A 70,806-nucleotide genomic window follows, 5' to 3' on the forward strand; every position below is an offset into this window, starting at 1 on the left:
ATGCAATTCATTTGTATTTATTGAGCGCTCACTGTGTGCAAGGCACCTTACTAAGCACTTGGGCGAATACATTATAACAATAAACAAACATTCCCTGCCCATTATGTGTCAGTATTCGTCCTCAGCACTTTTGCATATTTTCTGATTCAACTATTCATCTTATTTACCAATAAATTCTGTCCACCCTCTCCCCATTAGTTTGTAAATTTCTTGAGGGTAGGAAATGCACCTTGTGCTTTTTTTGCACAGCACACTTTCCAAGTGCTAAGTACCGGGCCTGTAAATATCACAGATTGTCGGATTGGTTTGGCTAAGTCTGTTTTCTCCACATCTGGAAAGTCTTACACTGGATATTCAGGCGCAGAAAATGGTACAGTGACCCGTCATTCCCCTAAGTCGACCATTTTCCCCACTGTGGAATGGGGGTCCACAAGTCTTTGAAATTGTAATCTTCCTTTTCTTTTTTGGCTCTCTTCGTCGAGGTGTTTCTGCTCTGCCAAGTTGTTTTGTTTTGATCCCGAACCTCAACGTGATGAAATCCTAGAAATAAACAACTAGATGTGCTTCCTGCTCCAAGAGAGACTTTTATTTATAGCTCAAGAGACTGTTTCCCTGAGGTTTGGAAACACTCAAAGAGGGCTCAAACTCCTATGCTAGAACAGCAGCAGACTTTTCCCGCTATCTCTTACTATCAATGAGGCCCGTCCTATCCCGAAACATGATCTTCAAACTGTTAAAGCTGCGATGGCCACTGCAAACAAAGGCAAGGAATTATGTAAACACACAAATCATTTTGGTGTAAGCAGTCACTGCCGGCAACCTCAGATATGTGTGGCGATGTCTTTGTGATCAATCAGTTTAACAAGTACCCCCAAATTCAGTAGTGCCCAATTTTTGCTAAACTACAACTCTCTTACAGTTGGGCTTTCTGCGAGAAATCGCAATGGTATTTACTGAGCGCCCACAGGAAGCGGTGCGCTGTACTGAGCCCATGGAGAAAAGCCCTCGGTCTAGTGGGAAGAGCCCAGGACTGGCAGTCAGGAGACTTGAGTTCTAATCTCCGCTTTGCCACTTGTTTACTGTATGACCTAGGGCGAGCCATTTAATTTCTCTGGGCCAGTTTCCTCCCCTTTCACATGGGGATGAAATACCTTAGACTCCGAGCCCCGTATTGGACAGGGCCCGGATCAGATCTGATTGCAATAATAATAATGATGATGATATTTGTTAAGCTCTTACTATGTGCCAAGCACTGTTCTAAGCGCTGGGGGAAGATACGAGGTTATCAGATTGTCCCAGATGGGCTCAGTCTTAATCCCTATTTTACAGATGAGTTAACTGAGTCACAGAGAAGTTAAGTGATTCGTCCAAAATCACACGCTGACAAGTGGTGATTAGAACCCACGACCTCTGACTCCCAAGCCCCGGACTGTTTCCACTAAGCCATAATTGTAGCGTCTCTACCCCAGAGCTTGACATAAAGTAAGCACTTAAAAATACCATTATTATTATTACAACAAGAAGCAGTGTGGCCTAGTGGAAAGAGCATGGCCCTGGGAGTCAGAAGACATGGGTTCCCGTCCTGGCTCCACCTACGTGTCTGCTGTGTGACCTTGGGCAAGTCACTTCACTTCTCTATGCCTCAGTTCCCTCATCTGTAAAATGGGGATTAGGACTGTGAGCCCCAAGTGGGACATGGACTGTGTCCAACCTGATTGTCTTGTATCTACCTCAGTACTTAGTATTGTGGCTGGCACATAGTAAACACTTAAGAAATACCATTAGAAAACAAAACAGATAAACCAAAAAAGTATCCACCTATCTCACGAGGAACTGTGGGAAATAATCTCTTTCATGATATGATTTCATCCGTTTTCGATCTTTCTCTCTCATTAAAAAGCTCATTTGGGGTCTTGACCCCAGATTCGACTCTGTTGGTTTAGAAAGTCTCTCCCCCCCCCCCCCCCAATCTTGTATTTCTCAGGTGAAATTGGAGCCTAGCCTACCCATCTTATCTCATTGTCATTGCTTTCTGGAGAGATAACTGTGACATCACAGAGGAGGAGAGGAGGGGGCGGATTTCAAAAAGGGGAGCCGCTGCTGGAGGGAAAGGAAGTCCTGATTTCAGATCTCTGGTTCCCTCAGCGGGAGAGAAATGTAGAACTACAGGAGAGGTTTTCCTTTGGAATGAATTGGTGTTTGGTGTGAGCGTGTTCTGGTAATAAGGCTTTTAGTGATGTAACTGAGGGGTTGACCTGGATCCGCCCTGGACTTCTGGAGAAGCAACGTGGCTTAGCGGATAGAGCACAGGCCTGGGAGTCAGAAGGACCTGAGTTCTAATCCCACCTCTGCCTCTCATCTGCTGTGTGACCTTGGGCTAGTCACTTTGCTTCTCTTTGCCTCAGTTACCTCATTGGTAAAATGGGGATAAGAGCGTGAGCCCCATGTGGAACTGTCCAACCTGATTAACTTATATCTACCCCAACGCTTAGAGCAGTGCTTGGCACGTAAGTGCTTAACAAGCACCATAATTATTATTATTGTAGCTGCCGGGGGCCTGAAGGAGACAGAGTCCAGAGCTGGGGTTGCCATGGTGTTTCGAGCGCGTTCAAGGTGTTTCCTTAGTGCACACAAGGTGAAATGCACTGTACTAAATGCTCAGAAGAGTCCAACAGAAGCACGAGGCGTGTTCCCTAACCAAAACGTGCGAAGTGGGAGAAAAGTTCTCTGTCCTCTCTCAAAGGCCCGTTACCACTCCTCGGTGGACTTGGGCCGGTGAACACGTGGACTCGGTGAACATGACACTGAAGTGCCCGTGGGAGTGCCCGCTGTGCCAGGGTTGTCTGGAAGACTCTGTCATCAGCTCGTTGTGGCGGGGAATTTCTCAGTTATAGCATTGTGTTGCACTCTCCCAAGCGTTAATAAGTGCTCTGCACACATTGAGCACTCAGTAAATACAATCGATGATGATGGTGACTGGGCTTGTAGTCCCGGAGGTGAGGAAATGAGCCAGGAACCCTGTGTGCTCCTGGAACTAGCCTCAGCAGCAACTGGAGAAGTAGGCCCTCAGTAATAACTTGAAAAACTAACATCACTGAGTGAGGGAACCGAACGTTAAAATTCTGCGCTGCTAAAACGGGAAAAGTGAGGCTGATTTCTGTCCATTTATGCCTTTCTGGTCCTTTGATTAAAAAGCGGCTATTATTGATATCCATTGATTTATAAGCCACTGAAAGAGGAAACTGTGTCAAAATCTGTGCTGCGCTGAGGTTCTCTAAAGGGTGAACGGAAGTGTGGAACTCAGGTCAGGGAATTGTCCTTCGAGAGTGAAGTCTTCTGACACTTCAGGACTCAGAACCTGAGTGCAGGAGGTGATGATAGCTCTGGTGGCTAGTGGTATTTATTGAGCGCTTACTGGATGCAGAGCACTGTACTAAGCGCTTGATTGACACAATCCCTGCCCTCAAGGAGCGTACAAACAAGAAAGTAGGCAGGGGTGCAGCACAGGGCAGTGTGCCCGCAGAGGTGATTTATGTGATTTAGAGAAGCAGCGTGGCTTCGTGGAAAGAGCATGGGCTTGGGAATCAGCGGACGTGGGTTCTAATTCCACCTCCGCCATATGTCTGCTGGGTGGCCTTAGGCAAGCCGCTTAACTTCTCTGTGCCTCAGCTACCTCATCTGTAAAATGGGGATTAAGACTTTGAGCCTCACATGGGACAACCTGCTTTCCTTATGTCTGCCTCAGCACTTAGAACAGTGCTTGGCACATAGTAAGTGCTTAACAAATACCACAATTATTATTGTTAATAGTAGTAGATGGCCGAAGTGACCGTAGAACAGTGCCAACCCCGAGCCATGGCATCCCCCTATCTGTAGTGGTTTTCTCCCCTGCTAGACTGTGAGCTCATCCGGGGGGGGAGTTGTGCCTACTAACTTTATTTTACTCTTTCCAAGTGGCTGGTATAGTGCTCTGCATAAAGAGAAGCAGTGTGGCCTGGAAGTCAGAAAGACATGGATTCTAATCCCGGCTGCTCTATGTGACCTTGGACAGGTCACCTCACTTTTCCGGGCTTCAGTTACCTCATCTGTAAAATGGGAATTAAGACTGTGAACCCTATGTGGGACAGGGACAATGTCCAACCCGATTAACTGGTGTCTCCCCCAGCGCTTAGAACAGTGATGAGCATATAGTAAACGCTTAACAAGTACCATAAAAAACCCAGTCAGCACTCAGTAAATAAGTATGGATGAAATGATTGTGAACAGTTTCTATTCCCCATCATGGAAAATTGGTTTTCAGAGGACAGATACCTTCAGGGAGTTGAACGGAAATCTTGCCAAATGTCTGAATAAGAAAAGTCAGTTTGGAAAATTATTTAAAACATGAAGGGTTTTATGATGTAGTGGGATCAATCAATCGAGGTATTGATCAAGCGCTTACTGTGTGCCAAGCATTAAGTGCTGCTGGGAGTACCCTACGACAGAGCTGGTAGACACGTTCCCTGCCCATGACAAGCTTAGAGTCTAGAACGGGGAGACAGGCATTAAAATAAACAAAGAAATTGTGAATATGTACACAAGAGCTCTGGGGCTGAGGGTGGGGTGAATACCAAGTTCTAAAAAGGTACAAATCCAAGTGATGCAGAAGGAAAGGAGAAGGGGGAGAAATGAGGGTTTAGTTGGGGAAGGCCTCTTGGAGTTGTGATTTTAATAAGGCTTTGAAGGTGGGGAGAGTGATCGTCTGTCAGATATGAAGAAGGAGGGAGTTACCGACCAGAGGTGGGACGTGGGCGACATGTCAGAGCGAGATCGAGGTACAGTGAGTACTTGGCATTAGAGGAGCAAAATGTGTGGACTGAATTTTAGTAGAAGAGCAGCGAGGTAAGGTAGGAGAGGGAGAGCTGATCGAGTGCTTTAAAGCAGATGCACATAGTTTCTATTTGATACGGAGGTGGATGGGCAACCACTGGAGGTTCTTGAGGAGTGGAGAGAGGTGGACGGATCAGTTTTTAAGAAAAATAATCTGGACAGCAGAGAGAAATATGGCCTGGAGTGGGGAGAGAGAGGAGGCAGGATGGTCAGCGAGGAGGCTGATGCTGTAGTCCGGGTGGGGTATGATAAGTTCTTGGATCAACTCGGTAGCAGTTAGGATGGAGGGGAAAGGCGCTCGGGATTTGTCACGGGATTTGGTGACAATTTAAATATGTGGGCTCAATGAGAGAGATGAGTTGAGGACAATGCTAAGGTTATGGGCTTTTGAGACAGGGAGCATAGTTATGTTGTCTTCTGTGATGGGAAAGACAGGGGGAGGACAGTGTATGGGTGGGAAGCTGAGGAGTTCTGTTTTTGACATGTTTAGTTTGAGGTCTTGGCGGGACATCCAAGTCGAGATGTCCCGAAGACAGGAGGAAATGGGAGATTCCATCTCATCCTGCCTCTGGCCAGGAACGGCCTCCTCCTTCATATCCAACGGACAATGACTCCCCCCACCTTCAAAGCCTGTTTGAAGGCGCATCTCCTCCAAGAGGCCTTCTCTGACTAAGCCCTCATTTCCTCTTCTCCCACTCCCTTCAAAGTCACCCAGATTTGCTCCCCGGACCCACGGCATTTATGTGCATTTCCAAAATTGATTTATTAATATTAATGTACGTCTCCCCATCTAGACTAGGTCCTCATCTGTAAAAGAGGAATTAAATAACTGATCTCCCTCCCTATGAACCTCAGGTGGGCCAGGGACCTCAGTGGAAAGAGCCCGGGCTTAGGAATCAGAGGTCGTGGGTTCTAATCCCGGCTCCGCCACCTGTCAGCTGTGTGACTTTGGGCAAGTCCCTTCACTTCTCTGTGCCTCAGTTACCTCATCTGTAAAATGGGGATTAAGACTGTGAGCCCCAAGTGGGATAACCCGATTACCCTGTATCTACCCCAGTGTTTAGAACAGTGCTCGACATATAGTAAGCGCTTAACAAATACCAACATTATTATAAATAGATAAGTCTGTCTATCTTGTATCTCCCCTAGAGCTAACATAGTATTGAGCACAGACTCAGCACCTAAAACAACCCACGCCGATGTTGATACCATGGGGTCAGTGCCCACTTCACTCTCCCCCATTACCGCAGAAGCTCCTAATAGGTAGGGAGAGTGTCTCCTGCTTCTGTTGTAATTTCCTAAGTGTTTAGTACAGTGCACTGCACTCAGCGAGTGCTCAATAACTACCATTACTATTCCTGTTACTCCGTCAATAAGTATCATTACTACTAGTAATAATAATATTATTACTGCTAGAACTAATTCTCTGGGCAAGTCACTTCACTTCTCTGTGCCTCAGTGACCTCATCTGGAAAATGGGGATAAAGACTGTGAGCGCCACGTGGGACAACTTCAGTCCCTTGTATCTATTCCAACGCTTAGAACAGTGCTGGCACATAGTAAGTGTTTAACAAATACCAGGCTTATTATTTTTATTATTACTGCTCCTACTACAATTACTGCTAGTAGTACGAGCAATAATATTAATAGAAGCAGCATGGCGGAGTGGATAGAGCATGGACCTGGGAGTCAGGAGGTCATGGGTTCTAATCCTGGCTCCGCTCCTTGTCTGCTGTGTGACCTCGGTCAAGTCACTTTACTTCCCTGGGTCTCCGTTACCTCCTCTGTAAAATAGGGATCGAGACAGTAAGCTCCACATAAGACAGGGACTGTGTCCAATCCGATTTGCTTGTGTCACGTAGTAAGCGCTTAAATATCACTACTATTTCAGCCTGACTTGGGCCTGGAATAACTTCCAGGATGCCCAGTTTTTAGCCCAAGAAGTCTAGAAACTCAGCTTCCCAAGATAGACGAGGCGACTGAACTGAATCTGTTAATTCCTTTAAAGGCTGACCCGATTTTATGCTCACTCATGGCTAGCTGTCCACAGGCTTCCAAGAAGATGCTAGGAAGCTCATTTGAAAAGTTTGGAGCCTAAACCTTTTCATCTGTAGATATTGGGTGACCATATAGTGACTGCTGGGGAAGCCTATTTACTTGCCCGAGGGATGGATGCTTGTTCCCTTTAAAGTCCCAGGGAACCCCCCTAAAGGCTCTAACCAGTCAAACTGAATCGACTCGGGGTTTTCAGACACCTTGGTGTAGCTGGTGAACTTTATCTCGGAGAAGGGTGAGGCTGAAAAGACTGATGACTGACCCACGGCCCCCTTCAACACTGTGGACGCATAAAAACTGTCCTCTGCCGAGGTGTTGCTTTTGCTCTTTGTGGTAATCTGAACAGTTTGATCTCACCCCAGGGAGAACGACGGTGAATCTGTAAACACCGCTACGGTCGCGTCACTGTCCTGTCCGGATGATGCGGGAACCACTGACTCTTCTTGGGCCGGGCAGGGGAAATAAATCAAGGGTATTTACTGCGTGATCTTGGGCAAATCACTTCTCTGTGCCTCAGTTTCCTCATCTGCAAAATGAGGATCAAATGCCGGTCCTTCCTCTCTATCAGGCCGTGAGGTCCAGGTGGAACGGGGACTGGGATCTAACTGTATCTACTCCAGAGCTTTGCAGAGTGCTTGGCATGTGGTGGTGCTTAAAAATACCATTATTATCGTTGTTGTTGTTTATCAGCTTTGGGCAGAGCACTGTACAAAGTAGTTGGGAGACTATAGTAATTATTGGCGACATAACTGAGGAAAGGGATCGTGTTTATTTACTTTCTTTCTCTCCCGATCGCACTCTACTATTTTCCCTACCCATAATCTATTTTAGTGTCTGCCTTCCCCCGAAGGCGGTAAGCTCCTTGTGGGCGGGTATCCCATCTACAAACTCTGTTGTACTTTCCCAAGCTCTTAATACTACGCTCTGCACCCAGTAAGGGCTCAATAAATATGATCGATTTAGTACGGTTCTCTGCCCACAGTAAGTACGCAATGACTACTATTGATTGAAAGATTAATGATGCCTGATCCAGAGGAAATTACAATCCAGTGGAAAGCCCACGTTTCCGTGAGAGAGCAATGCGCTTGGTGGATGAGGAAGCTGGGGCTCAGTGAGGTTGAGTGGCTTGCCTGAAGCCACACAGCAGGCCGGTGGCAGAGCTGGAATTAGATCCTGGCCTCCTGACTCCCAGAGTCATAGGTCTGTAGACTAGACCCCGTTACCACCCCCTCCCCAGCCCCCCCTCTAAGTGCTTTCCACCCTGGGGAAAGCAACGTGGAATAATGGATAGAGCCCTGGCCCGGGAGTCAGAAGATATGGGTTCTAATCCTGTCTTCGCTGCTCGTCTGCTGTGTGACCTTGGGAAAGTTACTATACTTCTCTGGGCCTCAGTTCCCTCATCTGTAAAATGGAGATTGAGACTGTGAGCCCCACATGGGACAGGGATTGGGTCCAGCCTGATCTGCTTGTAGCCACCCCAGCGATTAGTACAGTGCCTGGCACATAGTAAGCGCTTAACAAGGAGAGAAGCAGCGTGGCTTAGCGGCCAGAGCACGGGGTTGGGGGTCAGAGGATGTGGGATCTAATCCCGGCTCCACCACTTGTCTACTGTGTGACCTTGGGTGAGTCACTCGACTTCTCTGTGCCTCAGTTCTCTCATCTGTAAAATGAGGATTAAAGCTGTGAGCCCCACATGGGACAACCTGATTACCTTGTAACTACTCCAGCTCTTAGATCAGTGCTTGGCACATAGTAAGTGCTTAACAGATAGTATTATTATTATCTTTATTATGCCAGGGGTGCACCCAGAAACAGGAAGTGGGAAATGGGCGACGGACCGAGGTAGGGGGCATAGCATAGTGGATAAAGCACAGGCCTGCCTGGGAGTCAGAGGTAATGGGTTCTAATCCCAACTCCTCCGCGTGTCTGCTGCGTGACCTCGGGCGAGTCATTTCACCTTCCCTGGGCCTCAGTTCCCTCATCTGTAAAAGGGGGATCGAGACCGTGAGTCCCACGTGGGACAGGACTGTGTCCAACCCGATTGGCTTGTCTCCACCCCATCGCTTAGTACAGTGCCTGGCACATAGTGAGCGCTTAACAGATATCACGATTATTATTGGGGAGGGTCGGCGGTTCCTGCTGGACGGTGAAGGGTCGGTGAGTGCCCGTGGGAGTGGGGGATGGCAGAGGACCAGGGTGGGACTCTTGGGGACGGCTACTGTGGATCACTGAGGTCCAGGGTCAGATGATGTGTACATATATATATTATCTATCTATCTATCTATCTATCTATCTATCTATCTATCTATCTATCTATCTAATTTTATTTATTTTTATTGATGCTATTGATGCCTTTCTCCCCCACCTTCTAGACCGTGACCCCGTTGTGGGCAGGGATTGTCTCCCTTCATCGCTGAATTGTACTTTCCAAGCGCTTAGTACAGGGCTCTGCACACAGTAAGCGCTCAGTGAATACGACTGAATGACTGAAGGAGGGGGTGCAGGGTGGAGACCCCCGAAGGGCAGGAGCGGTGGGCAGGGCCCTGGTCCTCTGCCGGTCCCGAAGGGAGGCGTGGTAAGAGAGGGCACCGGGGCGCCCTGCGCCCCCGGAGATGGGGGGCCGGGGTCCCCTGGGACCCCGCGAGCGGGCTGGACAGGACCCATTCATTCGCTTCTTCAATCGAATTTATTGAGCTCTTCCTGTGTGCAGAGCACTGTCCTAAACGCTTGGAAAGGACAATTTGGGAACAGATAGAGACCATCCCTGCCCAACATCCAGGGGTACCAAGGGTCCCCGGGTCAGCGGGTTGCGTTGGGGAGAGGGTGGGGGCCTCGGGGCGGGAACAGGGGTCCCAGGGTGGTCCCGGGGGCGGGTCCGGGGGCGGGGGCCGAGGGCAGGCCCGCCCCCTGCGCGCACAAGAGGCGCCACCGGCCAGGCTGCCCCAACCGCACAGTCCCCGGTGCTCAGCCTCAACCTCGCAGCTCCTCTGCCCTCCTCCTCTGCCCTCCTCTTCTGCCCTCCTCCTTTAGCCTCCTCCTCTGCCCTCCTCTTCTACCTTCCTCCTCTGCCCATCTCCTCTGCCCTCCACTGCCCTCTTCCTCTGCCGTCCTCCTCTGCCCTCCTCTTCTGCCTTCCTCCTCTGCCCATCTCCTCTGCCCATCTCCTCTGCCCTCCTCCTCTGCCCTCCTCTTCTGCCCTTCTCCTCTGCCCTTCTCCTCTGCCCTTCTCCTCTGCCCTCCTCCTCTGCCCTTCCCCTCTGCCCTTCTCCTCTGCCCTCCTCCTCTGTCCTTTCCCTCTGCCCTCCTCCTCTGCCCTTTCCCTCTGCCCTCCTCCTCTGCCCTCCTTCTCTGCCCTCCTCCTCTGCCCTGTGCGCCCCGGCCCGGACTCTCCTAACTGTCCATCGTCGCCCCTGCGCTCTACCCAGCTGCTCCCCTCCTCTCTACTCGTCTGTGCCCCCCTCCTGTCTCCCGGTCGTCCCGGCCGCCAGGACTGGCCTTGGCCCGGGGGGTCGGGCAGGACTGTCCGGCGGAGGATGGAGGGGCAGCAGGCGGTGACGATGCTGTTCCTGGGGCTGGGGCTGGGGCTGGGGTCGGGGCTGGGGTCGGGGCCGGGGTCGGGACTCGGCCCGGGCGTCCAGACGGCTGCAGGTAGGGGGGCCCGACCGTGGGGGGGGACGGGACCCCGAGAGGGGAGGGGGCCGGGGAGCGCACCGCCCTCGGGAGGACTTTTCTGGACACTTCGGGGGCAGAACAAGGGGTCGGCCCCCTCCCTGGACACCCCGGGGAAGTTGGGGGGTCTTCATAGCTTTGGTAAGGCCCTGTCGCCCGTGCGGAGATGCGGGGGGGAAGGGATTTGCCGTTTCCCCTCTGGAATAGTGATGATGATGATGTCGATGGTATTTGTTAAGCGCTCACGATGGGCCAAGCACTGTTCTGAGCGCTGAGGTGGATTCAAGGTAATCAGGTGGTCCCGCGTGGGGCTCACAGTCTTAACCCCCATTTTGCAGATGAGGGAAGTGAGGCACAGAGAGGTGAAGTGGCTCGCCCAAGGCCACACAGAAGACAAGTGGCGGAGGCGGGATTAGAACCCACGTCCTTTGGACTCCCAAGTCCGGGCTTCTTCCACTAAGCCACGCTGCTTCTCTTTAGTCCCCAGAGTAGGGCTTCTAACACCCCCCCTCCCCTCAACGAGTCAGGGTGGAGGCCGAACCAACGTGGTCCATGAAGGACGGGGAGCAGGGATCAGCCTAAATTACCCAGATGAGGACTTCATAATCAATCAATCAGTGGGGTTTATTGAGCATTTATTGTGCGCAGAACACCTGTACTAAATACTTGGGAGAGTACAGTGTAACAGAGATGGTTGACCCATCCCTTGCTCCCAAAGAGCTAAAGGTCTAGAGGATGAGCTAGAGATTCTAGAGTTCCTTGGCAGTCTCCTCTCCCCGAGGAGTCACATACCAAGAAACTTCCCGTAGCTCCTGCTGTTAAGGCTTTTTGCTAGCCTGGTCCCAAACTGTGGTCGGTCCATCTGAGAAAGGTGATGGTTTCTTTTAAGTAGGAAGGAGAAAGCCCGAGGTCTGATATAAGAGGGCCAGAATGGGTTTACTTAGTATTGGGAAATTAATTGGCAACTTCGGTTACCCAAGGAAACACCACCGTTGACTGTTCCCCCTGTCCCCCACCCCCGCCTCCCCAGCAGTGGAGAAGAAAATCGGGGTTAATTAACTCATTAATGGCGTCACGGGGCTTGGGACACGGGCGATGGAATATTTAAAACAGTGTACTATAAAATGTTTCATCCAGCCCCTCCAGTGCTCTATATACAGGGAATTTAAATCCAACAGGGTGAAAATGCCCACGACACAGGTACGTGTCGGAACAAGAAAGTGTTCATTTAGAGAAGGTGTCGATGCATGTAATCAGTTGACCATTTTTGTTAGCTCATACTTACTGGAGAACAATGGATTTAGTAATTTAAGGAAGGAAAGTGAATGAACCAGAAGTTATGGCTATTTTGCAGCATCCTTTTGAGGTGCCTTTGGTATTTGGGGGTATTCTTTTTCCCCCCTAGTACCGATCTAGAAGAAAATCTGGATCATCTTGTGTTTTGGGCTCATCTCAAAAGGAATCCTGACCTAACCTGATTTTCACCCCACCACTTCCCACCCCCCACCCCAGCTCCAGCTTGGGAAAGTTACACTCTAGTTCCCCCGGACAGTTTGGCGTTTGATTGGGATGTGGTTATGTCATGCATCGTTTTCACACTCAGGGCAGAGACAATTAATCCCTTCTTAATTAAAGCGTTCGCAACAACCAACGGCTGGTTGTCCACCCTGTCGTCCCCATCCGGGGCTCTGAGATCCCTGGCCCACGCCCAATTTCCTTTTTCTTTGCCACGCTATTGTTCTGCGAGTCTGTGTCTCTACACGGGCCGGGGGAAGTAGAGGTCCGAGGCAATTTTCCAGATATTTAGGTCATAAGAAGCCCCGTAAGCTGAGTTTGGTGGGGATGAGGCGGAAGGGGAGCAGAAGGGAAAGGGTAGGTATGAGGAAGGGTCTGAATTATCCACGTTGGCTGTGGATCTGAATTGACTTCCCCACAGTAGCTTCTCAGTTGCCTTTTCCCTAGATACAGATCCAACACTAATTAATGGCATTCCCAAGTCCCCTGAGGTATGTTAGTTAAGTAGATTAGGGCGTTGACATTGCTTCCAGTAAGTTGTTCAGTTGAAAACTCCAGGGTGTTTCTGGCCTGTTAGCCCTGAATCCTGAGGGTCAGTTTACTAAAAGATGATGGAGGTCTTAGTTTCCCGGTCACCGGGTTCCATGGGGGAAGTGCACCGTGATTCTCGGGAATGAGTGTTCAGATTTCCTGCAATGGGGCTGGCGTGAGGAGAGACGTGAGTCAAAGCTCAGGAGTCCCTCTGCCAACGCGTCGGCTCCCCGCCGCCAACCTGCCCCCATTTTTCTGGTTGGCATCTCCGGACAGAAGAGACCAAAATCAACGCCAAGTCGTGTGAGCCTCTCCATTCCGGTCCCCCCGCCCCTTTCCGGTGCCGACCGACTCTGTCGACACCCTTGTCGAGCTCGCGGAGGAAACACATTAGAACGGGTCCGATAGGAAATGAGGTGGGGTCCCCGGCCCCCCTCCTCCTCCCAGCCCATAAAGATGAACTCGGCAAAAATTCCAGGCCGATTTCATTAATCAGCAATCTGGGCCTTCTGGTATGGCCACCTCTTGGGAAGAAAACCACCCGAGACCTCTCCCCAGGGGCTGAGATCACAGGTGAAGGTTCACTCTATTTCAATGTCCCACATCCTTTTGTAGAGACCTTGAAGTTGGCAGGGTAAGAAAACAGGAACCCCACCCTCGCTCCGTGAATTGGCCGGCCTCTCGGCTAGTTTCGGACCATCTGCCCATTCTTCCTGTTATGAAGAGGCTCTTCGGCTCCGGCGGGGAATGGTGGAGGGGGAAGGGGAACCCCCTCCCATCTTACACAATGAGCTAGTCAAGGGATGGGGAGAGGGGGTGTTAAAATCGTGGCACAGGCTCCCGTCTGCGGTACCGCCGCAGCCTGTTTCTCGGATTTGTCTTCCAGGGGAGCTCGGTGTCGCCCCGGACCGGCCGAGTCTCAGCATCCAGAAGGACATGCTCACCGTCATGGTCAACGCGACTCTGCAGATCACCTGCAGGTGAGAGCCCATGTTGGTCTGTGGGCACCTTAGATCCATCGGTTAATCGAGACTATTTATTAAGCCGAATCTTATACTAAGCACCCGGCAGGAAATGCTAGAATTAGTTGGCACGAGTCCCTGTCCTTAAGGATCTCACAATCCAGCGAGGAAGATGGACCCGACGATAAATTACAGATACGTGGCCTGGTGAAAACAGCACGGTCCTGGGAGTCGGGGGACCTGGGTTCCAATCCTGGTTCTGCCACCTGCCTGCTGTGTGACCGTAGGCAATCTCCTCTTTGTGCTTCAGTTTTCCCATTGGTAAAATAGGTGATTCCAATACCTGTTCTCCCTCTTACCTAGACTGTGAGCCCCATTTGGACCAAAGAACGGTGTCTGGTTGTCTTGTATGTTCCCCAGTGCTTAGTATAGTGCTTGACACATAATAATCACTAACTTAAATATCATCTTTCAATATAGGGTAGAGAGAAGAAGCAGAGTTTGACGATATGTTACAGGAGGGAGGAAGGCCCCGAGTGCTTAGTTGATGAAAGTGCTGCGGTCGTAGTTGGAGAAGGCTATAGGGTGCGGAGATGGGAGATTAATCGGGGAAGACCTCATGGAGGAGATGCGAGTTCAAAAGGACTTTGAAGATGGGGAGGACTGTGGTCTGCCAGATGTGAAGGGGGAGGGAGGCAAAAGGGAAGGCGTGAGCAATTCATTCAGCCCCTACTGTATGCAAAGCACTGTACTCTCTAAGGTATCAGGACAGCAGGAAAAGAATCCTTTCCACTGCATGAGCTTTGTCACTCAGTGACGTGCTTTTAGGGGAACACTTCTAAATACCAGCGTGGCCTGGAAAAAGTACGGGCCTGGAAGTTAGGGGGCCTGGGTCTCAAAACCAGCTCGACCACTTGCCTACTGTGCGACCTTGGGCGAGTCTCTTATCATCTCTGTGACTCAATGTCCTTATCTATAAAATGGGAATCGAATCCCACCTTCTCTTACTTAGACTGGAAGTCCCATGGGAGACGGGGACTGTGTCTGATAGGATTATCTTGTATCAACCCCAATGCTTAGTACAGTGCCATAGTAAGTGCTTAACACATAGTAAGTGCTTAACACATACCATAATTATTATTATTATCGTGACAATGGCATAAAAATCAGGGAAGGGCTGTAGAAACTCTCCCTCATGACTCTTCATCTCCTCTTCAAAACCTCTCTCTAAATTTAGAGTTCAGACCTACGTCACCTTCCTTCCCTGGGACGAATATAGATTTTTGGGGGGTTTTCTTGTTTTTTTTTAATGGTATTTGCTAAGCACCTACTATGTGCCAGACACTTCTCTAAGCGTTGAGGTAGATACGAGACAATCAGGTTGGACACAGTCCTGTCCCACATGGGGCTCACAGTCTTAATCCTCATTTTACAGATAAAGTAACTGAGGCACAGAGAAGTTAAGTGATTTGCCAAAGGTCACACGACAGATAAAGTGGCAGAGGTAGGATTAGAACCCAGGTCCTCTCACTCCTAGGCCTGTGCTTTTCCCACTAGGCCACGCTGAAACAAGTCACGTCCCTGCCCCTCCCCTAATAGGGAGGACTCACGGCTAAAAATGCCCCGGTTAAAGTCGGGTTCTTGGAGAAAACATCCTGCCTTCTACCTTTATCCTCTGTCTTGGATGTCCTAGAACTCCTCTCCCTCCTCTGACTGGCAGGAAGTCCTCACCGCAGGTTTTGCTAACTGGGAAAACCTTCCACCTGGATCAGCCGGAAGGATGGGATTCTATCCCCTTCCTGGCAGAGATGAGAGAAGTGGAAATGATGGTCCTCAGGGCCACCAGTTTTTTGTGTGGTAGTTCTCAACTCTAGCCAGGGTCTGTGTTCTGATTCCAGCTCTGCCACTTGTCTGCTGTTTGACCTAGGGCAAGTCACTTAACTTCTCTGTGCCTCCATTTCCTCAATTGTAAAATGGGGATTAAATCCTACTCCCTCATTTGTATCATGAACACCGTATGGGACAGGCACTCTCTCCACCCTGATTATCTTGTGCCCATCCCAAAGCTTAGTAGTGCTTGGCACATAGTAAGCCCTTAAGTATAATAATAAGGATAATAATAATAATCCAGGGGTTATAAATCAAAGGTAGGGTGACAGATAAAGAGGGGCTCAGCAAAAAGAAACTTTTAAGAGAGCGTTGAAGATTTAGTCCAATGGCTGTACCAAAATTCTCACCATTCCAAAGGAAGTAGATCATCCTGATGGACGGAGATTATCCCAGGAAGCAGTGGACAAGTTTTAAAATTGAGAGAGGCAAGGTAGTTTTGTCTTGAATAATGGAAGAAGCAGTTCAGCCTCCTCCCTCCACTTTTGCTAAAATAAGAGATTTCACCACATAGACTATCCAACTTGGCTGTCTCTCAGATCCTGAAATGTCTTCCCCATTCTTGGATAGCCTTCTCTTCCACAGGGATAACCAGGATCTCTTTGTCAGGAGCGTTCACTACAGCGAGTCTCAGGAAATGTCCCTGAGGTGAAACTCCGATCTGATATTTTGGGCCATGGCTTAGGAAAGGGTTTAAGAGTAGTTAATGTGGTATTTAAGCACTTACTATATGCTACAGTGCTCTGTGCACTCTCCTAAGCGCTGGGGTAGATACATGGGGCTCACACTCCAAATAGGTGGGAAAACAGGTATGAATCCCCATTTTGCAGATGAGGGAAGTGAGGCCCAGAGAAGTGAATTGACTTGCCCCAGGTCATAGAGCTGGCATCTGGCAGGGCGAGGATTAGAACCCAACTCCTCTGACTCCCAGGCCCGTTCACTTTCCTCTATACCACACTGCTTCTTTAAAACACAAACCCTTTCATTCCAGCAATAGTAACAATAGTTGTGTTACTGATTGCGAGGTCTTTTGTTCAGTGCTTGGGAAGGTGCGGTAGCCACACAAAACCCATTTCCTGCCCACAAGGAGCTTACGCTCTCATGAATTGGAAAAGCGGAGTTACGGCATTTTTCATCTTAATTCATCTTCCCAGGGGCCAAAGAGATCTGGACTGGCTGTGGCCAAACAATCACAGTAGCCCCGAAAACCGGGTCGAGGTGACCGACTGCAGCGACAGCCCCTTCTGCAAGATGCTCACCATCGCCAAAGTAGCGGGAAACGATACCGGAGCCTACAAGTGCGTCTACCGAGACGACCGTATGGAGTCCAGCATTTACGTCTACGTTCAAGGTAGGTGGGGGCGGCCTTCGCACTGGATCCCTGGAGGTTGGCCCAGCCAGGCCGCTCCCCTGACGGCCCTCGAAGATACCGTCGAAGACTCTGCCCCACCTGACGTCACGTGTTACGCCGGGCGCGCAGCGTATCGGGGTGATGACACAAGGCCCGCTTTGCGGATGTGTACGCACCTGGAACGTTTTTTTGTTCTGTCTTTTAAGGGATTTGTTAAGCGCTTACTATGTGCCGGGCACTGGATTAAACGCTGGGGTAGATACAAGCTAATAATAATAATGAATAATTATGGTATCTGAGTGCTTACTGTGTGCCAGGCACTGTTCTAAGCGCTGAGGTAGATACAAGACAATGAGGTTGGACACAGTCCTGTCCCACATGGGGCTCACAGTCTTAAACCCCATTTTACAGATGAGGTAACCAAGGCCCAGAGAAGTAAAGTGATTTGCCCAAGGTCACACAGCAGACAAGTGGCAGAGCTGGGTTTAGAACCCAGATCCTTTTGACTCCAGACCTGTGATCTATCCACTAGGCTGTGCTCCTTCTCGTTTTTCCGGGGGACCCTGATCCCAAACTCGCTCCGGAGCCCTAGCCACCCCCTCTCAGGTCTTTAAGAGTGGGTGCCGCACGTTAGCCACGGGGTTCTGCGACAGGAGCCACGGGAGAGGGAGGCTGGACACTGATGATAAAGTTTGCCCGGGGCCGACCGGCTGGAAATCTATCAAACTGGGTGCCTGACCCTTTTTTATTTTTTAATGGTATTTGTTAAGTGCTTACAATTTGTCGGTGCTTACTGTTCTAAGCTCTGGGGTAGGTACCACATAATCAGTTTGGAAGTAGTCCCTGTCCCACATGGGACACACAGTCTAAGTCAGAGGGAGGGGGATTTAATCACCATTTTACAGAGGGAACTGAGGCAAAGAAAAGTGAAGTGACTTGCCCAAGGTCACGCAGCAGACAAGAGGTAGAGCCAGGATTAGAACTTTCCACTAGGTGATGTTGCTTCCCTATTCCCAGTGGCTACCAAAAGACAGGTTAAAAGTTGTTCCTGCTGTTCTCAATGCCCCCCTGGTGTCATCTGCTCTTTGGACTGCAGGCTGACAAGAGAAGCACCGTGGCTTAGTGGTTTAATCACAGGCCTGGAAGACAGAAAGCCCTGGGTTCTAATCCCGGCTCCACCACTTACCTGCTGTGTGACCTTGGGCAAGTCAATTCACTTCTCTGGGCCTCAGTTACCCCATCTGTTATATGGGGATTAATGGTGTGAGCCTCAAGGGGGACAGGGACTGTGTCTCACCTGATAAACTTAGTACAGTGCCTGGCACAGAGTAATTGCTCGACAAATACAATTAAAAAAAAATTCCTCCATAAGCGGCCGGGTAACTCTTTAACTTGGAGTTTGGTCCACATGCCAACTTCTTCTTTGCTGGATATTTTCTCTGAAGCCTAGGGGATCTCACAGGGGCCGTCCCAGCTACTGCAAGGGATTTGAGGCCAGAGGGTCCCCTCTCACTGATCTGAGGAAGATTTCAAGTGAACTTGAGAGACAGAGAGAGATGGAAAGGAGAACTTTAGCTGAGGAGGGAGTGTGGCCTACTGGAAAGAGAACTGGAAGGTAGGAGACCCAGTTTCAAGGCCTCACTCCTCCCCTGGCAAGCATTATAATTATTATTTGGGGAGAAAGTGAAGAGGAAAAGAGTCTGACTAAAAGATGTGAAAGGTTCCGTCTGCACAGTAATGGAGTTCTTTGTTTTAGGGCTTGGGTAATTATACCTCTGACATTCTTATTGGTATCTTCAAGGGTGGCTAGATAAGGTGCATCCATAGAGACTGGGTGACCTTCAGAGAGCTGTATATTGCTCTCACTGACGGAGGGTCAGAAGTAAGGAGGGAATGACAGCTCCTCCTCTTTTTTAATGATTAAACTTCGGAGACCCTAGAGAAAAACAGAATGATGTGCAGACTCAGATGTCATGATTCTTGCCCTCTGCGTGCGGACCACTGTGCTGAGCACTTGGGAGAGTACAGTCAAGTCAGAAGACACATTCCCTACCCTTAAGGAACCGATAATCTTTTTTAAGGTATTTGTTAAGCACTTATATGTGCCAAGCACTTTACTTAGCTCTGAGGCAGATACAAACTAAACAGGCTGGGCACAGTCCATGTTCTACATGGGACTTACAGTCTTAATCCCCATTTTACACACGAGAGAACTGAGGTACGGAAAAGTGAAGTGCCTTGCCCAAGGTCACATAGCAGACAAGTGGAAGAACTGGGATTAGAACCCAGATCCTCTGACTCCCAGGCCTGTGCTCTCTCCACTAGGCTATGCTGCTTCTCACTGGCAAAAGCATATATATATATATATATATATATATATGTATTATATATATATATATATGTATGTATTATATAGCCGTGATATCCGTGTCCCAGGTGCTCAATCAATCAATCATATTTCCTGAGTGCTTACTGTGTGCAGGGTACTGTACTAAGCACTTGTGAGAGTACAACAGAGTTGGTAGACACATTCTCTTCCCACAATGAGCTCACAGTCATGAATATAATAAAGGAATGAAGGATGTGGACATAAGCGCTGTGGGCTGAGGGAGGGATGAATAAAGGGAGCAAATCAGGATGACGCAGAAGGGAGTGGGAAAAGGGGAAATGAGGGGTTAGTCAGGGAAGGCCTCTTGGAGGAAACGTGCCTTGAGTAAGGCTTTGAAGGTGGGGAGAGTGAATCTGTCGGATATGAAGAGGGAGGGTGTTCCAGACCAGAGGCAGGATGTGGGCGAGGGGTCGGTGGTGAGATAGACGAGGTTTTTGGCTACTTTGTCCTGTGGCTCTAACATTCCACAGGCGTCTTCCCCACTCAAATCTCCAGGGCAGTGGGAAAGACTTCCAATTTCAGAGGAAAACAAGAACAAGAGCTTCCTGGCATTTAATGTCAAAGTCACGAATGCATTTCAGAAGCCTGGAATTTTTCTTGCTTTGAAATGATGGAGGCTATTTCCCAACAGGGAGAATCCGGGAGGAGACGGGTACAGATAAGACGTGGGTTGCTCAAGAAATAGGAATCCAGGGAGGACTTAGTCCCGGGTAGGGAGACTGTGAGGTGGCTATTTCGTTGAATTATTTCTTATGAAAGGAAAAACCATCCAGTTTTCCCCTGTTTCATTTTCTTTCCTCCCCAAGTCGTTCCCTCCCAGCCCTTGCCCGAACATAAGCACATGGTACTGTGCTCTGCACACAGTAAGCGCTCAATAAATACCATTGATTACCGTTCACAACCACCCGCAGAATGTCTATATGTATCAACTTCCTTGCTATATTATGACAGCGCTTTCTCATCCATTTGGGCTGTGAGCCCCATATGAGACAGGGATTGAGTCAATCAATGGTATTTATTGAGCATTTACCTTGCAGCACACTGTGCAGAGATGAGGTTTAAAATGATCCCTGCCCACAAAGAACTTACAGACTAGAAGACATAATTGTATCTTCTAATCAATGGTATTTAGTGAGCACTTACTGTGTGCGGAGCACCGTACCAGGGGCTTGGAAGAGTACAACAGAGTTGGTAGACACGTTCCCTGCTCCCTCAACGAGCTTACAGTCTAACTTTGTTATACTGGAGAAGCAGCGTGGCGCAGCGGTTAGAGCACGGGAGTCAGGAGGTCGTGGCTACTAATCCCGGCTCCACCACTTGTCTGCTGTGTGACCGGGGGCAAGTCACTTCACTTCTCTGGGCCTCAGTTATCTATAAAACAGGGGTTGAGACTGTGAGCTCCACTTGGGACAGGAACTGTGTCCAACTTGATTTGCTTGTATCCACCCCAGTGCTTAATACAGTGCCTGGGACGTAGTAAGCGCTTAACAAATGCCGTCATTATTATTACTTTCAACACTGGTGCTCCCTAAATACTCTTGATTGATTGTAGCATCAGGCGTGTGTGTGAAACGCGGAACACTTGGGCTTGCTGAGGATTTTGGTCTGGGAACTTCAGACGACAAAGATTCATTTCCTGCCCTCAGTCATGCTAAATGAATTGTAGAAACTGCTCCCCAAGGTCCCTCGATTTCCTCCTCCCAGAGCAGGAAGGGCCAAGGCACATGAAAAGACGTCTCCCGGGGCTACAGAAAATATTTTGCTTTAGGTGGAAGGGGTGGGTGGGTTCTCTTGTCAAGATGATAGAATGCCGAATGAAGCTGTGCTGTCAATCGGATGTAGGGAGCACTTAGTCTGAGTAGAGCACTGTCCTAAGTGCTTGAGAGAGTTCAGTAGTATTAGTGGACATGCTTACTGTCCTCATGTTTATGGAGGTTTTGTTCTAGTTCAGGGGTTCATCCTTTCGGTGGTGTTTATTGGGGACCTGCTGTGTGCCTGGCACTGTATTGGGTGCCTACTCTATACCCAGAACTGTTCTGGATGCCTGCTGTGTGCTGAGATCTATTGGCGCATATCCTATGCTTCTGTTGTTCTTCCTACTATTTTAACCAGGCACTGAATCGATAGCATTACTGTTCTGGTATTTTTTTTACGGTATTCATTAAGCACTTACCATGCGCCAGGCACAGTACTAAACGCTGAGGTAGATACAAGATAATCACGTTGGAGACGTGTCCCTCTCTCACATGGGGCTCACAGTCTCAATCCCCATTTTACAGATGAGGGAACTGAGGCCCAGAGAAGTCATAATAATAATAATGATGATGGCGTTTGTTAAAGTCTTTGCTGGGGGGACGAAGACCTGTTTTTGGCTGGCGATGCAGGTGTTTAGTACGGTGCACTGCGATCAGTAAATACCACCGGCTGAAACGCCAGGGGGTTCAGAGAGAGGACTGGGCAGAATGGTCTCTTGTCATCTGGGACGTGAGTAGGGTTCCAGCGGGCCCCGGCCCCTGGGCCGACTGGACTGAGGACCTCCCGATCCTGGTCCAGATTACAGGTCGCCATTCACCACCTCCGTGAGTGACCAGCACGGCGTCATCTACATCACCGAGAACAAGAACAAGACCGTGGTCGTCCCGTGTCTCGGCTCCACCGCCAATCTCAACGTGTCGCTGTACGCGGTAAGGGCCCGGGTGACCAGGCCCCGCATCCGACCCCTGGGTGGTGGGCATGTTCACGGTGCCTGAGACGTGGCCGTGGGGCCACTCGGATTCTTCCCCGCGGGCTGGAGGAAAGTGGGAATCAATTGTATATATTAGGTGCTTACTGCGTGCAGAGCACTGTAGTAGGTGCTTATCATAATTGTTATTATTATATTGTTAATATATTGTATTATGTCATATTATATATCATTATAATATACTTATTATTATTATGGTATTTGTCAATTATGTACTATCTGCCTTCCCCAGGGGTAGATCCAATCAGATCCAACACATTCCCCGTCCCAGCATAGCCTAGCGGATAGAGCTCAGGCCTGGGAGTCGGAAGGTCATGGATTCTCATCTCGGCTCTGCCACCTGTCTTCTGTGTGACCTTGGACAAGTCACTTCACTTCTCCGGGCCTCAGTTACCTCATCTGGAAAATGGAGATTGAGACTGTGAGCCCCATGTGGGAGAGGGGCTGTGCCCAACCCAATTTGCGTGTATCCACCCCAGCACTGGGTTCAGGGCTTGGGTCACAGTAAGCACTTAACCAACATCAGTATTATTATTATTATCCCACATGGGACCCACAGTCTAAGCAGGAGAGAGAACGGTATTTGATCTCCATCTTGCACATGAGGAGACTGAGGCGCAGAGAAGTTAAATCACACACCAGGCAAGGGGAAGAGCCGGGATGAGAACCCAGATCCCATGACTTCTAGTCCTGTGCTCTGTCCACCAGGCCACACTGCTTCTCTCAGACTACTTGGGGACAAGCTGATTTGCTTGTATCCCCCCCCCCGGCACTTAGTACAGTGCCTGGCACAGAGTAAGTGCTTAAAAACTACCACAGCTATTACTATGATGATGGTCCCTGCCCTCAAGAATCTTACAATCTACAGACCCAAAATAAGACTGGGGATGAAGAAGCTCTCTCCATCAGTCTCCCTTCTCCTCCTTTCAGGGTGGAACTAAGAAACTCCACCTCCCAGGGTTGGATAATGATAATAATAAATATTTGTTAATCCCTTTCTGTATGCCAAGTACTGTACCAAGCTCTGGGGTAGATATAGGATAATCAGATCATGTGCAGTCCCTGTCCCACATGGGGCTCACAGCCTAAGTAGGAGGGAGAACAGGTATTGAAATCACATTTTACAGATGAAGAAACTGAAGCCCAGAGTAGTCAGGTGACTTGCCGGAGGTCACACAGTAGACAAGAACCTGGATTAGAACCCAGGTCCCCTGACTCCCAGATCAATGCTGTTTGCACAGACCACTGCTTCTCTAGGTTGGATTTCTGGGTAGCTTGTGGCCCCACTAGGAAATATTCTGGGGCTGTTTTACCCCCAGAATAATTGTAATTGAATCAAAATGGATAATTGAATCAAAAAACAATAGCAATCCCACACAAAACAAGCCATCCCAAGTGGCCCTTCCCACTCTGCAGGTTGCTCACCGACCTTGCTATTCTTTTTTTTCTTCCCCCAGAGGTACCCCGAGAAACGGTTCATTCCGGACGGCGACAAGGTTTCCTGGGATAGACGAACGGGGTTCACCATCCCCAGCTACATGATCAGCTACGCCGGCATGGTCTTCTGCGAAGCCAGGATCAACGAAGAGAGTTATCAGTCCCCCATGTTCATTGTCGTGGTCGTAGGTGAGGCGAGGTCGGCGGGGGCCTGTGACCCTTCCACCACGGGGCGGACGTGGGCCGGAGTGTGGGTCGATGAGTAGAGTGATCAAGCGAGGGAATCCATAATAGCATACGTTAGTTGACCTCTGAAATCGATTAATCAATCGTATTTCTTGAGCGCTCACTATGTGCAGAGCACTGTTCTAAGCACTTGGGAGAGTGCAGTACAAGTGCCCACCCCAGTGCTTAGTACGGTGCCTGGCACATAATAAGAGCTCAACAAATATTATAATTATTATCATTTATTAATTAGCAGACACATTCCCAGCCCCTCTCGAACCGACAGTCTAGAGGGAAATAACTTTAATATCACTCCCTAGTGCATCAATAGTAAGCAAGATTCAAACTCGTAGAACTCTGTCGGAGGACTTTCGCTGAAAGCAAAGTCTAACACCCTGAGCTAGGGCTGACGGGCTGGGGGCTCAGAGCGCTGTGGGCAGCCGCTGGGTGGACGTGGCGATCCGAGAAGGCTTCCTGGAGGAGACGGGCTTCCGTGAAGTCTTTGAAGAAGGGGAGAGCTTCTCGAGGCCCGGCCCCAGCCGGGACCGGGCGTCCAAAACAGCGCCGACAGCTCCGGAAAATCATCGTGTGGTTCCGAGCTCCAGACCCTCGCCGCCGAAACAGGAACTTACTTGTAGTTTGGGGTCACAAGCTATTAAGATGGGAAGTCGCATTTGGGAGCCACGTGGCTTCCGGGGACGGGAATGCGGACTGGCGTCGGCTCCGCCACGGGCTTCTCTCACCCTTGGCTTGCCCGGCTCTCTTCCTCCAGGGTATAAGATTTACGAGCTGGCCCTGACCCCTTCACACCGAGTGGAGCTGGCCGTGGGAGAGAAACTGGTCCTCAACTGCGCAGCCAAGACTGAGCCAAACGTCGGGATCGACTTCCGCTGGGATTATCCGTCGGCCAAGGTGACGTCCCTCCCCTGCCAGCCGGGCCTCCGGCCCCTTCCGCTAGCTCCCCTTTGGCTGCCGTTTTCTCTTAAATAAAAATAATAATTGTGATATTTGTTAAGCTCTTACCAAACACTGTGCTAAGCCCTGGGGTGGATACGAGTAAATAGGGTTGGACACAGTTCCTATCTTACGTGGGGCTCACTCTCTCAATTCCCATTTTATGAGGTAACTGAGGCCCAAAGAAGTGAAGTGACTTGCTCAAAGTCACATAGTACATAGGTAAAGGAGCTGAGATTAGAACCCATGATCTTCTGACTCCCAAATCCTTGCTCTACCCACTACGCTGTGCTGCCATGCTGTTTGTAGCAGCTGACCCCTGCCCACCCTTACAAGCCTATTGTGTGCAGAGCAGTGTACTAAGCATTTAGGAGAGAATAGTAGAGTGAGTAGACAAGATCTCTGCCCTAAACAAGAAACAGAGTGACTTATGGATAGAGCGTGGGCCTGAGAGTCAGAAGGGCCTGGGTTCTAATTCTGGCTCTGCCCCTTGTCTGCTGTGTGCCCTTGGGCAAGTTACTTCACTTCTCTGAGCCTCAGTTACCTCATCTGCAAAATGGGGATTAAGGTTGTGAGCCCCTTGAAGGTCAGGGACTGTGTCCAACCTGATTAAGTTGAATCTATTCCAGTGGGTAGAACAGGGCTTGGCACATAGTAAGCGCTTAAGAAGTATAATAATAATAATAATAAAGCTTCCAGTCAACTGATGGGGTCATGCATGAAAATAAATTACAAAAAAAAAATTAGGGGAAGCACCCAAATTTAAGGTTGCGAACGGAAACGCTCCGACGGAGTTGTGGGGAAGAGCCGCCATTGTTGTGAGAATTCCACCGGGAACTGACAGGAGACCGCGTCCAGTTGCAGGCCAGGAAGCCGGTGACACGAGACCTGAAGACGCAGACGGGGAGCGAGCTGAAGAAGTTCCTGAGCACGCTGACCATCGACCGCGTGGCCCGGGCCGACCAGGGCTACTACATCTGCGTGGCGTCCAGCGGGCTGATGATCAAGAACGACACCACGTTCGTCACCGTCCACGGTGAGGGGCCGCCCCGGGGCCGGCTGCCGCCCTCTCCCCCAAGCCACTTAGGCGGGAATCCCTGCTCTAGACTGTGACCTCACTGTGGGCAGGGAATGCATCTGTTGATTGTTGAATTGGATTCTCTCAAACGCTTAGTACCGAGCACTCAATAAGCGCTCAATAAATAATATTGACTGGCTGACCCGGTCCCCGCTAGCCGAGAGCCCAGAATTGCAATTGTGCCCGCAGTCAGGTGGAGGCTCTCGGCCTTGCTTTGCCTAAATGGTTGCCCCTGTAGGGGGGTCAGGAGCCCCTACCTTAGGAAATCTAGAAGCCTGATGTAAAGGCTCTGGGTCTGAGAGTCCAGAGATCCAGGCCCGAATCCCGGCCCTGTCCACGGCCTGCAGTGTGACCTCGGGCAAGTCACTTTGCCTCCCTCCGTCTTGACTCCTTTATCCGTAAAACGGGGATAGGAAACCTGATCTCCCTACTGTTAGAGCACGAGCCCCGTGCGGGCCGGGGACGCGCCTGTCCCCGGCGCTTGCAGCACGGAGCTAGGCTCCTAGTCCTAGGAGGCTAAACCGGAGATGCATCGGAGCCGGTGGTGCCCCAGGGTCATCTGGAGAATGATGGGACGGAGAAGCACCGGACACGTCTGGACTGGCGTTTCAAATCCAACTCTTCCTCCCTTTCAGAAAAACCTTTCATCGCCTTCGACAGCCGGATGGAGTCCCTGGCAGAAGTCAAGGTCGGAGAGCGGGTGCGAATCCCCGCACGGTTCATCGGGTACCCTCCTCCGGAAATCAAATGGTAAGCGCCCCGGGTCTGCCGTCTCGGAAGCGAACCGGGCCGAGGCGGGACGAGATGGGGGTGCGGAGGGAGGCTGAGTCCCTCCCCCCGCATCCCGCCGGCTTCCCCTCAGGTACAAAAACGGGAGAGTCATCAACTCCAACCACACCGTGCGCGTGGGTCCCGTGCTCACCATCGTAGAAGCTAGCGAAAGGGACGCGGGGAATTACACCGTCACCCTCACCAACCCCGTCACCAAGGAGCGGCAGAGTCACATGGTCTCCCTGGTGGTGAACGGTGAGTTCTCTTCCGCTTCTCTCACCGGAGGCCGGCACTTCTGAACACACCCTTACAGTCTGCGCCCTCCCCTAGCTCTAATTTCTCATAATCTCTACCCACCTAAACTGTAAGCTTCTCGAGAGCAGGGAGCGTGTCTACCGACTCTGTTGCACTGTAATCGCCCAGGCACTTAGGACGGTGCTCTGCACATGCTTACGTTCTCATTCATTCAATCATTTATATTGAATAATAATAATAGTAATGGTGGTACTTGTTAAGCACTTACTGTGTGCCAGACACTGTACTAAGCACTGAGGCGGATATAAGATAATCGGGTTGGACACAATCCCTGCCCATGTGGGGCTCACCGTCTCAATCCCCTTTTTCCACATGAGGTAACCTAGGCTCAGAGAATTAAAGTGTCTTGCCCAAGGTCACTCAGCAGACAAATGGTGGAGCTGGGATTAGACCCCACATCTTTGTCCACTAATAATAATGTTCATATTTGTTAAGCGCTTACGGTGTGCCGGGCACTGTTCTAAGCGCTGGGGTAGATACAGGGTAATCAGGTTGTCCCAAGTGAGGCTCACAGTTAATCCCCATTTTACAGATGAGGTAACTGAGGCACAGAGAAATGAAGTGACTTGCCCACAGTCACACAGCTGACAAGTGGCAGAGCTGGGAGTCGAACTCATGACCTCTGACTCCGAAACCCAGGCTCTTTCCACTGAGCCACGCTGCTTCCCCTTTTTGCCTCCTTAAGCGGCCCTGGAGGTGTGAATTTGTAAAAGTCTCAAGGCTGGGTAGACGAAGCTCATCAGAATGGGCACCTACACTGTTCCTCACTTGAATCCCAGACAAAGAGCTGTTGGGGTTGGGGGAGCAAGTAATATGCCCCCATTTTACAGATCCTTCAGCCAGTAGGCTCATTAAAGGCAGGGATTTATGTCTAACAACAGCACTGTACTCTCCCAATTCAATCGTATTTCAGTCAGTCATATTTATTGAGTACTTACTATGTTCAGAGCACTGTCCTAAGAGCTTGGGAGAGTACAATATAACAACTGAACAGACACATTCCCTGCCCACACTGAGCTTACAGTCTAAAGAGGGAGACAGACATAAATATAGTACAACAGTACTTTTCACAAAATAATTGCTCAATAAATACCACTTATTGGCTGATAGCTAGATAAAGAAGCTGAGGCCCAGAGAGGATAAAGTGATTGGCCCGAGGTCACAAAGCAGGCCAGTAGAAGAGCTGGGATTTGAATCCACGTCCCCTGACTCCCAAGCCACAGCACCTGTTTTTTTGTTTGTTTAATTGTTTGTTGTTTTTTCAAATGGTATTTGTTAGGCACTTAGTATACTGTGTCAAGCACTGTTCTGAGCACTGGGGTAGATGCAATTAATCAGGCCGGATACTCGCACATAGGGCTCAGAGTCTAAGTAAGAGGGAGAAGAGGTATTGAATCCCCATTTTGCAGTTGAGGAAACTGAAGCCAGGAGAAATGAAGTGACTTGCCCAAGGTCCCACAGTAGGCGAGTGGTGAAGTGGGATTAGAACCCAGGTCCTCTGACTCCCAGATGTGTACTCTATTCACTAGGCCCCATGACTGCCTGTTGGGACAGGTGCTATGGGACTGTGTGCAAGGGCAGGGAATGTGTCTGTTTATTATGCTATTGAACTCTCCCAAGAGCACAGTCAGTGCTCGGTAAATACGACCGAATGAACGGTCACCGGATGATCACTTCCCACCGGGCCCAGAGATGGGTGGCATAGGTTGGGAGGCGGGTAGGGCGGCAGCAGGAGTTGGTTCCCGGTGGGCTCCGTCATCTCCCCGCCACCCCCCGAGCTGTCGGTCGCCCTTCACGACAGCGTCCGCCTCCCACAGTCCCCCCGCAGATCGGCGAGAAGTCGCTGGTCGCCCCCGTGGATTCCTACCCCTACGGCACCACGCAGACGCTGACCTGCACGGTCTACGCGGTACCCTCCCCCGTCCACATCCGCTGGTTCTGGCAGCTGGAGGAAGACTGCACGTTCAACCCCAGGTGAGCACCGGCCTGCGCCCCACCCACACGCCCCAACGCGGAGTTCTGGGGTGAGCCGGCTCTCCCGGGAGCAGGTCCCGGCCGGCCGCTGGACGTGACGCGACCCCCAATCTGGGCGGGAGCCCCTCCCCCGGAGGAAGCGCGGCCGGGCGATGTGAGGGAGCGATAGTGAAGCCCCCCAGGCCTTATCAAGCCCGGACACCGGGCCCGACATCCTCCCCAAATCCCTCCTCCCGCGCATCCCACTTTCCTGTTGTTGTTTTCGAAAGGCTCCGCTAGCTTCCTCCTCCCGGGGCTGCTATTTCCTCCCCGTGCCCCGGCTGCTCTCCTCAGGCCGATCCTTCAAGGAACGAGGCGGGCGCCGTCCGCCCCTTCTCCGGCCCCTGAGCTGAATCGACTCCGTCCCTTTGTGGATGGAGGTCCGGTCCCAGAAGAACCGTTCCCCTGCAGCGTCCGGGATGGGTCGACCCAGGCCAGGGTGGAAGACCCGGGCTTCCTCCGAACCTGGGGTGACAAGAGGACTCGTTTGGTCACCTCTCCTCGCCAGTGATGGCCTTTGATCCTCAAACAGTTCTAAGTTATCCGATTAGACTGTAAGCCCGTCAAACGGCAGGGACTGTCTCTATCTGTTGCCGACTTGTTCATCCCAAGCGCTTAGTACAGTGCTCTGCACATAGTAAGCGCTCAATAAATACTATTGAATGAAAGTTATCCCCATTTTACAGATGGGGCGGGGTTAAGCGGTAAAGTAACTTACCCAAGATCACACGGCAGACCAGGAGCCGAGCCGGGAGTAGAACCCCGGTATCCTGACTCCCGTGCCGGTGCACTTTTCACTCTCCTTCCCCCGGCCATTTGCTTATACCTTTTCTCCTTCCCGTTACTCTCTACCCCTTCCAATTTGCCAAACCACCACTCTCCCCATAATCACTGCCCTAAATCCCACCTCTGCCTGGAAGTCTTCTCTGATTAAGTCCACCACCAGTAGATTGACTCTACTTACCCTACTTTAACTCTCAAGCACTTAGTAGAGGTCTCTGCGCACGGCAAGTGCTCAGTAGACATCATTGATTGACTAGGTATCTTTGTATCTACTTAGGTCTTCACACATCCATTCATTTTTCCCTTCCTTGCCCTTCCCAGTTTTCACCTTGCTTTTTATCCTCCTCCCTCCCCTGTAAACCTGTCTGTCTGTCTCCTCCACTAAACTGTAAATTCTCTGAGGGCCATGACTATGTCTGTGCATCTTTTTCCTTTACTAGAATAGAAGTAACATTTTTTATGAAGCATATATCGTATACAAAGTATCATGCTCGGTGCTGAGGTCGTGCCGGGATAAGTAGATCGGATATTGTCCCTGCCCCACCACATCCAGTTCTCTGCACACAGTAAGCGCTCAGTAAGTGGCCCATCCCTGTAGAAAGCTTAGTCCACTGGGCTGTCCGGTTTAAGCCCTCTTCTGGCTTCCCGGCAGCTTCGTGGGGCTAGCGAGCCAACCCTACGCCTGCAGAGAATGGAGAAACATAACCGACAGCAACGGGGGCAACCGGGTCGAGGTCAACAAGAACCAGTTTGTCATGATCGACAACAAGAACAAGGTGAGTCGGAAACTCTTGGCTTCCGGGCCGGTCTCCGATCGTGAGACCAAATGTCCCCGATTGGTCGATTGGTGCCCTCGGCCTTGAGGAAAAAATCCCGTGTGGATACACGAACCCTCCGCTCATTTATTTTAACGATGTGAACACATTTGGTTTCAAGCACTCATTGTGATGGTTTGTTTTCAGTTGTGACACTCCTCTTTGGGAGAAGGGGCTACTTCCCAGAATTATTTGCCTGGGCATTGGCAGGGAGTCTAAGCACTAGTCAATCAGTCAGTCAATCATATTTATTGAGCACTCACCGTGTGCAGAGTACTGTGCTAAGCACTTCAGAGAATACAATATAATAACAAACAGACACATTCCCTGCCCACAGTGAGTTTACATTCTAGAGGAGGAGACGGACAGTAATATAAATAAATGAATTACAGATATGTGCATAAGTATCGTGGGGTTGGGAGGGGTGATGAGTAAAGGGAGCAAATCAGGGTAGTGCAGAAGGAAATGGGAGAACAGCAAAGGAGGGCTTAGGGAAGGCTTCTTGGAGGAGATTCGCCTTCTGCCCACGATAAGCGCTCGATAAATACGATTGACTGACTGATGTGCATCGGGGCTGGCCAACTTGGAGGAGGAAGAGGAGGAGAAGAATACCAAGGGGTGGGCTGGGGCCCTTTGATCCCGTGTGCTGCTGCTGTGGTGTTGGTGGTGATGGTGGTGGTGGAGCAGAAATAAATGATAATAATAATTTCGGTACTTGTTAGATGCTTACTATGTGCCAAGCGCTGTCAATCGATGTGTGCTCCTCCCACAGACGGTGAGCACCCTGGTGATCCAGTCGGCGAACGTGTCCGCGTTATACAAGTGCGAAGCTGTGAACAGAGCCGGCAGGGGAGAGAGAGTCATCTCCTTCCACGTGACCAGTAAGTGTCCGGGACTAGGACGATGGGTGCCGTTGATCTCCTCAGGGACCCAAAGTCACGTCGGATCGTGGAGTCCGCTCGACGAGGCGATAGAGTGAAACCAGTGCCCTTTCGCTGTGGGGGAACTAAATTTACACCCCTCAGATGGTCCCAGAGTTACTCATTCACACCCATCACGTCAGAAGCAACCTGGCCTAGTGGAAAGAGCACAGGCCTGGGAGTCAGAGGACCTGGGTCTTTAATCCCAGCTCCGCCACTCATCTCCTGTGTGACCTCTGACAAGGCGCTTAGCTTCCCTGGGCCTCAGTTTCCTAATTTGTAAATGGGGATTAAGACTGTGTGCCCCATTTAGGACATGGACTATGCCCAACCTGATTAACTCATATTTACTCCAAGAGGTAGTACAGGGCCTGGCACATAGTAAGCGCTTAACAAATACCATTAACCCTCCCAACGCCCCACCACTTCATCAAAAAAAAAAACCCACCCTTACCTACCTACTTATGAGTTTCTTCAACAGCACTCGGAGATATTCACTCTGAGTGCTTAATTTGTAACTATTTCTGTCTATCTCCTCATGTTAGAGTGTAAACTCTCTGAGGGAAGGGAATGTGTATCAAGTATATTCTCCAAACTGCTTAGTTCAGTGCACTGTGTAACTGGGGGGCACTCAGTAAATGACGTTTTTACTACTGTGGAGTTGGAGAAAATCCCTATTGGGGTATTGTGTAGGACAAGAGGTAATGAACTAGAAGCGAGTAATGCCCGTAGAGGAGCAGTGTGGCCTAGTAGAAAGTGCACGGGCCTGGGAATCAGAGGACCTGGGTTATTTGCCTGCTGTGTGACCTCTGTCAAGTCACTTTACTTCTCTGGGCCTCAGTTTACTCATCTGAAAAATGGGAGTGCAGTTCCTATTCTCCCTCCTACTTAAGCTGCGAGCCTCATGTGGGACAGGGACTCTGTCCGACCTCATTAACTTGTATCTATCGCAGCGCTTACAACGGTGCTTGGCATATAGAAGGTGCTTAACAAACACAGTAATAATGATTTGAACAATTGAAGTAGTATTTTTAAGTGCTTATTATGTGCCAAGCACTGTACTAATGCTGGGGTAGATACAAGATATTCAGGTCCCACATGGAGCTCACGGTCTAAGTAAGAGGGAGAATAATAATAATTATTATTGTGGCATTATTAAGCGCTTAATCTGTGCCAGGCACTGTTCTAAATGCTAGGGTGGATACAAGATAGTCGGGTTGGACAATGTGCCTGTCCCACATGGGGCTCACACTCTTAATCCCCGTTTTACAGCTGAAGTAATCGAGGCACTGAGAAGTTAAGTGACTTCCCCAAGGTCACCCAGCAGACACGTGGCAGATCCGGGATTAGAACCCAGGTCCTTTGACTCCCAGACCTGGGCTATGTCCACTAGGCCACACCGCTTCTCATGCTGCCTGCGTAATTGTGTTGGTGCCGATTGAATGCGACTAAACTAAGTACTTGGGAAAGTACAACAGAAACCACAAAGATATGTTCCCTATCTCTAAGTTTGCACCCTCTTTTATAATAATGGTAATAATGGTATTTGTTAAGCACTTACTATGTATCAAACATTCTTCTAAGTGCTGGAGTAGCTACAGATTAATCATGTTGGACACTGTCCCTGTCCCACGTGGGACTCCCAATCTAAATAGGAGAGAGAATCGAGCCCACCGAATATGGCCATCACTAATATGTTTTGCCGAGGATAAAAATAATTGAGGGAATATTGGTGTTCTCCCACATGAGGTCTTGAAAACCCAACCTGAAGGACTCCCCCATTCCAAGATTGCGTGCATGCTCGTGGCCATTTTTTCTGAGGTTGCTCATACGCTCATACTCTTTTAACCTGAGGCTGCGGGTGTGCTCGTACCCTTTTGTCCTGAGGCTGTGCGCCGGAAGAGAACCGAATGAACCCACGGGCAGTAATCCCAGGTGACCGTGGGGTGGGGGGGTGCCCCTCGGTCATGAGCCGCTTGTCTCTGCAGGGGGTCTGGAGATCCGAGTGGACCCCAGGAGTCGCCCCATCGAACGGGAGAACGTCTCCTTGGTGTGCACGGCGGACACGTCCACCTTCCAGAACCTCGGCTGGTACAGGCTGAGCCTGCGGGCGTCTCAGCCGCCCAGGGCTCGCTTCCCCCTGCCCGTCTGCAAGAACCCCAATGCCCTGCTGAAGCTCAGGGCCACTAAGCTCACCAATACCACCAGCAGCAAGGTGGTCCTGGACCTCCACAACGCCTCCCTGCACGACCAGGGGGACTACGTCTGCCTGGCCCAGGACAGGAAGACCAGGAAACTACACTGTGTGGTCCGGCACCTCGCCATCCAAGGTAGGGGGCCCGCCGGCAGCATCACCGTCATCAAGGGCACTTGTCGGGTGCCCACTGGGGGACGAGGGCTGCGATGGGCCCCCGTAACATATCTGCACATCACGCCTACCACTTCTGTCCACCCAGACATCTCTCCTTATATACCGCTTCTGAGAAGTGGCGTGGCCTAATGTAAAGAGCACGGGTCTGGGAGTCAAAGGACCTGGGTTCTAATCTCAGCTCTGTCACTTGTCTGCTGTGTGACCTTGGGCCTTCTGGGTTCAAGGGCCAAGTCACTCGAAGGGCCCCCCCCAAAACCCAGAGCCTCCCCACCCGAGAAAGAGGGGTCGGAGTTGGATGACTTTCCACCTAATATTCCTGTCTTCCCATCCTGGTTTCGCTGAGCATGAGCTCGGTGGTCTTTGGGAGCGTCCCGCCTGCCCACGTGACCCCAGCTGGCTTGCTCAGATTCACCCGATCGCCTGTCCCACGGGCAGTCGCCTCTCCAGACTCAGGGGAGTCCCTGTTGTGTCTGCTCGTGCCAAACAGAGCGGGCGGCGCCCACCATCACGGGAGACCTGGAGAACCAGACGGCGAGCATCGGGGAAACCATCGAGGCGTCCTGTTCCGCGTCGGGGATTCCCCCGCCTCGGATCACCTGGTTTAAAGACAACGAAACGCTCGTCGAGGACTCGGGTAAGGGGCTGCTCTTCCACTCGGCAGGATGGATTGGACGCCAGCGGGTGGCCGGGCCTCTGCGGTAGGAGCCCGGTTAGCAGCGTGGCCTAGTGGAAAGAGCACGGGCCTGGGTTTCGGAAGAGCTGGGTTCTAATCCCAGCTCCTCCTCTTGCCTGCTGTGTGACCTTAGTCAAGCCACTTCATTTCTCTGGGCCTCAGTCACCTAATCTGTGAAGTGGGAATTAAGACTGCGAGCCCCATGTGGGACAGGGGCTATGTCCAACCGGATTAATTTGTATCTACCTCTACGCTCAGTACGGTACCTGGCACATAATAAGCACCTACCAAATACCTTAAAAAAATACAGTTAAAGCAATTGAGTGGGCCCCAGCTGTCGTGGTTCTGACGACTGAATGGAATGCCTTGGTTGCTCATGGGATGTCTTGAGTCTTTTCCCGGTGGAGCCAGTTCACTAACTGACATCCTTGGCCTTCTTGGGAGGAAGAAAAATCCCAGTGTTCGGCTAGAGAAGAAATCGCTCCTTCACTTGAGTCCAATTCTCTCTCTGGCAGGGCACCAAACACTCACTGATGCCAGTGGGATCAGTAGACAAAATCTGGCCAAACTCCCCACTGAGCAGGTGGCCCAAAAGGAAAGGCAACGATTGGTCGTAATCAATCAATCGGCATTTACTGGGAGCCTACTATGAGCAGAGTATTGTGTATTTATCAAGCGCCTTCTGTGAGCAAAGCACTTTTCTGTGTCTGCCCTGCCTCTGATCTGAAACGCCCTTCCTCCTCATATCCAGCAGACAATACTCTCCCTATTTCAGAGTCTTATAGAAGACACATCTCCTCCAAGAGGCCTTCCCTGACTAAACCCTCTTTTCCTCTTCTCCCACTCCCTTCTACATCACCCTGACTTGCTCCCTTTATTCATCCCCCCTCCCAGCCCCACACCACTTATATACATATCATTTATTTATTTATATGAATGTCCGTCTTCCGCTCTGGACAGTAAGCTTGTTGTGGGCAGGGGATATTGTACTCTCCCAAGAACTTAGTAGAGTGCTCTCCAGACAGTAAGTGCTCAATAAATACAATTGACTGACTGCCCTGATGATCTTGTATTGACCTCAGTACACAGTAAGCACTTAAATATTATTTCCTCTAAAACTTTGAAGTCGTTGTGGGCAGGGAACCTGCCCGCCAACTCTGTCGTATTGCACTTTCCCAAGTAACGATAATAATAATAATGATGGTATTTGTTAAGCACTTACTAAGTGCAAAGTACTGTTCTAAGCGCTGGGGTGGTTACAAGGTTATTACGTTGTCCCACGTGGGGCTCACAGTCTTAATCCCCATTTTACAAATAGTTAGTACAGTGCCCAGAACATAGTAAGAGCTCAATAAATACCAGTGATTGTTTGAGCACTTGAAAGAGTAGAAAAAAGAGTAGACCCGATCTCCACCCTCCAAGAACTACAGTCAACTGTGGGTAGAGAACACTGTATTAAGCGCTTGGGAGAGGACAATAATGTTAATAGATTGGATCCCTGCCTTTGAGGATTTACAGTCTACTGGGTGCAGAGAGTGATGTACTGAACACTTGGGAGAGGACAATGAAGTTAGCAGACCAGATCCCTGTCCTCGAAGAACTTCCAGGGTAGGGAGGAAAGGTACTTAAAATCCTGAGACAGAATGGCACCCTGAAGGCGGAAGGCCTTTCTTCCCTCACTTCCCATAGGGATCGTGTTGAAGGACGGAAACCGGAACCTGACCATCCGCAGGGTGAGGAAAGAAGACGGCGGCCTCTACAGCTGCCAGGCTTGCAACGTCCTGGGGTGCGCCAAGGCCGAGACCATCTTCCTCGTGGAAGGTCAGTCCGGGGAACGGCCGCTGCCCCGGCCGGATGCAGCCCGTCCCGGCAGGATTGGAGCTGGGTGCATCCTAGTTTGGGGGAGCTGGTCAGGACCGGCGTCAGACCGGAAGCTCCCCACTCTGTCAGGGTCGCTGTATGTCAGCCCTCGAGCGGCTGTTGTGACACGTGTGTGTGATGCCAGTGGCACAGGATCATGTGATATACCCTCCCCCGCCCCCAACTGCCGCTTTGCTCCGGGATGGGGAGTGTCGGGGCCTGGATCGGGGGAGGCCCCCGGGGGCATCGGGGCTGCGGTTCACTTGTCAAACATCCTTTGCAGGTGTCCAGGAGAAGACCAACCTGGAGCTGGTGATTCTGGTGGGCACAGCCGTGATCGCCATGTTCTTCTGGCTCCTCCTGGTCGTCGTCCTGCGCACCATCAAACGGGTAACCACTTCGTTTGCCCCCCTACGCTGACCACTGGGATTTTGGGCCCTGGTCCTCTCCTCCCCGCGGGACCTGTGACGGATTGATGAGTGGTCGAACGGGTGGACACGCTCTTCTTCCTCTCCCAAATAGTCTGTTCTCGCCCTGAGGTCACTTAGACTCACCAAGAGGTGGTCTTTGAGGTGCCGGGATGGGGCGGGAATCATTGGCTTGTCACCCCAGGGTGCGGGGCTGGGGGACAAGGGTGACCCTGCACAGCCCCGGAGGAGCTGGGTGAGTGATCATGGTACTTTGCAGGCCAACGGCGGGGAGCTGAAGGCCGGCTACCTGTCGATCGTCATGGACTCGGACGAGCTCCCCCTGGACGAGCACTGTGACCGCCTCCCCTACGACGCCAGCAAGTGGGAATTTCCCCGGGACCGGCTGAAGCTGGGTGAGTCCAGACCCCAAACAGCCCCTCGAGCGCCCCGGGGGGGTCACGGGGACATCCTCCTCTCTCTCTCCAGAGCCACCAGGGCCACCGGGTTGAAGGCCCCTGCCCCGCCTACCTGCCGTCTAGCCGTTCCTGCACTCTCAGTCTATCTGTGGTACTTACTACTACTGCTAATAATCACTGTGGTATTTGTTAAGCACTTATTATGTGCCAGGTGGTGTACTAAGTCCTGGGGTGGATACAAGATAAGTGGGTTGGACACAATCCCTGTCCTACATGGGGCTCGCACTCTTAATCCCCATTTTACAGATGAGGGAACTGAGGCACAGAGAAGTGAGGTGACTTGCCCAAGGTCACACAGCAGACAAGTGGAGAAGCTGGCATTAGACCCCAGGTCCTTCTGACTCCAAGGCCCAGGCTGTATCATTCATTCATTCATTCATTCAATAGAATTTATTGAGCGCTTACTATCTGCAGAGCACTGAACTAAGCACTCGGAATGTACAGTTCAGCAACAGATAGAGACAATCCCTGCCCATTGACGGGCTAATAGTCTAATTGGGGGAGACAGACGGACAAAAGCAAGACAACTTAATCACGATAAATAGAATCAAGGGGATGGACACCTCATTAACAAAATAAATAGGGTAATAAAAATGTATCCACTAAGCCGTGCTGCTTTTTACTACTAGATGCCCCCAACTCAGTGTGAAGTCATAAAGAGACTCCCTGAGTCCCTGGGCATCTCCCTGTCTAGACCGAAAACTCTTATGGGCAGGGAACGTGTCTGCTAATTCTGTTGTATCGTACTCTCCTGGCTGCTTAGTACAACTTCTCTACACATAGTAAGCACTCAGAAAAAATCATTGACTGATTGGGAGAGGGCAGCAGAAACAAAACACGTGTTCTCTGTCCTCAGGGGACTTACAATCTAATGGGGATGACAGCCATAGAATTCTCTAATCCCTTGGGTGATTAGAATAGTAGCCAGTGAATGAAATAATAATTATTTCTATGGCTCTCTCTCCCCCATTTGAGGTTAAGCTACTTCTGGGTAGGGAATGGACCTCGGGCTTCACGTACTTTCCCAGTGGACACTCAGTGAATTCTTCTACTACTAAATGGCTGAAGAAATACCATAGGAGCCAGTAGAATAGACCTATGGGGGTAAATTGGGGTATTAGGAAGCAGTGTGGCCTAGCGGAAAGAGCACAGGCCTGGGGGTCAGAGAAACTAGGTTCTAATCCCAGCCCTCCACTTTCCTACTGCATGGGCTTGGGCAAGTCACTTTAGTGCCCTGCACCTCAGTTTCCACAGCTGTAAAATGGGGATTCGATACCTGTTCTTTCTCCTACTTAGACTGTGAAGCCCATGTGGGACAGAGATCGGGTCTGATCTGATTGATTTCTATCTACCCCAGGGCTTAGAACAGTGTGTGACACATAGTAAGCGCTTAACAAATACCATAAAAAAAGTAGACGTGCTGTGGGAGGCGGACCATCTTTCATTCGGTGGTCCCCTCCACCCTCTCCGAAAGGCTGATCAAGGCCTTGGTCATCTCTTGCCTCTAGGGAGACCCCTTGGCCGCGGGGCCTTCGGCCAAGTTATCGAAGCTGACGCCTTTGGGATCAGCAAGGCGGCAACGTGCAAAACCGTCGCGGTCAAGATGCTGAAAGGTAAAACGACGACCCGAGACGTCCCCGCTGCTTAGCGGTTTCTTATTATATCTGCTTGTGGATACTCTGGGTTATGGTGGATTGGGGTGTCACTAGAGGGTTCCCCCATAAAGGGCTGGAGAGGGTAGTCTGAGCCAGTAAAAGCAGGACACGTGGGTATGAGCCCATCTGTGGCCTTGGGAAGACCACCCCCAGTTCAGATTCTCTTGTTCATTTGCCACTTGGTCACTTTGCAGAGAATTAATCTGCCTATCACTAGTACTTATTAAGGCCCTACTGGATGTAGAACTGTGTTCTAAGGGTTTGGGAAGGCCCAGGAGTTAGAAGACGCAATCCCTACCCTTAAGGAGCTTCCAGTGTAGAGGGAGGCAAATTGGATCTGGATTTGAGCTATAAGTCCTGCCTCAGTGAGCCTCTGGTGGGAGTGTGGTAGGAGGGGGCCCGGTAGACGGGGAGGGAGGGAAGGGAGGAAGAAGGAAGGGGATTGGTGCTGGAAACTCAGGATGTGAGGATTATTGCTTTCAATCAGCATTGTGTCATGGAGGCACCCTCTGGTCCGATCTAGGCTTTTGTTAGGAAAGAGAGGGCAGGACTTTAGGTTATGTGGTAGCTGATTTCTGGGAATTTAGCAGTGAGGAGCTCAGGTATGTGTGTGTCGGGGCGGAGGGGTGTCGCAGTTTCTTAAACGTTTTTCCTGGAAAGTGGGCCCTACCAACCTGCCAAATCCCACTTCCTCCAGGAAGCTATCCGAGACTTGGAAAGAGGGAGGGAAGACATTCATCTTCATCCAGAGCCTTCTTCTTCCCCATCCTTCAGCCCAAAGACCCCAGAGTCCTTCCATACTATTTGTTGAGGCGCTCCTGTGTGCAGGACACTGTACTGGAAACCTAGGAGTGCAGGCTACATGATCCTTGCCCTCCGGGAGCTCACAGTTTCTCATGGGTCAAGCTACTTCCAAGAAAAAAGAGACCCTGGTGTAGGCACCCTGGGAGGAAACAAAAAACATCGAAATTCAGAGAGCAGGAAGAGATTTTGTCAGGTTGAAGCCACGAAGTGATTCTCTTTCTCCCTCTCTCTCTCTCTTTCTTCCTCCCTCCCTCTCTGCACCCCTTAATTTTGGACCCCAGAGGGGGCCACCCACAGTGAGCACCGGGCGCTTATGTCCGAGCTGAAGATCCTCGTCCACATCGGCCACCACCTCAATGTTGTCAATCTCCTCGGTGCCTGTACCAAGCCGGGAGGTGAGTCAGCCGGCTGGCGCTCGCTCCTGAGCTTCCCTCGCACTCTGATGGGTGAGGGGTGGAAGCGATTAGCTGAACGCCAGCTGAAGGGGGTGGCGGAGTGCTATGTTGAGCACCTCCTTGGGGGATGAAAGTAGAAAGTCTGCTTGGGGCGGGGTGGAGGGCTGTGTTGGGCGCCTCTTGGCGGATGGCGGGGGAGGGCTGTCCTGGGAGCCTGCTTGGGTTGGGAGTGATGACATTGGCTTGATAAATACTAGCTGCTTGGGAAAGTGCAATAGAAAGATGCCTCCCTGCCCTCAGAAAGCTTCCAGTCAGTGGCTGTGATGTCTAGTCCAGCTCCACCAGTGTATTGGAGCAAGTGCCCTCTGTGAAGCCTATGTCCTGGAACGTTTTCTTAATGAAGAATGACTAATTAAATCATTCCAAAGCCCCTATTTAGCCTCCAAAAGCCAGCCCAGCAGTTTATCTGGGGTTGAGAAAGAGAAGGGCCTGCTGACCCCCAGCCTCATGGTCGGGACTTGGGGGAGAGAGAGGGAGGGAGCAGAAGGAGGGTTCTCAGAGCAGGCACCTGCAGAATACCTCTCGTGAAAATGGGGTTCATCGATCAGTGGCACTTACTGAGTTCATACCCTGTGCAGAGCACTGTACTAAGCCCTTGGGAGAGTACAATCCAATGGAGTTGGTAGACATCATATTAATAATGATGGTATTTGTTTGATATGTTGATGGTATTGCTTTCTGCTCTGCTGGAGTGGATACAAAATAATCGGGTCAGACACAGGCTCCATCCCACCTTGGGTTACTACTGCTACTAATAATAATAGTCATAATTGTGATATTTGTTAAGCATTTAGAGTGTGCCAGGTACTGTATTAATTGCTGGGATGGATACAGGGAAATTGGGTTGAACACACTCCCTGTCCCATGGGGGATTCACAGTTTTAGTCCTCATTTTACAAATGAAATGCGGTGAAGAGATTTGCCCAAGCTCACACAGCAGACAAGTGGTGGAGCCGGAATTAGTACCCAGGTCCTTCGGACTCCCAGGCCCATGCTCCATCTACTAGGCCTGGATGCTTCCCTGCCCACAAGGAGGTTACTGTCTACAGACTCTAAAGCTCCCCTCAGACTATAAATTTATTCTGAGAAAGGAACAATACAACTCTGTGGTATTGTACTTTCCCAAGCTCTTAGCGCAGTGCTCTACGCGGAGTAAGCACTCAGTAAGTACCACTGATTGATTGTTCCTGAAGCGGGGTCCTCCCTGCTAAGTCAGCAAGGTGGCAGGCCTCTCTTAAAGGGGATTTTCTTTAGGCCCTTGAGGGGCTCAAGAGCACAGAGACCCTCCCTCTATTCACCTGCTGGGTCTCACTCAGGTCCACTAATGGTGATCGTGGAATACTGCAAGTTTGGCAACCTGTCGACCTATCTGAGGAGCAAGAGGAGCGAGTTTGTCATGTACAAGGTATGGAGGGAGACGGTGGGGACAGATGGTGGGTGGGGGAGGCAGAGGGATGACTTGAAACAATGGAATTCTGCTGGTTGGGGCCTGGGGGAAGAGAAGGAAATTGGAGGAAAGGTTCCCTGGAGCAAGTAATCCAGAAAGGGGGGGATACCTAGTCGGAATCGTCTCTGATGTCGGAACCACTTCTCCAAGCCTCCCTTTAGCGTCTCTATCTGCCGTTAGACTGGTAGCTTCTTGAGGGCAAGGATCCCGTCTTCTAACTCAGTCGTACTCTCGGAAGTCCTCAGTAGACTGCTCTGCACTCTGTAGGCACTTAGTAAATCTTATTAACTGATCAGTTGTGGAGGCGATAGGAGTGAACTCAATTTCCTGATCCACTGTGGGCAGCGGGTGTCGGGGGGGTGGTTGGGGCCAGTGATTCCGGGGTGCAAGAGGGTGGTGCTTTTCTGATGCTTCCTCCTGGAACTCCTCAGACTGGTGACAATAGAGTTAGTGGACATGATCCCTGCCCTCAAGGAGCTTACAGCCTACTGAGTGCAGAGCCCGGTACTAGTCACGTGGGCGAGGTCCGTAGAGTCGGTAGACACGATCCCTGCCTTCAAGGAGCTAGAAGTCAAGCGCCAGAAGCGGGCACACTGTCCTGGATGGATGGAATCAGAATCCCCTCATGAGCAATGACGGAAGAGCTTCGAGACCCTGCCCAGCGGAATTGGATTTTGTGCCGGTGGCTTGGGCAGCCCCATTTGTAATCTCCCGTCCCGGCCCGTCGGGTGCCCTGTGGGGCACAGAGTGTGATACGTGGGCAAACGGGCACAACGCACGGTGCCAAAGTCACGCAGTCTTCTCTGAGGTTAGCCAGCACAAGGCAGAACCGGGAGGACCAAAACCTAGGCCTTGTGGGCAGGGACTGTGTCTGTTTCTTGTTCTATTGCACTCTCCCAAGTGCTTAGTACAGTGGTCTGTGCACAGTAAGCACTCAATAGAAACGATTGACTGACTGACTGATTGCCACTCTCTCCATCGGACCCACAGCAGGGTTGGGCATCGAACTAAGTATCTGAGGAAGGAAAATGAAGCTAGAAGGCGCGATCCCTGACCTCAAGAGGCATACAATCTAGCAGGATCGTCTCATTTCCCAACACGCTTATCCGTCCGCCGCTCTGCCCACTCTGACCCAGGGGGTTTCTGGTCTCTGTCGCAGAACAAGAGTTCGCGCTTCCGGCAGGTGAAGGACCACTACGTGGGGGAGATCCCCGGGGACCCGAAACGCCGCCTGGATAGCATCACCAGCAGCCAGAGCTCGGCCAGCTCAGGGTTCGTGGAGGAGAGGTCGCTCAGCGACGTGGAGGAGGAGGAAGGTACGTCTAGTCCCCGGCTGCTTTGGGGCCGACATTTTGGGGCCTCGTTTTCGGGGCTCCCTCTGTGACCCTGTGTCCTGGGTTCAGCGGGCAGCAGCCTAACTCCGGGGGACGGGGCACAGGGTCTGACAGTCAGGGAGAACTAGGTTTTAGTCTAGAGAAGCAGCACGGCGTAGAGGATAGAGCACAGGCCTGAGAGTCAGAAGGTCATGGGTTCTAATCCCAGCTCCTCCACTTGCTGCTGTTGTGACCTTGGGCAAGTCACTTCACTTCTCTGGGCCTCGGTTCCCTCATCTGTAAATGGTGATTGAGACTGTGATCCCCACATGGGACAGGGACTATGTCCAACGCAATTTGCTCGTGTCCACCCCAGCGCTTAGTACAGTAGCCGGCTCACAGCAAGCACTTAACAACTACCATTATTAAATTAAATTAGTCCCAGCTTGCCGTGTGACTTTGGACAGGTCGCTTAGCCTCTCTGGGCCTTAGTTCCTTCCATCTGTAAAATGAGGGTGGGATTGCCTGACTCGCCCTGCCTCTGTGGGTGGTGTGAGAATAAAATAAGATAACTGATGGGAAAGTGCTTTGGGAAAATATAAAGAAGCCCTCAACACACTCTAAGGATTATAATGGCTAAGTCAAACCCACGGCCCCGTGGTGCTAAGGAATCCCCTAGCCGTTGGCATTCAGTGAGGGGGAAAGTCAATGCGAGGAGGGTATTTTTAGTTTCAACCTTTCGTAGAGTACGTTTTGGTGCAGTAGCCTTTGTTCCGCAGTGACCCAGAGAAACAAGAGATAAAGGGTGGGGTTCGTTGCCTTAAGTTCAGACTTGTCCGAATGAAACCACTGTTGATCTGGGGTTTCGAACAAGAGTTAAAAGAATTAAGTCCCTTAGCAGTGCCTCTGTGGGTCAGTCCCACGTTCCCCACCCGCCCTGGTCGGGGACTCTGGTTCTGACAGGGCTCCTAGGATGCTTGCAGTTACTGTGTGCTGGTGGTTCTTCTAGAAACACACGTCATGGTTAGGGACCGTCCGACACCCATGACTCTCCCCTGGGGCCCCAGCATGGACCATCCCACATCCCCAACTGTCCAGTGCTCCCCAAGGATGGACCGTCCAACACCCCTGACTCGCCCCTCTCCATTCTTGACTCTCACTCTTGGAACCCAGCATGTTTCACGTGCCTGTAGGTCTATCCAAGCCCCTGCTGAAGTTAGGAAAGAAAATCCAGACAACCTCCGACTCTCTAAGCCGGCCTCTGCATCAGGCAAGCAGTCTCTGCTCACCAGAGTCTCTCTGGGTCCAGACCACCCCAAGCATAGGTGTTCACGCTACCCCCAGGGCAAGCGGGATTAACCCAGGGGGTCCGTGAGCCTGACCAAGACTCGTCCACTTCTCCCCACAGCTCCTGAAGACCCGAGCAAGGCATCTCTGAGCTTGGAACATCTCATCTGCTACAGCTTTCAGGTGGCCAAAGGGATGGAGTTCTTGGCCTCCCGCAAGGTAACACGTCCAGGGCCAGTGCCGAGGGGGGATGTGTCCCGGACCCCGAAGGGCAAGCGAGGAGAACCAGCCAGGACCAATGTTATTGTTCTGGGGGGTTGGGGTGAGGGTCTCCTGGGTTCCAGCACCCCCAAAATCAAGACCTCTGATCATCTGGCCAGACTTACTATTTTTAATTTCATGAGAGGAACAATCGGGATGAGCGATTAGGGGGGCTAAAATTGGATATCTTGGCCAAACAAACATTAGAAGGGAGACGTGACCAGCTACAAAAATAGAAGGGTATAAGCACCCAGAGACTGGGGCGGGAGGGAGATGGGATGAGGAATTTGTTGTGTTTTCCCTCAAATGCGGGAGAGGTGGCCTGGCAGAAAAACATAAACTGATTTTCAGGAGAAATCGACACTCGGCTGCAATAGTTAAGAGGCAGAAGAGCTTAGTGGGACGAGCACGGGGCTGGAAGCACGTGGGTTCTGGTCCCCGCTCTGTAGGACAGACCTCCGTCTCCTGGCAAAAAGGAATAAGATCGTGAGTCCCGGGAAGGATGCAGACTTCCTCATCCGATGATCTTGCCTGTATCTCAGTGCTTAGCACCGTCACTGGGATGGGATGAGTGCTAAATAAATACCATCATGAGCAAGCATCCCAAGAGAAGGGAATCTGGGGACATTTCTCTCCCTTTCCCACCCTTTGGCACGAGTCTGACTTAGCCTGCCCAGTTGGCGCTGCATGTTATGATTTCCGCTCTGCTGGAGTGGATACAAGAAAATTGGGTTGGACACAGTCCCTATCCCACGTGGCGCTCAAAGTCTTAATCCCCATTTTACCGATGAGGTAACTGAGGCAGAGAAGTAAGTGACTTGCCCAAGGTCACAGAGCAGACAAGTAGCAGAATCGAGGTTAGAACATAGGTCCTTCTGATTCCCAGGCCCGCGCTCTATCCACTAGGCCACGCTGCTTCTACTAGAGGTATTTGTTAAGCACTTACTAAGTGCCAAGGACTGTACTCAGTGCTGGGGTAGATACAAGATAACCAGTCCCTGTCCCACATGGGGCTCACAGTCTCAAAGGGAGGGAGAGCAGGGATCTTCTCCCCCTTTTGTGGATGAGGAGACAGGCCCGGGGAGGTCAAATGTCTCGCCCGAGGTCAGAAGGAGCCTGCGGCTCCGGCCCGTGACTTCCTCCACGTAGACGTTTTCCCTTCCGGGTCAGCTCCGACCCCATCCGAGCTCCAGGCCGGACACCGGCCCCTGGGGCTGACCCGCATCTCCCTCCCGCAGTGCATCCACCGTGACCTGGCCGCCCGCAACATCCTCCTGTCCGAGAAGAACGTCGTCAAGATCTGTGACTTCGGTCTGGCCCGCGACATCTACAAGGACCCCGACTACGTCCGGAAGGGAGATGTGAGTTTCAATCAGTCGGCAGTTCTGGTCGAGCGCCTGTACTGGGCGCTTGGTAGAGTCCAATGACAATAGTAGACGTGATTCCTTGTCCTCTAGGAGCTTACGGTCTATTGTGTGCAGAGCACTGGACTAGGGACTTGGGAGAGTACAATAGTAATAATGGACATGATTCCCTGTCCTCCAGAAGCTTACAGTCTACTGTGTGCAGAGCAGTGTACAAGACACCTGAGAGAGTACAACAGAGACAGGAAGCACAATTCCTGCCCTCGAAGAGCTTTCAGTCTAGAGCAGGAGGGGGAGAGTTTCAGGGACCCAGATTTGCAGGAAGAAGGAGAGCGTGACCCTGTCGTCCCAGTGGACGGTCTGGATGTGGCCGGTGTCGAGCGTGCATTCCCCCTTGATTCCCCCAGGCCCGCCTGCCCCTCAAGTGGATGGCTCCCGAGACCATCTTCGATCGCGTATGCACTATCCAGAGCGACGTGTGGTCCTTCGGAGTGCTGCTCTGGGAAATCTTCTCCTTGGGTGAGATCTTTTTTTTTTTTTAAATGATATTTGTTCAGAGCTTCCTGTCTAAGTCCTGGGGTTGATCCAAGTTAATCAGGCTGGACACAGGCCTCGTCCCACATAAGGTTCACAGTCTTAATCCCCATTTTACAGATGCTTCACCACCTTGGATGGCAGAGGTGCTGGGATTGCGGGGACCTGGGTCCCAGTCCCCGCTCCACCTCTGGCCTGCTGGGCGACCTCTCTGGGGCACCTCAGTTTTCTCTACTGCACGTGAGGGATGGTTTGGCCTCCCAGGGATGTGGCGTTGAGTGCTGACCGTGAGCAGCACGCTGTACTAACCGTCTGGGAGAGTTCAGGAGAGTGAATAGAAGCCATCCCCACCCTCAAGAAACTTAAAATCTAAAGGAGATCACTGGGGCCGAACGTGGGAAAATAAAAGCACGATACCATTGTGGGGTTTTCTCACCCCCTTCAGCCCTTGTATTTGGGGAGGGCCTCGTGGATCCTAGGAAATAAACCCAGAAAAGATCACTGTGGTCATTAGCTGCCCCCCCAGGAGGTTCCAGGGTGAGGTTGTCCCCCTGCCCACCCCCAGGCCGGAATCACCACCATTCTCTAGAGTCCAAGGTTATGGCTACTCTCCAGCCCCAGGGTCAGCCCTGGAGTCCCTGACAGAAGTCAGTGACCTCCGACAATTTCTCTCCTCCTCCCTAGAGGGAGAGGGGACGAGCTGGGTGGGAATAATCGCTATAAGCACTGACTCTGTGCCAAACGCTGGGGCAGATAAGAATGCCCTCGGACAAACCCCAGCCCCGCGGTTTCCCGGCCGGAAAGGTCACCGGCCCTCTGCCGCCTCGTTTCAGGGGCCTCCCCGTACCCCGGCGTGAAGATCGACGAAGACTTTTGCCGTCGGTTGAAGGAAGGCACACGGATGCGGCCACCAGAATACGCCACTCCGGAAATGTAATGATAATAGTGATTGTGGTGTTTGTTAAGCGCTTACTGTGTGCCCGACACTGTACTGAGCGTTGGGGTGGAGACAAGCCAATCGGGTTGGACACGATCCCTGTGCCACGTGGGGCTCACTGTCTCAATCCCCATTTTACAGACGAGGGAACCGAGGCACAGAGAAGTGAATCGACTTGCCCAAGGTCATGCCGGCGGGCGGGCGGGCCCGGGGCGGGCCGTCGGGGGGCTCGGGTGGGGTCATGTGACTGCAGCTCTCCCTCCCTTCCCTCCCCTGCCCCGCAGGTACCAGACCATGCTGGACTGCTGGCACGGGGAGCCCAAGCAGAGACCCACGTTCTCAGAGCTGGTGGAGCACCTGGGAAACTTGCTGGAAGCCAACGTGCGCCAGGTGGGGAGACTCGCACCGCCCACAGCCGGGGGCTCGGACTAGGAGTTCGGGCCAGGGGCTTGGGCCAGGGCCGGCGGACTAGAATCCGCCCGCTCCGTCCCTCGCCGGGGTCTCCTCAGCCCGACCCTGTCCCGGCCACCCGGGACCCTTGGGAGGAGAGAGGGCGGGGGCGGGAGACCCGGGTTCTAGTCCCTGCCATCTCTCCAGCCTGCTGGGTGACCATGGGCAAGTTTCTTGAGCTCTCTGTCCGAATGTCCCGTCTTTTCCTCGTGCCACTGTGTGAATATCTGTAATTTATTTATTCATATTAATGTCTATCTCCCCCTCTAGACTGTAAGCTCGTGGTGGGCAGGGAATGTGTCTGTTTATTGTTATATTGTACCCTCCCAAGCGCTTAGTACAGTGCTCTGCACACATTAAACACTCAATAAATTTGATTGAATGAATGAACAAAATAGAATTGTCTGACAGATCCCCAGAGGGGCCAGCAAAACACATAGAAAGTGTCTTATCTTTTCTGGTCACCGGAGGGGCCAGTGGCCACCTTGCTGTTTCCTGACCTAAGACCCCTCCCTTTTTTTTAAAAAAAACAAATGGTGTTTGTTAAGGACTTACTATATACCAGATACTGTGCTTAGCACTGGGATACATACGAGATAATCAGGTTGAAAACACTGCCTATCCCACATGGGATCACAGTCTTCATCCCCATTTTACAGATGAGGTAACTGAGGCCCAGAGAAGTTAAGTGACTTGCCTAAGCTCACACAGCAGACAGGTGGCAGAGCTGGAAATTAGAACCCATGTCTTTCTGACTCCCCGGTCCGGGCTCTTTCCACTAGGGCACATTGCTTCTTTGAAGTCTTGAAGTCAAAGGAGGAGCCTTTTACACTGATTTTGGTTTTTCAAAACAGCAACCTTAAGAAAAACCTTTTTAAACTAAGTCTCGATGCGAGACGTGTAACTAACAAAAGGCTGCCTTCCCCCTGGCACGTGGGAGAGGGTCTCACCGGGGTCCACCCTCTCCTCACCGTCTCCGTGGACGACACAGTAGTCTGCTCCATTCTCCCCACCCGTGGAAAGAGCACGGGGCTGCGAGTCACGAGAACTGGGTTCTAGTCTGTGCTGTGTAATCTCGGGCAAATCACTTAGCCTCTCTGGCCACCGTTTCCTCATCCGTAAAACAGGGATTAAACCCTGCCCCCTCCTACTTAGACAGTGAGCCCCAAGTGAGACAGGGACAGTGTCCGATCTAATTATCTTTAATCTTCCCCCAGTGTTTAGTACATAGTAAACCCTTAAATACCATAATTCTTATCATCCCCGGTCCCCCTGGATTACTATGCCGATATGGATGGACCCGTTGATAGTACCTCTAACACCCACGTTATACCGGCAAAAGGAAGAGCCTAAAGACCCTCGACCCTTGGTAGCTCCGGGGCCCGAAATATGCGTCCCGGCTGCACGGGGATTGTAGCCACGGCACCTCTCTCCGTCTGCCCCGTGACAGGATGGCAAAGACTACATCGTCCTCCCTATATCCGAGGCGCTGAGCATGGAAGAGGATTCTGGGCTGTCCTTGCCCACCTCACCTGTTTCCTGTACGGAGGAAGAGGAAGCGGGCGACCCCAAGTTCCATTATGACAACGCGGCCGGAATGAGGTACCGTGGGAGTCCCCCGGGGCCGAGGGAAAAATGAGAGGAAGGCGCTTCAGCCGCTCAGTTACTCTCCCACGCTTGACCTCGTCCGCCGGGGCTAAGAATAAACCCGGCTCCTCCTTGGCCGGGGCTCCTGGGGCTCTGCTTCACGTCCCCTTTGGGGGTCCCCCCAACACCACCAGCAGACAACGACAGCTTGATTTTTCTAGAGAGGAAGCCTGGGGCAGAGCATGGAGAGGAGGGTTTTTCTAGAGTGGGAGTATGGGGCAGTGCCTGGACAGGAAGGTTTTTGAGAGCAAGGGGTCTGGGGCAGAGCAAGATGGAAGGGGTTTCCAATAATAATAATAATTATGGGATTTGTAAAGTGCTTATATGTGCCAAGCTCTGCATTAAGCACCGGGGTAGATACAGGATAATCAGGTCACACATGGGGCTCACAGAGTAAGCAGGAGGGAGGACAGGTATTGAATACCCATTTTGCAGAGGAGTGAACTGAGGCACAGAGAAATGAAGATCACACAGCGGGAAAGTGACGAATCCAGGATTAGAACCCAGAGCCTCTGACTCCCAGGTCCGTGCTGTTTCCACTAGGCCACACTGGGAACCTGGGGCAGGGCTTTGAGAGGAGGATTCTTCTAGTGTAGGGGAGGGGTAGAGTGTAGGGGAGGGGTAGAGTGCAGGGAGAAATTTCTGTCAGTCTTTCAGATCCCTTTATTAAGTGCTTGGGAGAGTACAGTATAACAATATAACAGACTCACAGACTCGTTTAGACTGTGAGTCCGTCACTGGGCAGGGATTGTCTCTATCTGTTGCCGAATTGTACATTCCAAGCGCTTAGTACAGTGCTCTGCACATAGTAAGCGCTCAAAAAATACGATTGATTGAATGAATGAACAGACATATTCCCCGCCCACGACGAGCTTACGGTCTAGAGGAGGAGACAGACATTAATAGATATAAATAAAATGATAGCTATGTACATAAGTGCCATGGGGCTCGGACAGGGAATGAATAAAGGGATTAAGTCAAGGCGACGCGGATGGGAGTGGGAGAAGAAGAAATGAGGACTTAGAGAAGGCCTCATGGAGGAGAGGTCAATAAGGCTTTGAAGATGGGGAGAGTCATTGTCAGATTTGAGGAGGGAGGGCGTTCCAGTCCCGAGGTTGGATGTGGGCAGGAGGTAGGTGGCGAGATAGACGAGATCGAGGTACAGTGAGAAGGTTGGCATTAGAGGAGCGAAGCGTGTGGGCTGGGTTGGAGTAAGAGAGGAGCGAGGTGAGGTAGGAAGGGGCAAATTGAAGGAGGGCTTTAAAGCAGATGGTGAGGACTTTCTGTCTCATGTGGAGATGAGTGGGAGCCTGAGGCAGAGCTTGGAAATAAGGGCTTTCTGGTGTAGGAGCCTGGGACAGGACTCAAAGAAGGTGGTTTCTAGAGCAGGAGCCTAAAGCAGACCTCAGAGAGTTTTCTAGAGCAGGAGCCTAAGGTAGACCTCGGAAAAGAGGGCTTTCTAGCGCGGGAGCCTGAAGCAGAACTCGGTGAGGTCTTCCCGAGTAAACAGCCAGCCCATGCCTCCCCTTCACCCCCAGAAGCTGGGCGGTGTATGGATTTTGAACAGAATTCTGTCGAACGTGAGTTTGCCCATGTTTACGGACATCTGGACGGAACTGAAGGCCGCCGGGTGGGGCTCAGTCTGACCCTGAGCATGATAATAATAACTGTGGTGTTTGTTAAGTGCTTACTGTGTTTGTGCCAGTCACATAGCCTAAGCACTAGGGTAGATACAAAATAATCGGATAGAACACAATCCCCGTCCCATCTAGGGCTCCCTGTCTCAATCCTCATTTTACAGCTAAGGTAGCGGAGGCACAGAGAAGAGAAGTGACTCGCTCGGGGTCACGCAGCAGACAGGTGGCAGAGCCGGGATTAGAATCCAGGTCCTTCTGAATCCAGCCCATGCTCTATCCACTAGGCAACACTGCTTCTCTATACAAGCGTAGGTCTACAGGAGCAGCAGATGCAGAGACCGTGAGCCCACATGGGGCAGGGACTGTATCCAGCCTGATTATTTCGTTTCCACCCCAGCGCTTAGTACAGGGTCTGTCACATAGTAAGCGCTTAACAAATACCACAGTTATTAGATCATTCAAACCTCTCCCCACCATACCCAAACAGCTCGATCCAGCTCTCGCAGACCCCAAGGTGTTCCGTGCAGATAATCGAGGCGAAATCAATCAGTCTGTCGTATTTATTGAGTGCTTACTGGGTGCAGAGCACTGTACTAAGCTCTTGAGTACAGTGCGACACAATTAGCAGAAACGATCCCCGCCCACAATGGAAAGTGTGCTGGAGGAGCAAAGTGAGCTGACTACGTCGCCGGCAGAGGTAGACACGGCTTCTTCGAAGCTACGCCGTGGCTAGGCACTTTCCCGGATTTGTCGTGAGCCTTACGTTCCCCTGCCTGCCAGTAGGTATCAAAATGGGGGTGGTCTTTTCCTGAAGTATTCCCCTGAAGGTCCTTGTATAGTCTTACTACAGTGTTTAGCACATAGTGTGTGCTTTAGCAACACAACGGTGATTATGATTATTATCATCGTGCTAGGTACTCTGTTTTGCATTGGGTGAGTGGATAGTAAGCTCCTTAAAGGCAGGGGAACAGCATAAATAGTGAGGTCATATGGCTCTCAGCCCAAACCCTCAATCAGTGTGTTTATTCCTTCAATCGTATTTATTGAGCGCTTACCGGGTGCAGGGCACTGTACTAAGTGCTTGGAACGTACAGTTCGGCAACAGATAGAGAAAATCCCTGCCCAGTAATGGGCGAGACCTAGTATTTGCAGAACTTTTGCAGCACTTGGGGGAGAGCAATGGAATTGGAAGACACAATCTCTGCCTCTGAGTTCAAAGAAACTGGACTAATTTAAAGGCAGGAGGAAGAAGGACACATATGTGGATGAGTAAGTGCTTAAGTATCATATTTATTGAGCGTTGCCTGTGTGGAGAGCACTGTACTAAACGCTTGGGAGAGTACAGTACCATAGCGTTGGTAGACATGTTCCTTGCCCACAGGGAGTGTACAGTCTAGAGGAGAAGGCAGACATCAAAATTAATTATAGATAGGAGAAATGGCGGAGTGTAAGCCGACAGCAACAGCTGTGTTATGGGTGGTATACAAAGGCTGAGGCAGTGATCGGATAAGAGAAGAGACATAAATCAGGGAAGGCCTCCTGGAGGAGGTGAGATTTCAGAAGATGGGGAGAGGCTGTGGTCTGAAGGATACAAGGGAGAGGGGATTCTGGGTCGTGTGGTCTCCCCTGCGCCCTTCCCACATAGTTCACCGCGGTGATGGGGGAGGGAGGGATGCCAGTGAAAGCAGGAAGCCAGCCTGGAAGAAGTGACTCCCTCACTTTGCTGCTGTCGGATTGGGGCCAGGTCTGGGCCTCCAGATGCTCAATCCAAAGACAACAGGGTCCATCCAGGCTGCTGGGCCGGTGGCCCCGGTCCAGAGGGCAAGGAAGGGGGCCCACGGTCCTGACAGGTCGAGCGAAGACCTGGCTTTCGTTCCCTCTTCCACAAGGGCACTGGGAGATTGCTGAGAAGCAGCGCGGCGTAGTGGCTAGAGCATGGGCCCGGGAGTCAGAAGGTCGTGGCTTCTAATTCCGGCCCCCCACTTGTCTGCTGTGTGACCTTGGACAAATCACTTCCCTTCTCTGGGGCTCAGTTCCCTCATCTGGAAAAAAGGAGTGAGACTGTAAACCCCACGTGGGGCAGGGACTGTGTCCAACCAGATTTACTTGTATCCACCCCAGCGCTTAGTATAGTACCTGGCACATAGTAAGCACTTAACAAATACCATAAGTATTATTATAATTATTATAACAATATAATAATATTTAATAGAGAAGCAGCGTAGCTCAGTGGAAAGAGCCCAGCTTGGGAGTCAGAGGTCATGGGTTTGAATCCTGGCTCTGCCACTTGTCAGCTGTGTGACTGTGGGCAAGTCACTTAACTTCTCGGTGCCTCAGGTACCTCATCTGTAAAATGGGGATTAAGACCGTGAGCCTCACGTGGGACAACCTAAATACCCTTTATCTACCCCAGCGCTTAGAACAGTGCCCAGCACATTGCACTTAACCAACATTATTATTATAATTGATGACTCTGAGAGTTTTGGTTTCCCCCCAAAGAGTTTCTCCCTCCCGGAGCCCCTGCCTTAGCATAGAAATCTTGTTTCTTTTCACAGTCAATATCTGCAAGGGAGCAAAAGGAAGAGCCGACCAGCAAGTGTCAAAACATTTGAGGACATTCCCTTGGAGCCAGAGATAAAAGTCATTCCAGACGTGAGTCCGCTGAAATGAAGTGCTAGGAAGGGGGGAAGCGGGAGGTCACCCCATTCCCCTATAACACAGAAGTCGCACTCTCACAAAATTCCATTTTACAGAAAACTTGGTTTATACTCACCCAGGGTCACGTGCATGCTCACAAAGGATTCCTATCAGCACCGTGGGGCTCTGTGTCCTAACAGGTTCTCTCCATTGGACTGAACATTTCCTATTTCCCTGGCAACAACGTAGCTGAAATACCAAGCGAGAACTCAAGTTCAGGCAGAACCGAGCGTACTCGCCACTGTAGTCCTGATAACTTGTTTTCAAAACAGAGCGTAGACGGTACTGGAGTCGCGCAAGGCTATTCTCCACTCAGGGCACTTTCACACGAGCTGGTCACCCTGGTTGTTGGTTGTTTCCTGGGCTCACTCCGGACGTTTCTCTGTCTCATGAAGGACAATCAGACGGACAGTGGGATGGTCCTGGCCTCGGAGGAGCTGACGACTTTGGAAGACAGGAACAAGCTCACAGCCTCCTATGGGTAAGGCTTTCTCCCTGAGAGATTTCTACAACCTGGGCTCCTCTAAAAAAAAAAAAAATGTTGGTGTTTGTTAAGCCCTTACTATGTGCAGAGCACTGTACTAAGCGCTGGGGTAGATACAAGGTAATCAGGTTGTCCCATGTAAGGCTCACAGTTAATCCCCATTTTACAGAGGAGGTAACTGAGGCACAGAGAAGTGAAGTGACTTGCCCACAGCCACACAGCTGACAAGTGGCAGAGCCGGGTTTCGAACCCATGACCTCTGACTCCCAGGCCCGGGCTCTTTCCACTGAGCCATGCTGCTTCTCTATCTTCTCTAGACTGGGAGCTCCATGAAGTCAGGGATCATGTCTTATTATTATTACTATTATGGTACTTGTTGAGCACTTACTCTGTGCCAAACACTGTTCTAAGTGCTGGGGGAGATGCACGTTAATTAGGTTGGACACAGTCCCTGTCTCACATGGGGCTCACACTCTTAATCCCCATTTTACAGAGGAAGTAACTGAGGCCCAGGGAAGTGAAACTACTTGCCCAAGGTCAGACAGCAGATGTGTGGCAGAGCCGGGATTAGAATCCAGGTCATTCTGACTGCCAAGCCCGTGCTCTATCCACTGAGCCATGCTCCTGTACTCTCCCATTTGCTTAATCGATCAGTCAGATTTATCGAGCGCTTACTGTGTGTAGAGCATTCATTCATTCAGTCGTATTTATTGAGCACTTTCTGTGTGCAGAGCACTGTACTGAGCACCTGGGAGAGTTGGTAGAAACGTTTCCAATCCACAGGGAGCTTAGTTTAGTGCTTCGCACACAGTAGGCATCCAGTCAGTACTAGTGATTGATTGATTTTGGCGGGGATCTTGGAGCCAAATGACGGCTTCGTGAACAGCAAAAAAACCCCGAAAATTAAATCACACATTTGATAACCCTGGGTACGTAGTGGGTGGCGGGGAGGGAAGCCTCGACTGTTAGCTGGCACTGTGCCCCCGCCCCCGCAGGGAGGGAGATAATCAGGGTGGGAATCTAGACTGTAAATTTGTTGTGGGCAGGGAAGGTGCCTGTTTATTGTTATATTGCACTCTCCTAAGCACTTAACACAGTGCTCTGCCCACAGTGTAAGCAATCAATAAATACAATCAACTGGCTGATTAAAGCAGATCCAGGAGAAAATGAACCCCTCTCCCTCCTGTTCCCTTTCCATGAGAATCCGGGTGTGGGGAGAAGCCAGGTGCCAACTGCCTTTACTGCAAGCAGAGAGCGGGTGGGAACCGAATTTGGAAACTTGCCCAATCCTGGTGCACAGGACCAGGGCCCGGGACTCTGGAGAAAAGGGCGGCTTGTAATTTGCACCCTGAAAGTGAGAAACAGCATGGCCTGGTGGAAAGAGCACAGGTCTGGAAGTTAGAGGACCTGGGTTCCAATTCCGATTCTGCCACATTCATTCATTCTTTCATTTAGTCCTATTTATTGAGTGCTTACAGAGTGCAGTGCACTGTGCTAAGTGCTTGGGAGAGTACAATACACCGATAAACAGACACATTCCCTGCCCACATCGAGCTTAACAGTCTAGGGGGGTACATTCATTCATTCGATCGTATTTATTGAGCACTTACTGTGTGCAGAGCACTATACTAAATGCTTAGAATGTACAGTTCATGTCTGCTGTGTGACCTGGGGCGGGTCACTTAACTTCTCTGGGCTTCTATGACCTCATCTGTAAAAGGGGGATGAAGACTATGATCCTCATGTGGGACATGGACTGTTTCCAACCTGATGATCTTGTATCTACCCCTAGCGCTTAGTACACTGCCTGGCACATAATATGTGCTTAAAAAAACCCCATCTCTGCGAGACTGCTGGTTTCTACACAGCTTTATCTGCCGGTGCTTACTTAAAGCAAGAATTAGAATGTGTTTATTACCTGTCTTTCCTCATTTACTGTTAATCCCAGCTCTGACACTTGTCAGCTGTGTGACCTCGGGCAAATCACTTCACTTCTCTGGGCCTCAGTGACGTCATCTTTAAAATGGGGATTGAGTCCGTGAGCCCCACATGGGACAGAGACTGCCTCCAACTCGATTTGCTCGTATCCACCCCAGGGTTTAGTACGGTGCCTGGCACATAGCATTTAACGAATACCAGAATTATTATTATTTTTCCACAGTGGGGAGGTTGAAGGGAGGTGTCCGGGACACACAGCTGTCCGGGGAGGTGGGGTCGGAAGCATCGGCCTGGTAGGTTTTCTGAAAATGGTTGTCAAGGCCTGGATCTCGGGCTACGAGAGGAGCGGTGGCTTGCCACACGCTGCGGACCCTCCCTTTAGGGGCCCTAGCGGGTCCACTGTAAGACCATAAACAGTCTTTCATCTAATCTGAGGCTCCAGAGCTTTGAGGCTCACTGGGAGCCCTTATCGTGATGGGCTAATTCCTGCTGGTACCTGAGAGGAGCCGGCATCCCGGCAACCTGATATGCCGATTAGAGATAGAAGAGGACCCCCAGCGGGGTCCCTCCAGACCCCCGTGCTCATGGAAGAGGGGGTGGGGAGCCGGAGACGTGATTCTGCTTTGGTTTCGCCCCCTCGGAGCAGCGGGCTGGTGCCCAGCAAAAGCAAGGAGTCGGTGATGTCCGAAGCGTCCAACCAGACCAGCGGCTACCAGTCCGGCTATCACTCGGACGACGCGGAAGCCACGGTGTACTCCGGAGAGGAGACGGAACTCTCACATCCCGGGGCAGCGGCCGCTCGGGCCGGCCGGGCTCCTCCGCTCCCGCCGGCCTCCTGTTGAGCTCGCCCCTTCCCTTCCCCGCGTAAGATGTGGAAGAGGAGCCACGTGCTCTCCCCCCTCCCCGCCGGCCATCTTAGCGACTGACCCCCACGACCCCTGCGGGCCCGGGCTCGACGACCGCCATTTCCACGGCGAAGGGAACTTCCGCGTTGGCGTCTCTCTCGCGGGCCGGAGCCGAAGGGCCGGGCGAGGGCCTGGAAGACCCAGAAGCTCACAGATGGGACCCTGAGGGTCCGCCACCCTCTGCTGCCCCTCACCACCTCTGTCCAGTGGAGTTCTTGGCAGCTATAGCCAAACGGGAGGCCGGAGGCTACCGGGGACATCCTGCCGAGGGATCTGCCCTGAACTAGGGGTCCGGCTCCGGGAAGGAAGCCCCCAGCCCCTGATTCCTTGATTCAGAGGGACCGCAGGCCGAAACCATGGCGCTTCCAGAGGCTTCCCCGGCTGGAGGGACAGATGGGCCGTGTCTGGGCGGAGGCATGGGGCGGGGGTGGCACTTCTGGTGGGCACGAGTCCAGTGCCAGGTGGCCGCCTTCCCGGGCTCTTCAGCCAGCAGGTCTCACTGTGGTCGAACAAGCCAACGTGCCCTTAGCCACGTCTCCGCTCTGTGGCTCCCTACGAACCGTCGTTGTGCCCCCTCTCTCCGGGAGGGGTTAGCCAAGCTGTAAACCAGACCCGGCAGCCCGGCCCCCGCCCATCGTCAAATCTGTAACCTGCAAAGCCGTTTCTACTGGGTGGGGACTGCCCTTCTCCTCGATCAGTTCTTAGTCTTCTTAAATTGAAAAAAAAAAAAAAAGTATTTTTTGGTAACATAGCGTTAAATGCCAGAATTCAGAACAACAAGACGTAATATGGCACATACTGTATTTATAGCCTGTTAATGTAGAAAGAAATGTAATATATTAAAAATATATATATTGTATACGTTATATCAGTCGTGTTTCTGTACCAATGCTATCAGCAAGACAGGGGTTGCTGTTTCATAAATAGAAGGACTTCATTTTTCTTAAGAGTGGAAAATAGCATCCAATCTCTTTAGGGAGGGAACAGATTTCTTTTTATTTGTTAAACCCACATAACGGGCAGATGAAAAATCACCTAAAATCCCCATTAGGATTTCCAACTTAGTGGAAGCCCCTTCTCTATTTGTGTAGGAAGCCCTTGTGATTGTGCTAGGAATTAGTAAGCGCTTACTACAAAAACTATGTGCCAAGCACCAGGCTAGATATAAGATTATCAAATGGGACACAGTCCCTGTCCCAACCCAGGGCTTGCCTGCCTAAGAGGGAGGGTCTACAGGCAACTTTATCACCATATTATAGCAGAAGAAATGGAGGCCCAGAGAAGGTAGGTGAGTTTCCCAAAGTCACGCAGCAAGCCGGCGGTAGAGCTGAGATTAGAACTTGCCTCTCCATGCTGCCCCTCTAGTAAGGGGTTAGTCCTCCATATAAAGGAAATTACAGGAGCTGGAATCGCCAGACAGTGTTTCGCCAAGTGTGTGTCTTACATCATAGTAGTATTAATGCTAATGATAATATCGCTTTTAATGGTAATACTTGATAAGCACTTACTAAATTCCAGGCACTATACCGAGTGCTGGGTAGATACCAGAATAATCAGGTTGGACACGGCCCCTGTCCCACATGGGGTTCCCAGTCCAAGAGGGAGGAAGAACAGGGATTGAATCCCTATTTTACGGAAGAGGGAATGGGCACAAGTTAAGAGAGTTGCCCAAAGTCGCGCAGCAGGTGGGTGGCAGAGCCAGGATTAGAATCCAAGTCCCCTGAATCCAGGCCCTTGTTCCTTCCATTAGACCAGGCTGCTTTCCCCCGCTTCCTTATAGTAATTATGGTATTTGATGAGCGTTTATTATGTGCCAGGCACCCGAAGTTCTCCATGAGTAGCCAGTCAGTCCGTCGTATTTATTGAGCACTTACCGTGTGCAGAGCACTGTGCTGTGTGCTTGGGAGAGTCCCATGGGACAGACCCATTCCCTGCCCACAATGAGCTTATAGCCTAAAGGCAGGTGGGTGGGAGGGAGCATTCAGTTGGCTGGGGCTTCTGCTCCCTCAAGGGGTAAAGAAGAGTGGGCTTTTTCCCTACCAAATTCATCCAAGCAGAGACCCCTGTTCGGATGATGCCATTATCATTCATTCAATAGTATTTATTGAGCGCTTACTATGTGCAGACCACTGTACTAAACGCTTGGAATGGACAATTCGGCAACAGATAGAAACCATCCCTGCCCACTGACAGGCTTACAGTCTAATCGGGGGAGGCAGACGGACAAAACAAGACAACTTAATCACAATAAATAGAATCAAGGGGACGGACACCTCATTAACTAAAATAAATAGAGAAGCAGCATGGCGTGGTAAATAGAGCACGGGCCTGGCAGTCAGAAGGTCATGGGTTCTAATCCCAGATCCACCACTTGCCTGCAGTGTGACCTTGGACAAATCCTCGGTGCCTCAGTTATCTCATCTGTAAAATGGGGATTAAGACTGTGAGCCCAATGTGGGACAGGGACAGTGTCCAACCCAAACTGCTTGCACCCACCCCAGCGCTTAGTACAGTGCCCGGCACATAGTAAGGGCTTGACAGATACTATAATTACTATTATTATTGTTATTATTAAGAAGTGTTTGCCAGCAGGCTGAGGTGGAATCCTGCGTGAACCGGCTCAAAGACGGGCACTGATTTGCGGAGCAGCCCCCCTCACCTCTGGGTATTAAAGTTGGGGCTCACTGGGGGCACAACAAGGTGGCAGGGACTTACCCAGAGGTGGTTCTGGGGTAAAAGGACTGACAGAGAGCGACTATGCAAACTTGACGGGGGGATTAGACTGTAAGCCCGTCAATGGGCAGGGATTGTCTCTGTCTGTTGCCGAATTGTAAGTGCTCTGCACATAGTAAGCGCTCAATAAATACTATTGAATGAATGAATTGGGGTGGGGGGAAGAAGTCACCCCAAAGGATTGGAGACTTGGGCGAGGTGGCCCCCTTCCAGGGGATGGGCAGACCTTTCCGGGGGTTGGGGCGGTGTCTGATGAGTGAAGTCAAAGTCACTGGCGCTTAAAAATTGGGACTCAGCTACCCCGGTGGGGAGTCTTTTTACACAGGTGACCTGAACCTGAAGGGGACTAACCCCTTCAGAGAAGCAGTGTGGCTCAGTGGAAAGAGCCCGGGCTTGGGAGGCAGAGGTCATGGGTTCGAATCCCGACTCTGCCCCTTAATAATAATAATGTTGGTATTTGGTAAGCGCTTATTATGTGCAGAGCACTGTTCTAAGCGCTAGGGGAGATACAGGGTCATCAGGTTGTCCCACCTGAGGTTCACAGTTAACCCCCATTTTACAGATGAGGTCACTGAGGCACGGAGAAGTGAAGTGACTTGCCCACCGTCCCACAGCTGACAAGTGGCAGAGGGGAATTCGAACCCATGGCCTCTGACTCCCCAGCCCGGGCTCTTTCCACTGAGTCCCGCTGTTTGTCAGCTGTGGGACGGTGAGCAAGTCACTTCACTTCTCTGTGCCTCAGTTCCCTCCTCCGTCAAATGGGGATGAAGCCGCTGAGCCTCACGGGGGACCACCTGATGACCCTGTCTCTCCCCCAGCGCTTAGAACAGTGCTCTGCACACCGTAAGCGCTTAACAAACACCAACTTTGAAATTATTTAACCCAGTGGAGAAGCAGCGTGGTACAGTGGAAAGAGCACGGGGTTGGGAGTCAGAGGTCATGGCTTCGAATCCCGACTCTGCCATTTGTCAGCTGTGTGACCGGGGGCGAGTCACTTCACTTCTCTGTGCCTCAGTTCCCTCATCTGTAAAACGGGGATGAAGACCGTGGGCCTCACGTGGGACAACCTGATGACCCTGTATCTCCCCCAGCGCTTAGAACAGTGCTCTGCACATAGTAAGCGCTTAACAAATACCGACATTATTATTATTCAACCCTCCTGCGTGGAGGCCACGTGGGGAGCGAGGGGAAGGGCGTTTCCCCCCCCCCCCCAAAAGCCCCGTGTTTCCGCGCTGATTGGGGACAGGCCCCAGCTGACACCATCCTCACCCCGTGCCAGGTGGCGGGGAGGCCTCCACCCTCATCCTAAAGCCGCACCAGCTGCCGGAGCACTGGCAGACCCGTCTCGGAGAGCAACCGCAAGGAGCTGGACTCTGCCCTCTGCACCCACCGACTCCAGGTCAGCGATCCCACACTCAGGTCCAGAAGGAGGAGGGGGGTCTGCGGCTTGGGCAGGGGCTTTGGGCAATCCCGACCTCTCATCATCCGTTGGGGGCTTCGCTTGAAATCCCGGGGTGCCTAGCTAAGGAGCCAGCACTGAGCCATTTGTCTTTCGATGCCTGTTTAATAATAATAACGTTGGTATTTGTTAAGCGCTTACTATGTGCAGAGCACTGTTCTAAGCGCTGGGGTAGCTACAGGGTGATCAGGTTGTCCCACGTGGGGCTCACAGTCTTCATCCTCATTTTACAGGGGAGGGAAATGAGGCACAGAGAAGTGAACAATAATAATAATAATAACGTTGGTATTTGTTAAGCGGTTTACCACGTGCAGAGCACTGTTCTAAGCGCTGGGTCATCAGGTTGTCTCCCGTGAGGCTCACAGTCTTCATCCCCATTTGTCAGATGAGGTCACTGAGGCACAGAGAAGTGAAGTGACTTGCCCACTGTCCCACAGCTGACAAGTGGCAGAGTCAGAATTCGAACCCATGACCTCTGACTCCCAAGCCCGGGCTCTTTCCACTGAGCCAAGCAGCTTACTTGTTCTGATGTCTGGCTTTCCCCTTCTAGACTGTGAGCACGGTGTGGGCTCTCTTTATTGCTGAATTGTCCTTCCCTAGTGCTTAGTACAGTGCTCTGCACCCAGTAACTGTTCAAGAATTATGATAATAATAATAATAATGTTGGTATTTGTTAAGCGCTTATGGTACAGTACAGTGTTTGTTAAGCACTTACAGTAAAGTCCAGTGCTCTGCACCCAGTAAGTGCTCAACAATAATAATAATAATAACAATGTTGGTATTTGTTAAGCACTTACAGTACAGTGTTTGTTAAGCACTTACAGTACAGTGCTCTGCACCCAGTAAACACTCAATAATAATAATAATAATGTTGGTATTTGTTAAGTGTTTACAGTACAGTGTTTGTTAAGCACTTACAGTACTGTGCTCTGCACCCAATAAGCGCTCAATAATAATAACAATAATAATGTTGGTATTTGTTAAGTGTTTACAGTACAGTGTTTGCTAAGCACTTACAGTACAGTGCTCTGCACCCAGTAAGCACTCAATAATAATAATAATGATAATGTTGGTATTTGTTACGTGCTGGGGTAGATAAGCGCTTACTATGTGCAGAGTAAGCGCTGGGGTAGATACAGGGTCATCAGGTTGTCTCACGTGAGGGTCACGGTCTTAATCCCCATTTTACAGATGAGGTAACTGAGGCACAGAGAAGTTAAGTGACTTGCCCACAGTCACACAGCTGACAGGTGGCAGAGCTGGGTTGTTCAATAAATATGACCGAATGAATGAATGCACTGCCTAACACTGAGCTACAATGAGCCAGCCTCATTTCGTGTCTGTGGGTGGATTTTTTTTTTAAATGATATTTGTTAAGTGTTAAGTGATATTTGTTCTGTGCCAGCCACTGTACTAAGTGCTGGGGTAGATACAAACTAACCAGGTTAGACACCGTTCATGTCCCTCGTGGGGCTCACATTTTTAATCCCCATTTTTTAGATAAAATAACTGAAGCCCAAAGAAGTTAAGTGACTTGCTCAAAGTCACGCAGCAGGCAAGTGGCAGACGCGGAACTTGAATTCAGGTCCTCCGACTCCCAGGCCCGAGCTCTTTTTCCGAGACCACTGTTTCTGGGTGGATGTTCGTTGTGGACAGGGATTGGCACTGTTTACTGTTGTATTCTTTCCCAAGAGTTTAATACAGTGTTCTGAGCACGGTTAAGTGCTTAATAAATACGAATGAGTGAATTAATGTTTCCACTGAGAGCCCCGGCCCTGTTGGCAACCCAGGCTGCTGAGTAGGGGCTCAATACAGAGGCCCCAGGTAGTGGTGGTCCCAGCCCTTCCTGCCCAAAAGGGAAATGGCACCAGGGTTCTCTTCCTCTTCTGGGAATCCTCCCATATTCCAGAGTATTCCAGGGTTACCTGCCTTTAATTTCAATTGCGTCCACATTTTGGCTAATTAACGTCTTGGAGCCGGACCTCTCCACTCCCATTTTGGGATTGTTTCCGCAGAAAGTTCCGACTAGAGTCAAAGGCCATTTGTGGGGGGCCAGGCCCCGCTAATTGGATCAACCCGGTCCCTGCTTCCAGAAAAAGAGTTTACTCTTGTTTTTAGTTTCTGGGTGCTTCGTTTGACCTAGAAAAGCATTTACGTGTTTAGACAATTTCTTTTTCCCCTGGGCCATGGCTCTTCAGGGTTGGAAACGGACAGGACTGTTTATGCTCTACGGGCAACTGAAGCCAAGGGTGTCTCCTCTGCCTACCGGCAAGGAGGCAAGCGGTCGTTGGGTCAACTCTAGCATGCTTGTCTAGGTTCTCAGAGAGAGACACATATTTGTAGAGACAGGGAATAATAATAATAGTGATAGTTGGTATTTGTTAAGCGCTTACTATGTGCCAAGCACTGTTCTAAGCACTGGAATGACACCAAGGCTTAGAGAGGGAGCCGGTTATGATGTCATGAAAGTTCTTGGGGGTGAAGGGGGTTGGGAGGAAGGCAAAAAGTGTCTGGTTTAGGAGCTTATGTGGTCTAGGGGTGCCGAAGAGGTAGGAATAAATCTCTGGATTTTGACGTCATCAGCAACTCTTGCCCATCCCTGCAGAGAGGGAGTCTGGGAGCTGCCTGACATCCCTTCGGCAGGGAGATCCTAGGCATGAGCGAGACGATCATGGGGAGAGAGTCTTGCACTCGCTGCCCGTGAAATCAGGTCGGGCACCGTTGGGTCCCCTGCCCTTCAAGGCGGGGCTGTCCAGACACCTTGGCACCACCCCATTCCCCTCTGCCTGTGGTCGGCTGCGGCTGCCTGAGTTCCCTCAGACTTTGGGGCTGGGAGAAAGGAGGAAAGATGTGTCCTATCGCCAGGAAGCCCTGCCTGGGAGTTGTTTTTTTGCAGTAGTGAAGATGGTTTGCTACGCCCAGCGGCACACTCTGCTCATCTGAGAATGAGGTATTTATGTGTTCCTCTCTGGGGAGCTTTGGAATTCGAGGCAGGGAACGCGGCACAGTGCCGACGCCGGGCAGGGACACCGAGGCCGGCCGGGCTGGCTTCCTTAGCCGGCCCGCTGGGGTCTTTGCCGGCCTTGAGGATTCCTGCATGTTTCTCCAGTCAGGAGCCCCTGCCTCAGCAGACAGAGCAAAGATAGAACTCAGGTCTCCCGCCTCCTGGAGCTGCCTTTTTTCCGCCAGAGTCCGTCCTCCATCCGACAGGTCGTCGGCCTGCTGGACTTAGAAACCTCTTTTGACTTTCCCACTGGATTTGCCCTTCCTGGTGCCCCGTCCCGGCTCCCCCAGACTCCTGGCCGGCGGGCAGACCAACCGGGGCCCAAGGAGGGGTCCGGGGCCGTTTGGGATATTCACAGGGTCTCCTTAACATATGGCCCTGATAAGGATCCCGGCCTTGGTGATAAGGAATTGTTTAATGGCCTCTGAGGAAGCTGCCATGGGACTGTACAATGTAAAGCGACATCTGTGCACAGGGGCAATTAGCCGTTTAAGCGTATCAGGTTCACGACGAAGTAGGTTCTGCCTAGGTTCTGCCGGTTCGTAAATTAGACAGGCGACCCAAGGGGGGCGAGGAGGGCGGAGGGCACGGACGGCAGGGCACTTCAGAAAGGCCGTCTGGGTCCTGACCAGACGGCCTCTCGAGGCTGACCGACCAGGGGTTTCTGCGGGCTTCATTCTGCCTGTACTTAAGAGTTGATGATGGGGGGAAACTGACCATTTGTTGGGATAAATACGGTTGATAATATTCCCCTGCAGGGCAGACATTCTGGATTATGGGATCTGCCCTCAGTTCCGTCTCAGTCTTGTTCAGATTTCTACATAATCGATCAGTGGTATTTATTGAGCGCTTACTGTGTGCAGAGCACTGTGCCCTTGGGAGAGTGCAGGACAATAGAGTTGGTAGACACCATCCCTGCCCTCAAGGAGTTCATAGTCTGTAATTTATTTCTCTGAACGTCTCCCCCTGTAAGCTTGTTGAGACCAGGGAATGTCTGTTTATTGTTATATTGTACTCTTCCAAACGCTTAGGACAGTGCTCTGCACCCATTAAGTGCTCAATAAATGCAATTGAATGAATGAATAAATAGTGGACACTTCAGTTTGGGAAGCGTTTTCCTTCTTGGAGTCAGCAGATGGGCAGGAGGAATGGGGGGCATTTTGTAGGACAGACCGTGTCCAGTCTGTAGGTTGTGTGTCTATCCAGTGATTGGCATACAGTAGGTGTTCAATAAAAATTCTCATTATTGGAGGGGGGTTGGGAGGAGTCTCTTCTGGTGCATAAGAAAGGAAGACTAATAATAACTGTGGAACTTGTTAAGCACTTACTCGTACCAGGCACAGGACTAAGCACTGGGGTATATACAAGATAAGCAAATTAGACCCATTTCTGTCCCACCCAGGGTTCAGAGTCTAGGGGTGAAGGGGAACAGGTATTACTCCCCATTTTATAGATGAGGAAACTGAGGCACAGAGAAGTGAATTGACTTGCCCAAGCTCACACAGCAGGCAAGTGGCAGGGCCAAGGTTAGGCTCCCAGGCTCGGGCTCTTTCCTTGGGGAAGACTGGGGCAGTGCACCTCTGCAGAAGGGAAATGTGGCCCGCATCTTATCAATTTTCATTTTCATAGCCTGAAACTTGGGGTCTGAAATAAGATTCTCCAAGAGGTTGTGGTGGTCTCCTGCAGGGACTCGGAGGTTCCTCCCGGTTGAGAGCAAACCCCGGGCATTGAGGCGGGGCCTTCCCTAAAGGGATGAGCCTGATCCCAAGGGAAGTTCTGCGAGTTCCAGGGCCAGCAGTCAGGACAGCAGAGAAGTTAATAGTAATAAAAACCGTGGTATTTAAGCACTTACTATGTGCCAAGCACTGTACTAAATGCTGGGGTGGATACAAGCAAATTGGGTTTGGATACAAGCAGATTGGGTTCAGTACAGTCTCTGACCCACATGGGGCTCAGAGTCTCAATCCCCATTTTCCAAAAGAGGGAACTGAGGCCCAGAGAAGTGAAGTGACTTGCCCAAGGTCACCTAGCAGACAAGTGGTGGAGCTGGGATTAGAACCCAGGTCCTTCAGACTCCCAGGACCGGACTCTATCCACTACAGCTTGGCTCAGTGGAAAGAGCCCGGGTTTGGGAGTCAGAAGACGTGGGTTTGAATCCCGGCTCTGCCACATGTCAGCTGTGTGACGTTGGGCAAGTCACCTCACTTCTCTGTGCCTCAGTTACCTCATTTGTAAAATGGGGATTAGACTGTGAGCCTCATGAGGGACAACCTCACTATCCTGTATCTACCCCAGAGCTTAGAACAGTGCTCGGCACATAGTAAGCACTTAGCAAATACCAAAATTATTATTATTATTACCCCGTGGCAGCGGGTCCCGGGGATGGGCCTGAGCCGTAGGGTTCGCCCCCTTATCCTGCATGACCGCCCATTTGGTGGTTGGTTTTTATGACCCGAGCCATTACTTGGGGGCTTTATCAAAAGGGGGATTGAGTGCTGTGGGGCAGTACTTGTCCAGACGCCGCCGGGGCCGGTCCAGAGGTCAGCCAGACGGACGGGGGAAGGGGACACGTTATTGAGATCGGCATTTTGGATCTTCTCATTTGACCGCCCTCTTGGCCACCTTCGGCTGTGAGAGTCGAGGACGTGAGCACCAGCTCCCGGAGCTGGAAAGAAACCAGGCAGTGAACCCTGGAAAATCAGGCAGTGGGCCAGCTGAAGCTTTCATTGCCTCTAAACTATAAACTCCTTGAGGTCAGCAATTATATCTTCTAATTCTAATTTAGAATTAGAATACGACCGACTGACTAATTCTTTTGTATTCTCCCAAGTGCTTAGTAAGGCAACCCAGGAGACGTTCAGTAAATACTACTGTCGGCTTGATGAACCTGGCTTCTCTGTCTTCCCTTCGGAATCTGTCTTGGAGTTAGGGGCTGAGGGAAGACGGCAGCTTGGTTGCAGACTGGAGGTTTTGGAGGGCAGGATCCTGGCGATATGGAAGTGGAGGAGGCGAAGCAGAATTTGTGGCTCCCGGGACAGTTTATGAGAAAACTTGCTTTAGTTTTCCCACCATCATCATCAGTGGTATTTATTGAGCCCTTACTGTGCACAGAGCACTGTAATAATAATTATGGTATTTGCTAAGCACTTAGTATGTGCCAAGCACTGTTTCTAAAGCACGGGGTAGATACAGGGTAATCGGGTTGTCCCACTTGGGTTTCACAGTCTTAATCCCCATTTTACAGATGAGGAAACTGATGCACAGAGAAGTTAAATAGCTTGCCCAAGGCCACACAGCAAAGTGGCAAGCTGGGATTAGAACTCACATCCTCTGACTCCCAAGCCCAGGCTCTTTCCGTTAAGCCATGCTGCTTCTCAACAATTTACAAAGTGCTTAGAAGAGCTGTATTGACAAGACACACAATCCCTACCCTCACACATTTTACAATCCCAGTGGGGGAGATAGACAAAACATATTTACAAATAGTAATGATGGTATTTGTTAAGCGCTTACTATGTGCCAAGCACTGTTCTAAGCACTGGGGTAGATACAAGGTTATCAGGTTGTCCCACGTGGGGCTCACAGTCTTAATCCCCATTTTACAGATGAGATAGTTGAGGAACAGAGAAGTAAAGTGACTTGCTTAAAGTTACACAGCTGACAAGTGGCGGAGCTGGAATTGGAACCCACGACTTCTGACTCCCAAGCCCGTGCTCTTTCCACACCATACTAAGCGCTTGTTAGTTGTTAGACACATTCCCTGATCAAAACTAGGTCTTAATTATGATGATGTTGACCTGCTCATTCCACCTTGATGTTGCCTTCCTCATCGACCACTCCTCGTCTGCGTCCTCCCTTGGGCCTGGAACTTTCCATTCATAGCCAACAGACCATCCCTTTTCACTCTCCTATTTTTTATGGTATTTGTTAAGTGCTTACTGTGCGCCAGGCACTGTACTAAGCACTGAGGCTGATACAAAATAATCAGGATTTTACACAGTCCTTGTCCCAGATGGGGCTCACTGTCTTCATCGCCCTTGTACAGATGAGGTACCTGAGGCACAGAGGGAAGTGAAATGACTTGCCCAAGGTCACTAGCAGACAAGTCACAGAGTTGGGGTTAAAACTCATGTCTTTTGACTTCTAGGCCCATGCTCTTTCCCCTAGGCCATGCTGTTTCTCCCATTTTCAAAGCCCTCCTAAAATCACATCTCCTCCAAGAAGCCTCCCTGACTAACTCCACATTTACCCACTTCACCCTCTCTTCTGTATCACCTACCTCCTTGGGTCTGTGCCCCTTCAGCAATTTGATTTTTCTCCCTTAGCCCCTCAGCCCATATGTACATATCCACCTGCAATTTATTTTAATGTCTGTCTTCCCCTCTGGTCTGTAAGCTCCTTGTGGGAAGGAATAGTTTCTAACTACTCATACTGTATTTTCCCAAGTGCTTAGTGTGGTTCTCTGCACACGGTAACACTCAATAAATACCACTGAGTGATTGACCTATATCAAGTACTTATGAAGCACTATTCTGAGCACAGGAGCAAGTAAAATAAATTTTAGAGGACACGGAACAGATCATCTTCGAGAGTCCTCGCCTCTATAAAATAATAATAATGTTGGTATTTGTTAAACGCTTACTATGTGCAGAGCACTGTTCTAAGCGCTGGGGTAGACACAGGGAAATCAGGTTGTCCCACATGGGACTCACAGTATTAATCCCCATTTTACAGATGAGGTAACTGAGGTACGGTGCCTGACCCATAGAGAATGCACAGGAAATGGTATTTATTGAGAGCTCACTATGACTTCTAAACTGTCAACTCATTGTGGGCAGGAAACGTATCTCTCCCAAGGGCTCTGCACACAGTAAGCGCTCAATAAATGCAATTGATTGCAGAACACTATACTGAGTGCTTGGGAGAGTACAATATAATAACAGAGGTGGTAGACACATTCTCTGTTCACAATGAGCTTACAGTCTAGAGGGTAACATTAAGATATTTATTAAGCACTTACTGGGTGACAAACGCTGTTGTAAGCCTTGGTAGATTGAGGTTAATTCGGTTGGACACAGTCCCTGTCCCATTGGAGCTCCCATTTTACAGTTAAGGAAACTGAGATCCAGAGAAGTAAAGTGTCTTGCCCAAGGTCACACACAGGCAGTGAAGGCATCAGAGGCAGGAAAACGTCTTTGATGCCCCTTCCTGGGGTGGAATTTGCAGGAGACAGGCGGGGCCTGGAGGGGAGTGGGACGGGCCTTCTAACGATTGGCTATTTCCGTGGGTTGACCAGAAGGGAGGTCGAGGCAGAGTTAGGCCACCAGTGCCTCCCCATCTGGAAAAAGCATGGGATGGGCCAGCCCCAGGGGACGCTGGGTAAATGCTTTAATTCCCTCTGGGCTGGTGTGACCTCGGAGGAGAAGGAGGAAGAATCAGCTGTTTCTCCTTCAGGCCAGGAGAACTTTAGTGCCCGAATGCACCGGGGTTGAGGAGAGTAGTTAGCAGGGAAGGATGTGCTTCCTTCCTCCTCTTGAATTGTTCTGGGCTTCAATGACCGGGGTGGGGGGAGGAGGCTATCAGCCCCCGTCACTGGGGGGGTAGGCGTGGGAGGCCGGCACGTGGGAAACACGGTGTGGTCAAAGGAGGGTGGGGAGCCCGGACCGCCCGACGACTCGAGAAACTGGTTTGTGATGGAACCTTTCTAGGAATCTCTGATCTCGAGGTCCGGTAGGCCAGCGTTCCTTGTGGGAAGGCCTGGTGGGACTTTGCATCTGGGTCTGGTGCAGATAAAAACGTAAAAGTGGGATCTAGGCCCTCTCCTGGCTTGGATCCCTGCCGGGTTCATCTTAGGACTTGGTCTCCGACGGGACTCCAGGATGGTAGAGGAAATTGTGTGATGGGTGCTCTCCGGGACACCTCCTCCTCAGGGTCAGGGATGGAACATCCAACACTCCTCACTCCCCTCCTCTCCATCCCTGTCTCTCCCTCCGGCAACCCGGCACAGACCATCCAACATCCCTGACTCTCCCCAGTTCTCCCCCGGTGACCCAGTAGGGACCAGCCAACTCCCCTGACTCTCCTCCAGTGACCCAGGAGAGACCATCCAACACCCTTGATTCTCCCCTCTCCTGCTCTGACTCTCCCCACAGTGACTAGTTGTCCATGGATCTACCCAAACCCCTCGGGCACCTGCTGGTGATCCTATGGCCTAGTGGAAAGAGCACAGGCCTGGGAGAGGACCTAGGCCCTGCTGGCCCTGCCTTCTGCCTGTGGTGTGACTTTTGGCCGATCACTTCACTTCTCGGGGCCTTAGTTTCCTCATCTGTAAAATGGGCATTAAATATCTGCTCTCCCTCCAAATAATGTTGGTATTTGTTAAGCGCTTACTATGTGCAGAGCACTGTTCTAAGCGCTGGGGTAGATACAGGGTGATCAGGTGGTCCCACGTGAGGCTCGCAGTCTTCATCCCCATTTTACAGATGAGGTAACTGAGGCACAGAGAAGTTAAGTGACTTGCCCACAGTCACACAGCTGACGAGTGGCAGATCCGGGAGTCGAACCCATGACCTCTGACTCCGAAGCCCAGGCTCTTTCCACTGAGCCACGCTGCTTCAGGCGACCGACTGCTTTAAAGCCAATGGTGAGGAGTTTCTGTTTGATGCAGCGGTGGATGGACAACCACTGGAGGTTCCTGAAGAGTGGGGAAACGTGGACTGAAGG

At 51.0% G+C, this 70,806-nt stretch overlaps 1 protein-coding gene across 5 annotated transcripts; it reads left to right on the top strand.

The window, feature by feature from the left end:
* The first annotated feature begins 2,085 nt into the window (after window positions 1-2,085).
* On the top strand, window positions 2,086-57,753 carry KDR (kinase insert domain receptor). Of its 5 annotated transcripts, none has more exons than XM_029076853.2 (30): window positions 2,086-2,218; window positions 13,526-13,619; window positions 16,643-16,839; window positions 21,782-21,912; window positions 23,429-23,597; window positions 24,406-24,545; window positions 25,446-25,623; window positions 26,301-26,415; window positions 26,528-26,691; window positions 28,569-28,725; window positions 30,200-30,323; window positions 31,135-31,243; window positions 33,271-33,612; window positions 34,141-34,287; window positions 36,016-36,147; window positions 36,470-36,576; window positions 36,874-37,009; window positions 38,581-38,685; window positions 39,813-39,926; window positions 41,303-41,391; window positions 42,593-42,749; window positions 44,155-44,252; window positions 45,533-45,655; window positions 46,066-46,177; window positions 47,026-47,125; window positions 47,414-47,519; window positions 49,030-49,181; window positions 53,419-53,515; window positions 53,956-54,041; window positions 56,626-57,753. In XM_029076853.2, exons 2-30 carry the CDS (start codon window positions 13,576-13,578, stop codon window positions 56,822-56,824), a joined length of 3,930 nt encoding a protein of 1,309 aa, XP_028932686.1. In that variant the 5' UTR covers window positions 2,086-2,218; window positions 13,526-13,575; the 3' UTR covers window positions 56,825-57,753. The 5 variants fall into 5 exon arrangements, with proteins under 5 accessions (XP_028932686.1, XP_028932683.1, XP_028932684.1 ...); XM_029076850.1 differs by lacking the exon at window positions 2,086-2,218 and adding an exon at window positions 10,245-10,572; XM_029076851.1 differs by lacking the exon at window positions 2,086-2,218 and adding an exon at window positions 10,245-10,572 and having other exon boundaries at window positions 56,629-57,753.
* Window positions 57,754-70,806: the final 13,053 nt, after the last annotated feature.

This window comes from Ornithorhynchus anatinus, chromosome 12, assembly GCF_004115215.2.
Source record: "Ornithorhynchus anatinus isolate Pmale09 chromosome 12, mOrnAna1.pri.v4, whole genome shotgun sequence".
Taxonomy (NCBI): Eukaryota; Metazoa; Chordata; class Mammalia; order Monotremata; family Ornithorhynchidae; genus Ornithorhynchus; species Ornithorhynchus anatinus.

Excerpts from the sequence above, each read along its gene's own strand:
- KDR (XM_029076850.1), top strand. The coding sequence starts at position 10,458 with ATGGAGGGGCAGCAGGCGGTGACGATGCTGTTCCTGGGGCTGGGGCTG. Across the intron at positions 30,324-31,134 it reads TGATCGACAACAAGAACAAG|ACGGTGAGCACCCTGGTGAT; the intron begins GTGAGTCGGAAA and ends CTCCTCCCACAG. Across the intron at positions 37,010-38,580 it reads CCGGGACCGGCTGAAGCTGG|GGAGACCCCTTGGCCGCGGG; the intron begins GTGAGTCCAGAC and ends TCTTGCCTCTAG.